Source organism: Bos javanicus, chromosome 2, assembly GCF_032452875.1.
Source record: "Bos javanicus breed banteng chromosome 2, ARS-OSU_banteng_1.0, whole genome shotgun sequence".
Taxonomy (NCBI): Eukaryota; Metazoa; Chordata; class Mammalia; order Artiodactyla; family Bovidae; genus Bos; species Bos javanicus.
The window spans coordinates 122,042,692-122,100,624 of record NC_083869.1 but is presented as its reverse complement, the minus strand read 5'-3'; the positions used below and the strand labels follow the sequence as shown (position 1 = coordinate 122,100,624).

The window sequence follows — 57,933 nt, the reverse complement described above, 5'->3', positions numbered from 1 at the left end:
GATATTTCTCCCAGCAATCTTGATTCCAGCTTGTGTTTCTTCCAGTCCAGCATTTCTCATGATGTACTCTGCATATAAGTTAAATAAGCAGGGTGACATTATACAGCCTTGACGTACTCCTTTTCCTATTTGGAACCAGTCTGTTGTTCCATGTCCAGTTCTAACTGTTGCTTCCTGACCTGCATACAGATTTCTCAAGAGGCAGGTCAGGTGGTCTGGTATTCCCATCTCTTTCAGAATTTTCCACAGTTTATTGTGATCCACACAGTCAAAGGCTTTGGCATAGTCAATAAGGCAGAAATACAAGTTTTTCTGGAACTCTCTTGCTTTTTTGATGATCCAGCGGATGTTGGCAATTTGATCTCTGGTTCCTCTGCCTTTTCTAAAACCAGCTTGAACATTTGGAAGTTCACGGTTCACGTATTGCTGAAGCCTGGCTTGGAGAATTTTGAGCATTACTTTACTAGCGTGTGAGATGAGTGCAATTGTGCGGTAGTTTGAGCATTCTTTGGCATTGCCTTTCTTTGAGAAGCGGGTTAGGAGGGATTAAAATGGAGAGTTCCCTTTTGGAAAAGTAACTTATGAGAAGCCGATTCAACTTCCAGATATAAGCATCAGGTTTCAGGGCAGAGGTCGGGAGGGCAGATATGACTGTCCATGGGGTGTGGTCCACACTGGTTGGACTTTCCACCCCTAGGGCTTGCCAGCTCAGCCAGGAAGTAAATATGCAGAGAGATGACACAAGTCCTGGGAACTGAGAGGAGAAACGTTCCCGGATGGCAGCCCTCAGCTCTGTGCCCAGGACTCCCCAGAGTGGGTGAGGTGAGGGCTGAGAACAACATCGGAGAGACGGAGGTCATCGCTGATCTTCACCAGCGGATTTTAACGCCTAGGAAGGTTGGTGGAAGTGGGGTCCAGAGAGGATGGGGTGTGGGCACCTCTTCCAGGAAGTTAGTTGTGCTGTAAGAGGAGCAGGAAATGGGAGGGTTGCTGGAAGAGGTGCCTGTAGGTCAAGGAAGGTTTAAGATGAGAGATATTACAGCTTCTTTGTAGGCTCACAGGGATGACTGACAGAAGGCAAGATAATTAAGACACAGAAAGGCGACAGTGGCAAAGCAACATCCTTGGGTGGATGGGAGGGATTAGTGTCCTGTGCTCTGGGGCAGGGTGGGGGAACTGAGGCGGGGTGCGCCTAGATGGGAACTGCTTCAGTGCCTCCACAGGGACAGGCAGGTCACTGAGAGAACATGGAACTCTACTGGTGGTTTCTTTCTTAGCGGAATAAGAAGCAAGAACATGGTGGGAGCAAGGAGGCAGGAGAGGGTCCTGGTGTTCTCAGGAGAGGGGCGGAGTGGAAAAGGAACAAAAGTGTGGAAGGATGAATGGATCTGTGAAATGGGTGGCAGTGCCAGTGCAGGTGTCCACTCGAGGTTTGTGGGGGTCCATGTAGAGGCCCGCCGTGCAGTGTGTTTTGTCTTCAGCACATGGGCACCTGCTCTGTGGGTGCAGAATGAGTGGGGGTCATTGGGAAGGAAGAGAGCTAGGCAGGTGGAGACAGCTTAGAGAATGAGGTGTTCCTGGTGGGGGCAGGGGGGTCTCTGCAGGTCCAGGCTCCACCTGCAGTCTTCAAAGCCTTTTCCTGAGCCCACATGCTGCCTTCCACAGCCTTTACCTGCTGGAGACTCATAATGACCCAGTGAGCAAATAATACCCCCTCTTTAGAGAAGTGAACCCTGGGGCCACCTAGCTGGTAAATGACAGAACTGGGATTTGACCTCAAAAGCGGTTCAGTGTTTTTCCTTTAGGGCCACAGGGATAAGCACACTATGTTTAAGAAAGTCTTGCTTCTCAAATATATATATACATATATATATATGCTTCTCAAAGATACACACATACGTATATATACGTATTATATATATGTATTATATATATAACAAGCTTGGCTGTTGGGAGATTAAATTTCAGGTGTTCTGAGCGCCGAGTGGCCCAGGCTTTGTTGTGGTTCAGCCATAGTGATTTGCTTTCACCCACTGGCCACAGTCAGTGTTGCATCTGACCAGAAACCTACAAGGCGTTTGCTCAGCTAAGGATTCGGTTTATGGGAATAACAATGCCTTTTAGAGGAGTTCCCTTCCCTCTTTGACAAACGAGGAGAGAGAAGTCCAAAGAGGTGGCTTTAAAAAGCTGTCTGAACCTGCCTACTCCATGGAGTCAATAAGTATTCACTGAACACCTCCTCTGTGCCAGGCACTGTTTTAGATTCTGGGAATTGAGCAGACATCATTGCTCTTGTAGATCTGACATCCATGGAGGGTGGAGGTGAGGAAGGGGGAGGACAGGAACCAACCAAATAAATAAACCAATGCTAGACTCTGGAGGATGGTGAGAAGGAATTAAAGGACAGTGACTGGAGAGGGTGGTGGGAGGTGACGTTTGAAGAGAGACCTGATGACTGGGGTGGTTCGGGAAAGATGCTCCAGGAAGAAGGACCAGCTCTACAAGGGCTCGGAGGCTGTGAAAGGTGTGGGCGGTCCAGAACAGGAGGAGCCCACCAACGCCCCAGCCCACAGCTATCTGTGTAGAAAGTCTAGAGGTCATAGCAGGACTTTCTAGCAGGGAGGTGCATGCCATTGACCTTCTCTCAGCCAGTTCACAGCCTTGATCAACACCCATCCAACTCACACAGCTGTCCCCTCCCTCCTGGAAACTCTCTCCTCTCTTGGGTTGTATGATACTAATCGCTGGTGGTAGGAAAAGCTATGAATATTCTCCTGTGGAAATCAAAGCTTAGAAAACATACAGAAGTTTCTGGTTTGAAGGAACCCACTGACATGTCAGACTTCCCTGACTTCCCTGACTTCCCTGGTGGCTCAAAGGGTAAAGCATCTGCCTCCAATGCGGGAAACCTGGGTTCAATCTCTGAGTTGAGAAGATCTCCTGGAGAAGGAAATGGCCACCCACTCCAATATTCTTGCCTGGAAAATCCCATGGATGGAGGAGCCTGGTAGGCTACAGTCCATGGGGTTGCAAAGAGTCGGACATGACTGAACGACTTCACGTTCACTGACATGTTAAAAGTTAGAGCAGGGAATATTGACACTCAGAGTCAAAGGTCAAGATCAACATTTCTGGGATCTGGAACAGGAGCACGTGGGAGAGAATTGGAGATGTCATCAGTTTCGCGAGTAGCTTTTGCCATGTTATAAATATGTGTTTGTGGACCTGTCTGCTGCTAATCTGTGAGCCATTCTCGCAAATAAAATGAATATTTATGTTTTTATATATATTATATGAGTAAGCTTTATTCAAATCCTATGATTAGTGTTCCAAGAAATAATAAGTTTTGGAAGCAAAGTGAAGTGAAAGTCATTCAGTCGTGTCCAACTCTTTGCGACCCCATGGACTATAAAGTCCATGGAATTCTCCAGGCCAGAGTACTGGAGTGGGTAGCCTATCTCTTCTCCAGCAGATCTTCCCAACCCAGGAATCAAACTGGGGTCTCCTGAATTGCAAGCTGATTCTTTACCTACTGAGCTATCTGGGAACAAGTCCCTAATTTGGTAATTTCGCCATGTTACTCTGCTGCTAAGTCGCTTCAGTCGTGTCCGACTCTGTGTGACCCCATAGATGGAAGCCCACCAGGCTCCCCCTTCCCCGGGATTCTCAAGGCAAGAACACTGGAATGGGTTGCCATTTCCTTCTCCAATGCATGAGAGTGAAAAGTGAAAGTGAAGTTGCTCAGTCGTGTCCGACTCTTAGCGACCCCATGGACTGTAGCCCACCAGGCTCCTCCATCCATGGGATTTTCCAGGCAAGAGTACTGGAGTGGGGTGCCATTACATGTTACTCTAATACTACCCAGTTATGGGGTTACAAAGAGTCGGACATGAGTGACTGACTGAACTGAACTGAACCCAATTATGTCAGCTGGTATTTTCCAGTGTTTGAATATTTGCTCTAGGCTATAGTTCTTTGTAAAGCAAAATAGTGCATCCTTAAAAAGAGGAAAGTTATAGGAAGCAACATGTACCTAATACCCAACATGAGGCAAGACACTCAGTTCAACCAACATCAGTGCAAATGAAATCAGTTCTTCCATACCAGAAATATTTATCATAAAAACAAAGATCAAGGGCAATTAATATTGCATTTTAAATTTTCAAGACTCTTCTATTTTTTTGTCTTTTATTTATTTTTACTTATTTATTTAAGTATAGAGTATTTACAATGTTCTGGTGTACAGCAAAGTGATTCAGTTGTACATATATATATTATTTTTCATTATATTATATTGAATACAGTTCCCTGTGCTATGCAGTAGGACCTTATTGTTTATCTATTTATAATTTTTTTAAATTAATTTACTTACTTTATTGGGGGCTAATTATAATACTGTGATGGTTTTTGCCATAAATCAACATAAACATTTGTGATATCACTCAATTTTTAAAATGACCTTTATTTGGCATTTATGTTGGGTTAATGTTTCCCCCTTTTTAATGTTTTTTTAAATGATCAAGTGTCTATATGTGGTAGAGGTCATTGTTACATGTTTTTGAATATAGTAGTCTCCCTTATCCAAGGCGGTGATAGGTTAGAAGACCCCCAGTGGATGCCTGAAACTACAGAGCATACTGTGGTTTTCCATATACATACATAACTACGCTAAAGTTTATTTTATAAAATAAGCGCAATAGATTAACACCAACTAAATAAAACAATTATAATTACATACTGTAATGAAAGTTATGTGAATGTGGTCTCTCTCTTTCTCAAAACATCTTATTGCTCAAATTTAATGCCTTTTCCATCTTAACTTTCCTTGCACCATGGCCGTAACTTTTGCACTCGGAGGCAAGACAGCAATACTAGCATGAATTTCTTTTTCCTTCCTCACCATTTCATGAAGAGAAAATTTGTTCTTACTATAGATCTTAGCAGCCTCCACATTTTTTCTATAAGTTTAGAACTTAAAGGAAGCACTTGATGGCTTCTGTTTGGTATATCTGAATTGCCAGCATCACTACTCTTGGGCTTTGTGGCCCTTATTAAATAAAATAAAGGTTATCTGAACACAAACACCCAGATACCAAGACCGTCAGTCTGGTAACTGATGGCTACTGAATGACTCACAGGCAGATTATGCTGACAGAGGGATGATTCATGTCTCTGTTGGGATGGAGTTGGATGGCTAGAGATTTCATCACACTTCTCAGACTGGCACTCAATTTAAAACATAAAACATTGGACTTCCCTGGTGGCTCAGTGCTTAAGAGTCTATGCTGCCAATACAGGGGACATGGGTTTGATCCTGGCCAGGGAACTAAGGTCTTACATGCCATGTGGTGAAGCCAAAAATTAATGAAATACATAAATGCATGTAATAGTTTAGAAACTTATGAACTGTTTCTGATATTTCCCATTTAATATTTTTGGACCATGGTTGACTACGGGTAACTGAGACTGTGGAAAGCAAAACCGTAGATAAGGGAGGAGGGGGATTACTATATACCATCCTGTCATACACTGGCTCATAATAATAATAAACCATGCATCTGCAATCATGATTTTTTAAACAGAAAACCTCTGAATTTTTACTTTTGGCTGCTATGCCGGGCTTGTGGGAATCTTAGTTCTTTGGCCAGGGGTTGAACCCAAACCCTCAGCCCTCAGCAGTGAAGGCACAATGTCCTAACCACTGCACTGCCAGGGATTTTCCTGAAATGTTTAGTATAACAATCTCTCAAGAAAATTTTCACTATTTTTTATTACGGTCAATCATTATTCTTCCAAAACACATGAAGTGTTGAGGAAAATACAGAACAATGTATGACTCCTGGAATTCCTGAGAATTACCTGGGATTCTAGAAAAAGTCAGTTTCATTCCAATCCCAAAGAAGGACAGTGCCAAAGAATAGTCAAACTACCACACAACTGCAATCATTCCATGCTAGCAAAGTAATACTCAAAATTCTCCAAGCCAGGTTTCAGCAGTACATGAACCGAGAACTTCCAGATGTTCAAGCTGGATTCAGAAAAGGCAAAGGAACCAGGAACCAAATTGTCAACATCTGTTAAATCATAGATATAGCAAGAGAATTCCAGAAAAAATGTCTACTTCTGCTTCACTGACTACTCTAAAGCCTTTGACTGTGGATCACAACAAGCTGTGGAAAATTCTTAAAGAGATGGGAATACCAGATCACCTTAGATACCACACCTTCTGAGAGATCTGTATGCAGGTCAAGAAGAAACAGAACCAGACATGGAACAACAAAATAGTTCAAAATTGGGAACCATATACATCAAGGCTGTATATTGTCACCCTGCTTATTTAACTTATATGCAGAGTACATCATGTGAAATGCCAGGCTGGATGAATTACAAGCTGGAATCAAGACTGCCAGGAGAACTATCAACAGCCTCAGATATGCAGATGATACCATCCTCATAGCAGAAAGCAAAGAGGAACCTCTTGATGAGCCTCTTGATGAAAGTGATAGAGGAGAATGAAAAAGCTGGCTTAAAACTCAACATTCAAAAAACTAAGATAATAGCATCTGATCCTATCACTTCATGGCAAATAGATGGGGAAAAAATGGAAACAGTGGTAGATTTAATTTTCTTGGGCTCCCAAATCACTGCAGATGGTGACTGCAGCCATGAAGTTAGAAGACGTTTGCTCCTTGGAAGAAAAGCTATGACAAAGATTAAAAAGCAGAGACATCACTTTGCCAACAAAGGTCCGTATAGTCAAAGCTATGGTTTTTCCAGTAGTCATGTATGTGAGAGTTGGACCATAAAGAAAGCTGAGTGCCAAAGAATTGATGCTTTTGAACTGTGGTGCTGGAGAAGACTCTTGAGAGACTCTTGGGCAGCAAGGAGATCCAACCAGTCAATCCTAAAGAAGATCAGTCCTGAATATCCATTGGAAGATGTTGAAGCTGAAACTCCAATGCTTTGGCCACCTGATGTGAAGAGCTGGTTCATTGGAAAAGATCCTGATGCTGGGAAAGATTGAAGATGGAGGAGAAGGGGAGAACAGAGGATGAGATGGTTGGATGGCATCACCAACTCGGTGGACATGAATTTGAGCAAGCTCTGGGAGTTGGTGATGGACAGGGAGGCCTGGTGTGCTGCAGTTCATGGGGTCTCAAAGAGTGGGACACGACTGAGTGACTGAACTGAAGAATTTGGAAATGCTTTTTGAAGTTCTGCCTCTGTAACATTTCTCAACTCTACATCCAGTCCCATCTCCAAAGGCCATTGCTCTGATTGCCAGAACTTTGCCATCACTTCTGACCTTGTGAGTCAGACTCCAGACTCCTCCAGCCCATATTCCATGTGGCGGAGGGATCTTTCTAAAGCAAAAACTCAGCCTGTTCTGCTGTGAAATCTGTCCCTGGCTCCCCAGTTCCTTCACCAATGTTCCTTAAAATGCATCTTGGAATGATGGTTATGTAAAAACATCTGAAGCTTTCTAATAGGTGATGGTTTAGGAAGCTTCATTCAGAGATTCAGAATCTCTGGGAGCTGAAGCCTAAAAACCTGCACCCACATCTCTGAATGATTTTCTTAAACCTTTTTTTTAATGGCAAAATACAACACGAATACAAAAAAACCACATAAAACAAATGTACAGATTAATGAACCATAATTAGGCAAACTCCTGTATGACCACCACACCTGTCTGAAGGCAAAATTTTGCCCCCCTACCCCAGAACTCTCCACACATCTCCTCCTTATCACTTCCCATCTCCACCCCCAGCAGCCTTTCACTTTGCCTGGTTTTTATTTTAATGTGTCATTAATTTTTTTAATCCTTGGTTCTCTTTCCATCTTTTTTCTTCTTGCGATTCATTTACTAATGAAACCAGATTATTTGTCTTATAGAGTTTCCCGCTATCATTGCTAATTACATCTCCATGGTGGAGGTAGCACATTCCTCTTTTCTTGGAATTTCCTGTTAATTGGTCATTGGATCCAGAAACTAATCAGATTTGCATTTCTATTTCTGACAAGCCTGCTTTTACAGGTGATGTGTGTTCATCATCAGGGGCTCATGACTATGTTTCTCTCATCTTGTACATTTCCCACCCTAGATCTGAAATCAGCCCCGATATCTTGGGTAACTATTAATAGTTGGGATTTTCTAAGAAGCTATTAAGCAGTCTTCTGAAGTGGTGAACTTACTTATACTCTCCTCAGCAATGTATGAAAGTCCTAGTTGCTCTGAATCCTCAGCAGGATTTAGTATGTTGATCTTATTTTAGCTCTTCAAGTGGTATAAAATGTTGTTTCATTGTGGTTTCAATTTGGAGTTTCCTAACAATCAGTGATGTTGAACACATTTTCGTGTGCTCTTTGGCCATTGGTATATCTTCTTTCATGAAATGTGTTCTGCATATATATCCTATGTCTCAACTGAATCAAACTGGTGAACTACATTGAATCATCTGTACCATTGCTGATTTTTTTTTTTTTTTGATTGAGCTTCTGAAAAAAGTATTTTGAAATCTCCAGCTGTGGTTGTATGTTTGTCTAGTTCTCTTTTAGTCTCAACAATTTTTATGTGTTTTTCTAACTAATTAATTTGGCTGTACCAGGTCTTAGATACAGCATTTGGGATCTCTGATCTTCGTTGAGGCATGCAGAATCTTCTAGTTGCAGCCTGGGGGATCTAGTTCCCTGACCAGGGATAGAATCCAGGCCCCCTGCATTCGGAGCTCAGAGTCTTAGCCACTGGACTACCAGGGAAGTCTCTGCTTTATATATTTTTAACCTGTGTTATTTGGTACATACAAATTTAGAATTGTTATATCTTCCTATTGAATTGGACTTTTAAAAATAATTTTCTTTATTTATCTATTTACTTATGGCTGTGCTGGGTCTTTGCTGCTGCTCATGCAGGCTTTCTTCTAGCTGCAGCTAGTGGGGGCTACTCCTTAGCTGCAGTGCACAGGCTTCTCATTGCAGTGGCTTTTGTTGCGGAGCACAGGCTCTAGGAAGTGTGGGCTTCAGCAGCTGCAGCACATGGACTCAGTAGCTGCAGCTCCAGAGCACAGGCTGAATAGCTGTGGTGTATTGGCAGGCGAATTCTTTACCACTGAACCACCAGGGAAGCCTCTAATTGGACTTTTGTTGTTATAAAACATCTGTCTTTATCTCTAGTAATACCTTTTGTCTTAAGCTTATTTTACCTGGTATTAATATAGTGACACTACTTTTTAAAAAAGTAGTGTTTGAGTGGTATATCTTTTTTGACCCTCTTGTTTCTGTGTTTTTATATTTTAAAAGTGTCTCTTATAAATGAAACACAATTGGGCTTTTAAAAAAACCCACTCTAGTGTTACGTGTCTTTTAGTCAGTTTGTTTTAACCCTGTATATTTAATGTAATTACTGATATAGTTGGATTTATAATTTAAGCAACCATTTGGATATAGTTGGATTATATTTGGATATAGTTGGATTTATAATTTAAGCAACCATTTGCTGTTCATTTTCTATCTCATCTGTTCCTTGTTCATGTACTCACCCACTATTTTCTTCTTTTGGATAATCATCTAGCTTTTATTATTTCATGCTTTTCCTTTATTAGGTTCTAGCTACACAGTTTTACAAAATCCTTGCAGCGGTTACTTTAGAGATTTAAATATGCATCTTTGACATATTATTATATGTCTTAGTTCAAGCTACTGTAACAAAATACCATAAGCAGATGGACATAAACAATAGAAATGTATTACTCACAGTTCGGGTGGCTGGAAAGTCCAGGGTCAGGACCCCAGATGATTAGGGTCTGGTGAGAGTCCTTTTCCTGGTTTGCACATGGCAGTCTTCCTGCTTTGTCTTAACATGGCAGAGAGAGGAAGCAAGCTCTCTTACCCTCTTCTCAAAAGGGCACTAATCCCACGAGGACTCTATCCTCATAACCCAACTACTTCCTAAAGGCCACATCTCCAAATACCATCACTTTGGAGATTAAAGTTTCATTGTATGAATGGGAGGAGGTGGGGAGGGAGAGACACAAACATTCAGCCCATATCACAATATTGCAGGCTCAATGGAGTATTAAATTAATATATTTACTGCTGTTTTAACAATACAAGAAACTTACAACAGCTCAGCTCCTTTAACTCCCTTCCAGCTTTTGTGCTATGTTGTTTATTTTGCTTCTGGAAACACTACAAGCCCTCCAAGACATTTCTATCACTGTTTCGTCAATTTCTGAATGTTTACCCACACATTTCTCCTTGCCAGTGCTCTGCATTACTTTCTGAAGGTCTGCTCTTTCATCTGGAGTCATTTTACTTCAGCCTGAAATTTTTCTTTTAATATTTCTTGTGGTACAATTTGGTCAGCAGCACATTTTGTCAACTTTTTTTTTGTACAAATGTCTTTGGTTCCTGTTAATTCTTAAAAAAAATTATCCCTCCTTGGTATAGAATTCTAGATTAGCAGTGTTGGTTTTATTATTATTATTCCATTTCTGACCTTTTAAAATGTCATTCCTTTTTCTTTTAGATTTATAGTTTCTGTTGAAATGTAGGCACCAGTCTTATTGTTGGGCTTTAAAGATAGTGTCTTCTATTTAGCTGCTTTTGCGATGTTTCTTTGTCTCAGTTTTCAGCTGTTGAACACGTCTAAGTGTGGCTTTCTTTAGTGAAAGAAAGGGTTTTACTAAGCTTCTTGGATTTGTGGGTTGATGTCTTTCAACAGTTTTGGAAAAATAATAAGTCATTTGAAGTATCTTCAAATATTGCTTCTGTCCCAAATCTCTTTTCTTCTGTTCTGGGATTCTAATTATATAAATGTTAGAATTTGTTATGCTGTGTTCCTGTTTTTGTTTTTTTTTTTTTCTTCTGTTTCAGCTTGGATGTTTTCTATTGAATTGTTTTCAAGTTTTCTAATCTTGTCTTTTATCCTTATGCTGTACTCTTTTTTGTTGTTGTTAAATATATCAAATAAATTCTTAACTTCATGTGTTGTATATCTGTTTTAGAATATTTAGTTTTTAAAAATACATTCTACTTCTCTATTGACAATCTTTATTGTATATCCACTTTTTCAATCTTTTTTTCTTCATGTTATCTAGCATATTATCAAAGTTATTTTAAAGTTTTTGTTTATTAACTCTGGTATATGGATCATTGTGGTTCTGATACTATTTTCTATTTTTTCTCTTGACTACCAATCATATTTTCCTGCCTCTGTATATCTAGTAATCTCCAATAGATGATATTGTTCAAATTGTAACTTATCCCAATATGATATTATCCCATTATGATAAGTGTGTAGTAGCATCTTATTGTGGTCTTAATTTGCATTTTAAAATTATGTGTAAGGATGAGCACTTTTTCATATTATCAATGATTTGGTTTTCCTCTTTTGTGGAATGCCTATTCAATTTATTATTTATTATTTGTACAGTGGTCCCCTCTATTCCTAATAGCATGTCTTTTTTTTTTTTTTTAATTGAAGTACAGTTGATTTACAATGTGTTCGTTTCAGGTGTATAGCACAATGATTCAGATGTGTTCTTTTATATTCAGATATATTCTTTTTTTCAGATTCTTATGCCTTATAGGTTATTTAAAACATTGAGTATAGTTCCCTGTGCTGTACAGTAGATCCTTCTTGGTTATCTATTTTATATACAATAGTGCACGCATGCTCGGTTGCTCAGCTGTGTCTGACTCTTTGCAACCCCACGGACTGTAGCTCCTCTGCCCATGGAATTGTCCAGGCAAGAATACTGGAGTAGGTTGCCGTTTCCTACTCCAGGAGATCTTCCCAGCCCGAGGATCAAGCTCATGTCTATTGCATCTGTATGTCAGTAGGTCTATTTCTATTTTATAAATGAGTTCACTTGCATTTTTAGATTTCATGATATCGTATGCATTTGTCTTTCTCTGCCCCACTTAATATGGTAATCTCCAGGTCCATCTGTGTTGCTGCACATGGCATTATTTCACTCTTTTTTGTGGCTGAGTAGTATTCCATTGTATATATGTACCACATCTTCTTCATCCATTCATCTGTCGATGGGCATTTTGGTTGCCTCCATGTCTTGGCTATTTTAAGTAGTGCTGCAATGAACAACAGGATGCATGTATCTTTTCAAATTATAGTTTTCTCTGGGTATATGCCCAGGAGTGGAAATGGAGGATCATATGGCAACTCTTAGGCTTCCCTTGTGGCTCAGCTGGTAAAGGATCCTCCTGCAATGCAGGAGACCCCAGTTCGATTCCTGGGTCAGGAAGATCCACTGGAGAAGGGATAGTTACTCACACCAGTATTCTTGAACTTCCCTTGTGGCTCAGCTGGTAAAGACTCTGCCTGCAATGTGGGAGACCTGGGTTTGATCCCTAGGTTGGGAAGATCCCCTGGAGAATGGAAAAGCTACCCATTCCAGTATTCTGGCCTGGAGAATTCCATGGACTGTATAGACCATGGGGTCACAAAGAGTTGAACATGACTGAGCAACTTTCACGGCAACTCTATTTTTAGTTTTTTAAGGAACTTCCATACTGTTTTCCATAATGACTGTACCAATTTACATTCCTACCAATAGCGTAGGCGAGTTCCTTTCTCTCCACACCTTCTCCAGCATTTATTATTTATAGATTTTAAAAATAATTTTATTTACTTTTTAAAAAATTTTTGGCTGTGCTGCATCTTCGTTGCTGCACGGGCTTTTCTCTAGTTGTGGTGAGCGAGGGCTACTCTAGTTGCGGTCCATGGGCAGCTCATTGTGATGGCTTCTCTTGTTGCGGAGCCTGGGATCTAGGTCTTGTGGGCTTCCATAGCTGTGGCTCCCGGGCTCTAGAGCACAGGCTCAGTAGTTGTGGAACACAGGCTTAGTTGCTCTGTGACATGTGGGATCCTTCTGGACCAGGAATTGAACCTGTGTCTCCTGCATTGGAAAGCATACTCTTCACAATTTAGCTACCAGGGAAGCCCATTATTTGTAGACTTTCTAATGAAAGCCATTCTGACTGATGTGAAGTGATACCTCATTGTAGTTTTGATTTGCGTTTCTCTAATAATTAGCGATGTTGGGCATCTTTCATGTTCCTGTTAGCCACCTGTATGTCTTCTTTGGAGAAATGTCTGTTTATATATTCTGCCCATTTTTTTTTTTTGGATTGGGTTGTTTGTTTGTTTGTTTGTTTTGATATTGAGTAGTATCCTAATAGTACTTCTTGCCTTAAAGTCCACACACTGTCTGGTGTTAATCTGCATAGGTATTTGGTTAGTAGACCTGCACCCAGAGGGGACTTCCACTTCCCTAAACTGACCTGGAAATTGTACTGTCTTTATTGTTTTACTGTTTATCCTTGGAGAAGGCAATAGCAACCCACTCCAATGGTACTCTTGCCTGGAAAATCCCATGGACGGAGGAGCCTGGTAGGCTGCAGTCCATGGGGTCGCTAAGAGTCAGACATGACTGAGTGACTTCGCTTTCACTTTTCACTTTCTTGCATTGGAGAAGGAAATGGCAACCCACTCCAGTGTTCTTGCCTTGAAAATCCCAGGGATGGGGGAGCCTGGTGGGCTGCCATCTATGGGGTTGCACAGAGTCGGACAGCAGCAGCTGACTTAGCAGCAGCTAGAGGTTATAATCTACACACTTAACTCCTTCAAGTCTAGATTTAATCAACCCTCCCTCCAAAGAAGATCTTCACTTGCTTTTTCGGGGGGCTGGAATCACAGTCTGGGGATACCTCAATCTATGTTCAAGACTTGATCATCCAACACATATAAGCTGGGGCTGCAAGTCCACACTAGGGCTGACTTCCTTCTAGGAGCGTGGCTTTGGGGATTCCCAGCTTGTTGTGGGGAAGGTTTTCTATATGATCTTTCACTATGTACTCTAACTTTATTTGTGCCCCTGGTCCAAGACAGTCAGCAAAACAACAGCCCAGAGTGGCCAGAATCGGGAAAAAAGACTTTCCTGTTTGGTTTCTCTGTCAAAATTTTTGTTTTCCCTTCAGTGTTTTTTCTGGTAACTCTGTAACCCTCTGGTTACACTAATTTACCAGCATTTTTCATTGTTTCCAAGGGGTGAGTTGATCTGAGTGACTTAGCCTGATATGACCATAAAAGGGAATTCTGCCAGGCCCCAGACTCCATTTGACAGAGATGGAAACTGCGGGTCAGTGGGGTAGGGCCACTTTCCTGGGACCTTACAACCAGTTAGAAGTGGAGCCAGCCTGCAGACTTATACCAAGTCTGGTAATCTCTCCACCCACGACCTAGCAGTACTCTCTTGGATACTTGGTTTCTCTGTATGTAATGAAGAAGTCAGACCAGATGGTCTCTGAGAGCCTACTGGACTCAGGACAGAATCCCATAGTTTTTCAATCCTCTGAGACCCACTCAGCCGGCCCTGCACCCTCAGTTAGTGAATTGGCTCAGCGTAGATCTGACACCTGAGGCTAGGCACGGAGAGTTCCCAGATCAGCCACAAGGGGGCAGTTGTGTGCAGAGAGCGCTCAGGTTCTGAGATGACATCATGGCCAAGGGTTTCTTTTTGGAGGTCTTTGCTTCTCACTATCAAAAGGGAAAATGATTTTGCCTGGGATCCAAAGCCCTGTGTCCCTTCTGCTTCTTTTCATTTGACAAACTGTGGCTGGTGCACAGAGATAAGTCATCCCCTGCCTCTACCCTGGAGGACTTCATGGTTCACTAAATCATCCTCTCCAGGCTAGATTTCAGGCTGATTTTTCCACCTCCCTGTTTGGCTCCTGCTGTTCTCCTTCCCCCAATACTACCATTTCTCCTCATTTTTAATGCTCAACTCAGATGCCAGCTCTTCCCTGGATTCTCCTAAACACTCCCACCAGAATCCCCCTCTCCCTCCCCTAAGCCCATAGCCTTGGTTCTGTATCTTGAATCCTGGTCTGGCCGTGTGCTCATCTCACTTCTCAGACAGGGCAGGGGCCGCCTCAACTCTGGGCCCCCTGTGCCAGCCCAGGACACAGGCGCGCTGGAGGGAGGAAGGTGGAGGGTCTGCTGGCTGAGACTTCTGGCAGAGCTGAAGGGGATCGGAGCCCAGCACCTAGAGGGCTCCACTGGCAGCTCAAGTCTCTACCCAGACCCCAAGCCTTTCAGGATCCAGCTAGGTGCTCACCGCTGAGAAAATGACAAGAAAAGCTTCCAGTTCCATGAACCAGTGGATACATTATGAAACCATAAAAACGGCAGAAGAAAACATAGAAGGGTTTCTGATTAACTTTGGAGTTCGAAAGACCTTTATATGACGCAAAACCAGAAGCCATTAGCAAATAAGAAACGTAAATGACTTTTAAGCTTTTGAAGAAATCCTCAACCTTATTCATGCGAAGTCTACCAGAGATTAAAAATACACCGAGATTCCATTTTCACCCATCAGATTGGCAGAAATCCCCAAGTTTGATATCATTGTTTAGGTGACACCGTGGAAAAGCAGGCACACTCATCATTGCTGGGGGAGGGGACATCCCTTGGGGGACAAGATGGCATTATCTATCCAATTTTGCCAATACCCTGGTGTTAGACTGGATTCTAAGGTGATCCTTCTTGGCTTTCAAGTTTGTGTGATCCTTTGCATGTGAGCAGAATCTGTAAATATGATGAAAATATGGACTCAATGATTACGTTCCTTTATATGGCAAAAGAGATTTTTCAGGGACTTTCCTGGCATCCAGTGGTTAAGACTTTGCCTTCCAGTGCAGAGGGGTGGGTTCAGGGAGCCAAGCTCCCACATGCCTGATTACCCAAAAACCAAAACATAAAACAGAAGCAATATTGTAGCAAATTCAATAAAGACTTTTAAAAATATGGTCCACATTTTAAAAATTCTTTAAAAAAATAAATATAGATTTTTTAAAAACAGAGATTTTGCAGATGTAAGGTCCCAAGTCAGTGGAGGGGGCTCAGGATGGAATCAAGGTATTGGTAAGGCTTAGCTCTCATTTGGAGCCTCAGGGGGCAAATCAACTTTCTGGCTCACTCCTGTCATTGGCAGAACTTTCTTCCTAGGGGGCTGGACCTGATCAGCTGAACCTGTTAAGTGCAGAAAGTTTTCTCCAGCTGGTCTCAGAAGCAGAAGTCTGAGATTTGAAGCAGGAGAAGGATGCACTGTACCATTCAGAGAAAGTCACGTGGCAGAGTATGTAGGTGTCCTCTAGGAGCTGAGGAGCGCCCTCAGCTGTTTGCCGGTGAGAAACCAGAGACCACAAGGAAGCAAGTTCTGCCAGTGACTGGGGTGAGCGTGGAAGCGGGTCTGCCCCCTGAGGCTCCAAATAAGAACTAAGCCTTGCCAACACCTTGACTCCATCCTGAGCAGGAGACCCAGCTACATCATGCAGGACTGCCCTACAGATACTCAGGGTGTTATTTTAAGCTGCTGAGTTTGTGATACTTTGGTATGCAGCCACAGAAAATGAATACAGTACCTTCAACCTAGCCATCCACTGCTGGGAATTAATTCTGCAAATATACTTGTACATATATTGAACAAAGTGTGTACATGATTATTTATTGCAGCATTACTGTAATACCAAAAAAGAGAGAAATTAGAAAGGACTCAAATTGATTAAATGGATTATTTCAATCTACAGTTGAGTATCAGACAGTGATAAAAAGAAAAGTGGAGCTCTACTGGCTGATTAAAATTAAAATTAAAATCTCCCAGCATATGTAGTTTGTTATGTTTTATGCAGAAAGGGTGTTATGAACATATATTCATTTTTGTAGGTGCATAAAGTAACTGTGCTGGAGTAGGAAATGGCAACCCCACTCCAGTATTCTTGCCTGGAGAATCCCATGGACAGAGGAGCCTGGCCAGCTACGTTCCATGGGGTCGCAGAGTTGGACACGACTGAAGTGACTTAACACAGCACAACAAAGTAACTCTGCAAGAAAACCTCAGATACTAATAAAAAGTAGTGACTTGTAGGGGTGGGGACGAGGAATCAGAACAGGGCAAATGAGGCACATGTGTCCAAGGGAGCCTTTTGTTAGTGATAGAACATTTGTTTATTTTAAATTTATTTATTTATTTCTATTTGGCCGCACTGAGCAGCACGTGGGATCTGAGGTCCCCAACCAGGGATCAAATTGCTGCCCACCTCACATCGGAAGTGTGAAGTACTAACCACTGGACCACCAGGGAAGTCCCCAGGCGAGACTTTTTACTGTATGCTTTTTATACACATTTTTGGAACCATGAGGATGTATTAATGAAAAATCAAATAAAACTAATTGCTTTAAAATGAGCCAGAGAGGGAATTACCTGGCTGTCCAGTGGTTAGAACTCTACACTCTCACTGCCGAAGGCCCAGCCTCAGTCCCTGATCAGGGAATTAAGATCCCACAAGCTGGACAGTGTGGCCAAATAAATAAATAAAATGAGTCAGTAGGGTGCTACCCTCCCCCCAGCTTCTTTGTGGGCCTGAGCCTGCTCCCTTGCTTTGCCCCCAAAAGTTGATTCTGGGGCATGTCCTCCACAACACCCTTGACCTCTGACATAGGGTCCTCCTTCTCCCTTCTGCCCTAGGGGAACTAGAGACAGGGATTCAAATAGCTGTGTCTGAGCAAGTCATGTTTCTGGGATTCAGTTTTCCCATCTGTAAAATGGGGATGATCATACCTCAGAGGGCTGTTGGAGGATTACATAAAATAAACCACGTCAAGTGACCCCCACCCCCCACCCTGCACTCCTGCCCCTTAGAAGGTGCTTTTGGCAGTCGTGCTGGCTGGAAAGGGCATTCCTTGCAGAAGGAGTTTATCGAGCACATAGTGAGTAGACCTGATCACTCACCGTGTAGCTGTGGCTCAATTCCTCCGTCTAGTCTCCATATCTTCAGTTACAAGTGGGAAGTTTGGACTGAATGCATCCTCTCTCTCTTTTGCATGAGTTTAGGGACCTCAGTCACTATGGAGGGTTCTCTCTCACTTCAGATACGGGTTAGTAAGTCCCAGACAGAGTGGCGACTTGTTCAAGGTCACAGAGCATATGTCAGAGGCAGAACCAGGACTGGGACCGAAGGCCCCTGACTCCCACCCGCACCCTTGAGCTCTCTCTGCCCCAGCCCATCTGTGTCCGAGCAGCCATGTCATCCCATGGAGCCTTCTTGGGGTCTCTCCTTATCTCCTCTGCTTGTTACTACAGAAGGGCTGCTGCTCACCCAGCCTTGAGTTTCGAGGCTCCAGCTCCCCAGATCCCCTATCCAGGAGTCTCCCCAACATCTGCCCCCTCCAGCAGGAGACAGTGACAAGCAAGACAGAGCACCCCTGGGGTGGCGCGGAGCCAGCGAAGGCCCCTGTGACCACAGAGTGAGGAACCACAAAGGCCTTGAATCTTTGATCTCTCACCTGGAACTCTCTTCTTCCCCAGGGTCTCCCGCCCTCATCCTGCGGCTCACTAGGCCTTGAGGGAGTTACCTCCCCTTCCTGAGCCAGGGAGAGAGCGGCCTTGGGTTCTGACAGCCTTCTAGATCCCCGTGGACTCTGACTATACTTCTTGTCCTGGAGTTTCCCTAGGGATCCGGGGGCAAGCTATCCGGTCTTTTGTCTAAATAGCATGAGGTTGGTTCCTAACATCTGAGGCTTGGCCTCTGAGAAGTCACGTGAGTGTTTCTTTCAGCACACGTTGGTCACGCTTCCGACAGGGAACTGTGTCTTGGTGTCTCTCAGACAGTCTCTGCCTGAGCATCAATCACTCTCATGCGTGGGGCTGTTTGTCACCGTCTAAGCTGACGCAGAGAACAGAGACCCCCTCACGTAGGCAAACACGTGTGCAGATTTCAGACCCCTCTAATCCGGTTTGACTCCTTTCATCTAGTTTTCCTATGGCTTGACCCATGAGGCTGGAGCAGGTTTACAGTAGTTTCAGCTAGTTTTAGCTGGTTTGACTCACTTTACATCGGCATAAGCGTGTTTGCATCTGTTTGTCTGTTCTGAGCTCATCTGTGGCTGTTTTGATTTGGGTTATCATAATAATAGCAGACACTCTTCTCACACTTGTGATACGTCAGCACGGTCGATTAAAAGGGCTTTACATGAAGTCGTAATTCTCACAACTACTGCGCAGGTGGGGACTGTCATTAGTGTTCTTCTTTCTTTTTCTGGAACACATTTGCTTCTTTATTTTTATTTTTGCTGCACTGGGTCTTCGTTGCTGCCTGCAGGCTTTTTCTCTAGTTGTAGCACCCAGGCTCTCTAGTTGCCGGTGTGTGGGCTTAGTTGCCCCGAGGCATGTTCCCAAACCAGGGATCAAACTCACGCCCCCTGCATTGAAGGGGAATTCTTAACCTCTGGTTCACCAGGAAAGTCCCCAGCGTCCTCATGTCACGCGTGGAGAAACTGAGGCACAGAGAACTTCAGAAACCTGCCCCAGGTTTCCAGCTCACTGAGAGGCAGATCCAGGATTTGAACCTACTCCATCTGGCCGCCGAGTCTGTGCTCTGAACCTTGACGTTACGCTCTATCACTGCCGATGAGCGTTTGAGCCATTTCTTGATAAACGTCGATGCCATCTGAGCCAGTTTGTTCTGCTTTTGCCAACACAAGCTGCTTGGTGCTGGCTCCATCTGCAAACAGCCCTGAATTTGGCACGTTCAGGTTGACACACCATCTCAGGCCTCACAGAGCCTAGACCACTGTATTAGTTTCCTAAGGCTGCTGGCACAAACTGCCGCAGATTTGACTGCTTAAAACAGAAATGCAATTTCTCACAGTCTGGAGGCCAGAAGTTCAAAATCAAGGTTTTGGCTGAGCTAGTCTCTCTCTGAAGGCTCAAGGGGAGAATATGCTTCTTGCCTCTTCCAGCTTCTGGATACTTTTGAACTGTGGTGTTGGAGAAGACTCTTGAGAGTCCCTTGGACTGCGAGAAGATCAAACCAGGACATCCTAAAGGAGTATTCATTGGAAGGACTGATGCTGAAGCTGAAACTCCAATACTTTGGCCACCTGATGTGAAGAACTGACTCATTGGATAAGACCCTGATGCTGGGAAAGATTGAAGGCAGGAGGAGAAAGAGACGACAGAGGATGAGATGGTTGGATGGCGTCATCGACTCAATGGGCATGAGTGTGAGCAAGCTCTGGGAGTTAGTGATGGACAGGGAAGCTTGGCGTGCTGCAGTCCACGGGGTCACAAAGAGTCGGACACGACTGAGAGACTGAACTGAACTGAGCTTCTGGGGGCTCCAGGTGTCTCTTGACTTGTGGCCCCATCACTCCAACCTCTGCATCCATGGTCACATTACTTCCTCCTCTTCTTCTGTGTGTTTCTTATAAGGAAATTGTCAGTGGATTTAGCACACCCCAACCCCTCTAGACATTCAGGATTATCTATCTCAAGACCTTTAATTTATCTGAAAAGACTTTTTTCAAGTAAGTTTCCAGCCACAGATTTCAGGGTTTAGGATTTGGGCATATCTTTGTGGGTGGGGGGCTCCATTCAACCCATTACAACCACTAAGGTCACATCACAGTATTTCCCCCTGAGAACCTAGCTCTTAAGAGGGACTCTAACAGATTGGTTTTTAACTCAGCCTTTAGGATTTTATTACTTTCTGCTGAGGAATTAAAAGGTAAAAGTATTCAATGTGCTTGCAGCCACAGAAGAACCTCTTGTACTTTTCAAGACTTTCTTGTTGCTCTTCCTGGCTGGGAAGATCAGGAATTCCTGGAAACACCAAGCAAGGTGTGGGAATGTTTCCGTAAATAGGCACCGGAAGACACAACCTGCTTTCTAAGATGTTTGCTGGTGATAACACCAAGTTTACTGTTCCCCAGGGAGCTCTCTTTAGTGAAAGTAATGCTGAATTGAAGGAGGGCAGATGATTAGCGGACGAGGGGGAGCAGTTAGCCCCAAATATCTCTGCACTCCTGGCCCAGAGTTGAAAGAAGCTTGTCATTTAGATAGAGAGAGAGGTGACGAAATGGTGTCCTTACTCAGCAGGAAGCAGCACTCAGGGCCCTTTGTACTCAACTGACCCCAAGAGCCAATTCACAGAAATATTACAGAAAAGGGAAAGCTGTTTCTCTTTTCTGCATTTCCCCACTTGCACCCACAAGTGATGACTATGAACACCACCGGATGTGAGAGTCAGCTTAGTCCTTAGACCATTTTGGCCTCTGCAGAAGCTTCAGGGATTGGGCTCAAGGTTCTGCTCTGCCCCTACCAGCTGAGTGACCTTGGGCAAGCCAGAAAGGCTTTCTGAGTCTTGATTTTCCCATCTGCCTGTTGATTTAATAGGATTACCTGGGAAAAGGCCCACGTTTGGCACATGCCGTGTGTGGCAGAACACACACTAGCAAACAGGCTGGCTGGCCGGAGTCATTACAAATTCATGGTCAGCAACTTCGAATGGTCACTCCGCACTGCCGGAAATCCTACTCTATGTGTCTTGTGGGCTTGATTGTGAGAACTATTTCACATCTAATCCTTAACCGTCCCAGCCTCTTTTCCAGTCTCGCTTTGGCTGCAACTTGCTTGCACCCCTTTGGCAAACCATCAGAGGAGGGTCCCTCGGCTTCTCATGGCTGACTGTACAAATCCACCTCCTCTTCTTCTGCCTCTCAGATGACTGTCCCTGCTCCTACGTTCTGTCCTCTTGGGCTCCGGGTGTCCTCTCTCTTACTTTAGCAAGGACTCTGATCCTGGGTAATCCCCTCTCTCTGGAACACCAGTTCCTCCCCAGTTCCTTGCCATCAGCACAGAGACACGGTATTATAGTCTCCATATTTGGACAGAACTCTCCCTTCACCCTCCCTATCTTCTTCCAGCCAAAGCCCCATTTCTCAACTTCCCTTTGCAGTAAAACATTCTAAAAAGTTGCCAGTGGTGGTTCTCTTCGGTTCATTTACTCCTATTTGCTGTTCCACTCCTGCCAGTCGGCTTTCACTGAGATTGCTCCATCAAGGTCGCCCTGGAGTCCTTGCTGTGGACACGTCTCTGTCCTCAGCTTACTCAACCTTCCCGGAGAGCTCCCCCTTGGCTTCCTCACCTTGGCCCTCCTCTTCCTCCCCGACAGCTTCTGCTCAGTCCACTGCACTCTCTCCTCTCCTCTGCCCAGCTTCTGCCTAGGAGTATCCTTGGACTCTGTCTTCCTCCCACTTTTCCAGTCTGAGCTGGAAACCAGCCTAGGTCACGCAGTCTCTGTGGGTCCAAGCCGTCCCCCAGCCTGCCCAGACTCCCAGGACGGGAACAGTAGAGAAACTGCCCACCAGGCTAGGAACCCAGAAGTTCTTCTCCGTTCCTCCTCTCTCACCCATTTCATCTGACCCTCCAGCAAGTTCTGCCACTCCCACCTCCAGAAGAGGTCCCCAACACGCCCTCTTCTCAGATCTCCACAGCCACCAGCCTCATTCAAGCCTTAGCATCTCTAGCCTGGGCCACACCGTCGCCTCCTCCTTGGCCCCCCTGATTCCACTCTTACCTTGTACTCATCTCTTCTCTAAAGAGCAGGCGGAGTGGGGTTTTGCATGCGTGAATCAGATTATTTCACTGCCCCGTTGAGATCTCTTTAGTGCTCAGAAGACAATTCAAGCTCCCTACTGCAGCCTGAGGGTCCTAGGTGATCGGCCGTGCACACCACCTTCCAGCCTCATCTTGTTCCTCTGCCCCGGTCTTCACGATAGCATGGCCACTCTGGGCTTCCTTCTGTGTCCCAAACAGACTCACTTGTGCCAGCTTCAGGACTGCTGCTCATGCTGATATGGCTTCCTGGAACACCCTCCCCTGGGTTCCAGGACTAGCTGCCTCCTTCTCATCCTTCAGTCTCAGATCAAATGCCATCTCCTTTCTGACACTCTCAACAATCACAACACTCAAGGTCCCATGTCATGGGCACAGTTTCATAGACCTTTACATGGTAGAATGAATATGTGTGTGTGTGTGTGTGTGTGTGTGTGTGTGTCTGCGTGTTTGCTTGTTTGTCTCTTTTCCCATTAGCTTGAAGATATTGCAACAGTAGAACATTTAGTTCAATCCTGAACACTCAGCGTCTAGCACAGAGCCTGGCACATAGTAGATACTCAACAAACATTTGTGGAATGAATGAGAATATCAAACAGGAACGCCTTCCTCTGCTTGGCGCCACACACTTCCTTGTGGCCCCGAATCTTATCTCCCACAAGCTTCAGCATGCTGTGACAGCACAACCTTCTGCCACACAGGCTCGTGAACAGTGCTCCAATACCACAGTCCAGCAGGCCTCAAGAAGCCCAGCACATTCAGGACAAGACCCAGCGGGGACCATATTAGGCCTGCCCTGCATCTCAGACACTGCTCCAGGCTCTGGGCCTGCCCAGCTGACCATAGGGGTTCCCAAGGGACCTCCCAGCCCTAGATGCAGTGCCATTTGGGATCCATACAGCTGAGCTCCCAGGCCTCAAGTAGTGGGTCCTCAGCCACAGACCTGGGTTGAGCAGAGCACGATGGGTCGTTGTCTTCCCAGGAGGCCCCACTCAACCTCCAGAGGAGAATGGCCCCTGCTGAGCACCCTGAGCAGCTGGGGAACTGGAAAGGGGAGGGGGTAGTGCTGGATTCTGGGGAGAGGAAAGGAGGCCCGGGCCTCTGCTCTGCTGTGCGACTTTAGGTGGGTCACTGCCTCTTTTTAGCCTCACCTCCCTTTGCAGAAGGGCTTCCCAGGTGGCATAGTGGTAAAGAATCTGCCTGCCAATGCAGGAGGCACAAGAGATGTAGGTTAGATCCCTAGGTTGGAGTAGGAAATGGCAACCCACCCCAGTATTCTTGCCTGCAAAATCCCATGGACAGAGGAGCCTAGTGGGCTTTAAGTTTCATGGGGTCACAAAAGAGTGGAACATGAGTGAGCATGCATACACACACACACCCTTTGTAGAAAGAAAAGAGCATCTAAGAGCCTCTAGGGAGTATCAAGGTACAGATGGGAAACCAAGGCCCCGAGAGGGGCAGGATCTGCCAGGGAAGTGAGGAAGGACAGAATCACCGCGGAGCCCCAGGCCACCTGCCTCCCGGGAGGCCACAGGGCTCAGAGGGCAAAGCTGCTGCCATCTCCTCACCTGTTGCTCTGCCCTAGGCCCTTGGACAAGAATAAAGGCAGAGAGCGAGTCACCAGGAAGGAAAGGAGCTTCGGAAAATGAAAGTGGGGTTCCAGCCCCTCCCCCAGAGCCCCGCCCTTTTCCTCTCCTCCCTGGCCAAGGAACCAAATGAGTCACAAGATTCCACTGGGCGGCTCGGTGCCAAGCTCGGTGATGACGAGGGACCTTGGAGCCATGCTTTTGGCTCCGGTCTCTTTCCTTGCTCTGCGTTCCTGTCTCCTGTGCATGGGCAGACAGGCAGGCAAGAACAGGCAGACAGCTAAAACCCCTGAACAGACACAAACAGACACCTACCCAGATACACAGACACCTCGTAGACAGGCAGACACTATACACACTGACACACAAGCCAACAAGCACACAAATACAAGCAAACAGTGCACTGACATACGGACAGACCCATGACCACACAGAGGCAACAGCCAGACATGCGGGCACATGACAGATGCGTAACAGAGATACAGGCAGACTCAGACACACTCAAACAGAAACACCTCACAACCCAGATACGCGCATGACACAGACTCACATGGAGGGCCTGCAGGGGGGGATCTGGGGCGAAGGACAGGCCAGATGCCCCTGGGCCAGCCCTCAGCCCCAGAACCACACCGAAATGGATTCATAAAAGTGGATTCTCTGGGCCTGAGCTCTTCGGGGGCTGCTGAAGGCAGCCTCTACCTCCTTCCCAGTACAAGGGGCCCGCTTTGCAGTAAGACAAATGGAGGTTGGACATAGAAAGGGACTTCCCTACAGGGAGGGTGTTGAAACCTGCTAAGTGGGTGACTAAGGATGGCTGGAGGAAAGGAGTGGAGTGTTGGCAGGTAGCAAGCCTGCCTTTTGGCTGTGTGACCTTGGGCAAGTCTGTTCTGAGCCTCAAGGGGCTCATCTGGTTCTGTCCTCCCAGATCCCTGCAAGGAGCAGATGGCCAGCTCCTGTAAGTGTTCACGCCAATGCTGGAGCTCCAGGACCTTACTCCTCTAACCCCCACACCCCTACTCAGGGCAGGATTCCCTTCTTGACTCCCTGCCCAGTACCCCCTGGCAGGGGGTAACTCAGTCAACTCAATCACAGATGCCTGTTGTCTGGGCCCCTCCCCTCCCCCAGGGGCCAGCCAGCTGAGATGCCCCAAGTCTGGAGGAGGGTGGCAGGGAGGTCAGAGCAAGGGCAAAGGGATTTCCCAGTGCTTGCATTTTCCATCCAGGGGCATCTGTGAGGCTCAGGCCCAGGATGGGGGGTGGTCTGTCCAGGTGGTGTCTCTTTCATTCTCCCGCTGTTAAGAGTCCTCTGGCCCCGGGCCCAACCTTTGGAAGACAGGGGATTGCGCAATGGGGAGGTAAAAGGTGATGGCGGGCCTGGCGGGACAGAAGCCCCATTGTTTGGGGCCCAGGCCAGCCTGGGCAAAGGAAGGGTTTAAGCCTGGGGCAGGAAGGAGGGGGGCTCTGCAGGGGGTGCCAGCTGGCAGGGCTCTTGCTTTGGGACCCTGGAGGGGCGCAGGTGCTGAGCAGGATCACCCCCACCCCACCAGGGGGTGGATTTGATAGAAGGGGCTGTGTTGAGTGAGATGTCTGGGCTGATGGGGAGGGCAGACCCAAAGAGAGGTCTTAGGGCAGGGAGGCAGCTCCCCACCTCTCCCCCCGCCCACCACACCCACTCCATCCTCCCCGCAATCCCCCCGGGGAGGATGAGTCTCCCAAGGCATCTGCAGGGTCCTAAACTATCCTCCTCCAGATTCCAGTCATTCCTGGAAACCAAGACGGCTTGGGGAAGCTCCAAGGCTTGGGAGGAGGGGGGCGGTGCCCAGTGAAGAGGGGCGCGCAAGACTTTATTTATTACTGAGGGGTCGCAGGGGGACTTAGTCATTTTTGCCGCCCACACTCTCCGCATCATTTCTCTAACTTAGGTCCCAAACTCGGAACTCCGCCGCCTCCTAATCTCCCTTTGTCGGCGCAAGCCCCTCGGCCCCACCGCGAAGCCCACCGGGCAGTCCTTCCCAGGGTCAGCAGACCACTAAACGTTTCTACCTCGGTTGGAGCTGGTCCCCTAAGGGAACGGCTTCCACCCGAGACCCGGCAAGGTGAGTCGCGTGCTCACGATCCCTTTCCCCAAGTCCCGGCTTCGGGGGTTACGGCGGGGCGATTCCAGGTGCGAACCCGCTGGGGCCCCTCCCTTCCTCCGCCGGCCGGGGCGGCGCGCCCCGCGGGGCGGTACAAAAAGCGATCCCGCCCAGCCCAGCTTTCCTCACTTGACTTTGAGTGTCCCGCGGCGGTCGCGGGGAGCGGGGAGGCGGAGGCGAGAGAGGCAGCGGGGCTCAGCCCACACCCCTCACCAGGTAGGGCCTCTCCCCTGCTCGGAGGGAGAGAGAGAGTTGTAGACATAAGGAGCAGAGAGGAGGAGGGGCAGGCGGAGGGGCCGAGACAGGTGGCAGAGAGGGAAAGTAGAGGGGGGCAGAGGGGCACAGCGCGAGGGACACGTGAGGGCACAAAGTCAGGGGCCCCCATCAAGGACCGAAGCTGGGCAGGGATCCAGGATTGAAGGAGACCTGGGGTTCGAGGCCTGGGTGTGGCCTTGGGGAGGGGCACCAAGAATGCCACCGTCCCCACCTCCCATTCTCTGAGGTCCCCTGGCAGGTCAGAGAGGGACTCCACTTCTTGCCCAAGCTCCCTCCCCGTCCTGTAAACCAGGGCACATAGACTGTGGCTCCTCGCCCCTGTCCTGCCAGGGGACGCAGAAGTCAGGGTCCCTGTTGGATCCCCGCAGACTTGTAGCCCCAGGAAGCAGGGGCGAGCGGTTCCCGGGGGTGTCAGGGAATCTCTGCTGCCCGCCACTTCTGACCCCTGACCTCTGCCCTCCCTGGGCCCAGGAGGCACCATGTGGCGCCGTCCACTGGGGCTGCTGCTGCTGCTGTTGCTGCTGCTGGCCGGCGAGTTGGGCGTGGGCGCCAGGCGGGGTCGTAGGCGCCGGGAGCTAGCACCCGCTCTGCACCAGCGTGGCATCCGGGACGCGGGGGGCCGGTACTGCCAGGAGCAGGACCTCTGCTGCCGCGGCCGCGCGGATGACTGCGCCCTGCCCTACCTGGGTGTGACCTGTTACTGTGACCTCTTCTGCAACCGCACCGTCTCCGACTGCTGCCCTGACTTCTGGGACTTCTGCCTTGGCGTGCCACCCCCCTTCCCCCCAATCCAAGGTGGGCACCAGACGGCCAGGGGTGGGTCACGTTGTCAAGCCCAAAACTCAGCAAGGCTCAGGAGCAAGGCTGATGCATTGGCGTTTCCAGGGGCGGCTTTGGGGTAGCATCTGGAAAGAGACCCGGCCCCTCTCTCTTTACTTCTGCGAAGCACTCACTCTGGTCTAACTTGAATCTCTCCTGTAAGATTGAAAATGCGCCTCGGTCAGTGGGATTTTCATTTGCCCCAGGAGAAGGGCAGCCACATGCCATTTCTCCCAGTCCTTCCTGTCTCGGTATTCCAGACTGAGAAGGTGCTGGCCCCACCTGCTGACTCACTCTCAGACTGATAAAGCACACAAGCATTGGTCAGCGTCATTTTAGCAGTTCCTCTGCTTTTGCTCAGGATTCCTTATCCCTGAGATGGCTGGTCACACCTGGGAGGTGGGTCAAGTCTGTTCCTACCTTCAGCCCTTACCACCATCCACCCATCCCAATCCAAGAGGAGAATCACTTGACTTCCTTCCTACAATTCCACAGGGCCGCAGGTGTGCCTGGGTTGTCATCCCAAAGTGCTGTGTTATCTCAAGGCAGTCATGTGTCTTCTTTGGGCTTTGGCTTTCTCATATTCATCCCACTCCCCATCTCCAAACCCCAGCTCATTTAACTGGCATAGGATCTAAGGAATGTTGTGGCTGGCATCCAAGTGAAGCAAGAGGGATTTGGGTTAGAGTCAGTAAAGAACTTCCAAGTAGTGGGAAGTTGATATGTGACTCTCAGGAGATGTCTTATGTTATAGCTTGGCTTTGCTTTCAGTGAGGGCTGGTGTGTGTGTGTCTGGGAGGATTCAGGACACTAGACCTCTGAGGATCTGGCCATCTCAGCCCATCGTCCCTCGTCTTGGTTCCACTTCTCTTCCTGTCTTCCCTCCCACTAGGATGTATGCACAAGGGGCGCATCTATCCAGTCTTGGGAACCTACTGGGACAACTGTAACCGTTGGTGAGTATTTGGGACTTGGAGGCGGCTTGCCTGGTGGGCTTTGTGGCAACAGACTTGTTTCGCATCCTATCCCTGTCACTCATTTGCTGGTGGCAAGGCCTCAGTTTCCTCATCTGTAACATGGGAAATTTTACCTGGACCACATCAGCTTCTACACCGGCATTCCAACAGCAGTCCCCAGGAGTAGTCAACTCTGGATGCCCGGCTTCAGGTGCAGCTCCTCCTGCCTGGGGCCGGGCTACTTCCCCTCCCAGCCTTTCTCGCTGTCACTGGAGAGTCCAAGAAGGGGGCGCCAGGAAGGAAACCTCTGACTGCAGCATCCGCTGACCTGGACCGGATGAGGGTCAGGGATGGCTAAACTGGCAGCCAGCCAGAGTGTAGCGGGGCCTTCCCTGCAATGTGGCCCCTCCTCCCTCCCCCACCCCTCCCCTCACTTCCCAGCAAGAGGATGAAGGGGTTGGGGTATGCCACTACCCTAATCGAAGGTCTGAGATGCGAGGGGGGAAGCCTTGAGTGCTTTAATGAAAATAAGGGGGACCCTAAGACTTAGAGCAGGAGGCCCTGCACCCACTCCACCCCCTGCTCTGGGACTGAGAGGGCCTCTGGGAGGAGGAAACTTTTAGGAATGCGTGATGCATAAGTGATTTCCATTGCCTCACTGGTGTGAGGGGTGCCTGGGTCACAGTGAGAGTGAGGATTTGTGTATTTCAGCATGTGTCAGGGTGAGAGTGTACGTGCATTCACGTGTGCACGTTTTGAGTGTATGTGACCTGTGTGTGTGTTCAAAAGATGGAGCACGCCTGCATGATTCTGCTGGTACTGATAGGATGGACATGAAGGGGTTAACACACTCTGTCCCTCCTCGGCCTGGCCACCCAGGCCCCCTCTGGAATGCCGGTACCTGCTGCCACCAGCCCTGCCTAGACTTGCTTGGATAGCCCTGGGGGCAAAGAGGGAGGCAGCAGGAGAGGACTGACCAAGCCACTTTCCTCCCAGTCCAGCTCTGGCTGTGTTCCCTGCACTTGACACCTGAGGGAGGGTGTGCGGCAGTGTCTGGGGGCCTCCCAGACTCTGGGAGCCCTCCAGGGATGTTTTGAGAGCCAGAGGGGGAGGGGGAGGACAAGAGCCTCCCTGAACATGCCCACAGCTCCTGGGGCTGGAGAGCCCAGCCATACTGGGTCTTGTCCCCTTGAGGCTCCTTAAAAGGCAACATTGGAGGCGGGAGCCTCGGGCAGGCTCAGAAGGACAAAGTTCAGCATCTTGTCATAGCAGAGTTATGAGCTTGGAAAAGCATTGTAGAATTCACAGGATTCAGCTGTTCAGTTGACACCTATTAGAGACCTACTATGTGCCCAGCGTGGTGCTGGGTCAAGGAGATGCAGCCAGTATGCAGCAGACAGTCCTTGTCCCTGCACGGGAGCCTCGGTGACACAAATCATAAACCTGTCATTACAACCTGTTCCAGGTGTGATGGGGGGACAGAGGCCAACAGGGGATCCTAGTTCTGAGTGGGGTGGGGGTGAGGGAAGGCCACTCAGGAAGGGACGTTTATGCAGATACCAGGGAGATGAGAGCATGAGTGGCCCAGGCCCAGGAGGAGGGAACAAGGGGGGTGATGGCTGGTGGAAAGGCCAGGAGGTGGGACCAAGCTCATTGCAGCTGGAGCTGTGAAATGGGGAGAGACGCCTGGGGAGGTGCAGGCCATGTCCCCTGGGTCTCATAAACTGTGCCTAGGATGTTGCATTTTGTTCTAAGTGTCGTGGGAAGCCACTTAGGGAGCACACACTGATGTGTGTTGCTCAAAGATCTCATTGGCTTTAAGAGCGAGATGTGTGTACTGGGGGAAGGGAATTATAAAGTGTTAGAGAGCCTGGTAAGGAAGCCACTGCCGTGGTCCAGGGACCAGAGTAGGGTGATGGTGGTGGAGGGGTAAGAGGCAAGTGGATTCCGAGTCTTTCATGATGCTGGGTCTGCTAATAGGGGAGGCATGTGGCAGAAAGTAATCTTCAACATGATGTGGGTGCTGGGGACAGGGATGAGTAACGGTGGAGACGTCATGGACCACACGGAGTTCTGGCTTGAACAGCCCAGTAGATAAAGTGTTGTCTGAGTTGAGTATGTTGTTAGGGGGAGGAACAGGTTTGGGGGAGATAGTTTAGCCATTTTGAGACGCCATTCACATACCCAGAGGAGATGTCAGGAGGCCAGTTGGATCTGAGTCTGAAACTCAAGGGGGTGGGGAGTCGGGGTTCCTGCACTGAGAACAATAATAGGAGATGACAATTTCTGAGCACATAACTTGGGCCAGGCCTTGGGCTTTGCAAGCTTGCCTTTTAATCCCTGGAAGTTGGCACTATTATTATCCTCATTTTACAGATGACATTGAGGAGAGTTTTAAATAACTTACCTAAGGTCACACGGGCTTCCCTGGTGACTCAGTGGTAAAGAATCTGCCTGCCAATGCAGGAGATGCAGGTTCGATCCCTGGGTCGGGAAGATCCCCTACAGAAGGAAATGGCAACCCACTCCAGCATTCTTACCTGGAAATTCCATGGACAGAGGAGCCTGATGGATTACAGTCTGCTGCTGCGTAGCTGCTTCAGTCATCTCTGACTCTGTGCGACCCTATAGACTGTAGCCCACCAGGCTCCTCTATCCATGGGGTTCTCCAGGCAAGGGTCTTGGAGCAGGTTGCCATGTCCTCCCCCAGGGGATCTTCCCAACCCAGGGATTGAACCCAGGTCTCCCACATTGCAGGGGGATATTTTTTTTTACCACTGAGCCACCAGGGAAGCTCCGAGCTAGTGTATGGGATCACAAAAGAGTCAGATACGATGCAGCAACTAAACAGCTAACAGAAGGTTCACTAGTTAGCTAAAATCAGAACCCTCGATTCGATTTGGAATCCGTGGTCTTTATCATTTCACTATATTGCCCCCATTCATTCATTCAACAAATATTTATTAGGTCCCTACTACGTGTTAGATTTTGTTTGGGGGCACTGATGATATCAAACAATACCTGCCCTTGAAGATATTCGATCCTATGAGGAAATAGGTATAAACAATATAAATAATTAAAGCTATAATACGTCAGACAGTGATGACAGGCTGAGGAGAAAATAAAGCAGGAAAGCAGGGTGGGAAGGGTGGTGGATGCTGAGACAGGGTGTTCAGGGCAAGCCGCCCTGACAAGGTGACATTTGAATAAGGACTTGGGAGAAGTCAGAGGGGGCCATGAGGACGCTTCCTCCCAGGAAGAAGAGCTCAAAGGCCCAGCGGCAGGAGCATGACTTGTGTCAACCATCAGGGGACCAGCCTGGCTGGGGCCTTAGGAACCAGGTCTTGGAGGAGGGGGCCAGAGAGAAGACAGATCGTGCGGGGCCTTGTTGGCATGGAAGGACTTTGGCTCTTATCCTGTCATGTGAAGCCAATGGCGAGTTTTGGGCAGGGGAATAGCATGATATGATTTGGGTTTAACAGAATCACTGTGTTAAAAATATACTGAAGGGGTGGGGCCCAGGGCGGAGAACAGTGAGGAGGCTGCAGCCTAATCCAGGTGAAAGGTGATTGGACCATTGTGGCTGCAGGAAAGAATGAGACACGGTTTGGATTCTGGATGTGTTTTTAAGGTAAAGTCAACAGATCTGCCAGTGAATCAGGTCAGCACGTGAGAGAAAGAGTCAAGGGTGCCTCCCAGGCTTTTGGCCTGCGCTCCAGGAAGGATGGAGTGGCTGTTTTCGAGGACTGTGGCAGGCGCAGTCCTGGGAGTAGGGGAGAGCAGGAGTTCAGTTTGAGATGTGAGGAGTGTAACCTGTTAGACACCCCGGAGGTGAGGCTGTGTAGCAGTCAAGATCCTGGAATCTGGAGTTCAGGGAGAGATCTGAGAAGCAGATATAAACTGAGAATCATGAACTTGAAACTAACGTTTAAAGCCACCAGGCTGCATGGGATCACCTGGGGGGGGTCCTCTCGGAGGTGCTGATGTGGAATTTCAGGCCCACATGTTGACCTCCAAGGCCTCCTCCCTTCCAAGGACGCCCAGCCTTACCTCACTTCTTCCTTCCCTCCCATTTTTCCAGTACCTGCCATGAGAAAGAGCGGTGGGAGTGTGACCAGGAGCCATGCCTGGTGGACGAAGACATGATCGAGGCCATCAACCACGGCGACTACGGGTGAGAGGCCCGCGGCGTGACCCCAGTGGGCACACGTGCACGCACACACAGATGCACTTTCTGCCCGAGAGGCGCGTCCTGCCAGGGGCACCCACACTCAGATCTTATTCATGGGTACACTCAGCCAGTAGGCGTCTCTCCCACTCACGTGTGCATTCCTCCAGGGCCCCCAGCCTTGGCAGGCCTGTGACCTCCACCCCCTTTCTTTCAGCTGGCGGGCTGGGAACCACAGTGCCTTCTGGGGCATGACCCTGGATGAGGGCATTCGCTACCGCCTAGGCACTGTCCGCCCATCTTCCTTCGTCGCCAATATGAATGAGATTCACGTAAGTCCACCCCTGACTACAATCCTGCCATCTCCCTTTGGCCTATGACCCCAGGGACCCTGGCACCTTGTGCCCTGTTTCTCCAAGGACCCAGGCCCACTGATAGGCTGTGTGTTGTGGCCAAGTGACTCCCCTTCTCTGGGCCTTAAGTTTCTGCCTATAACTTGATAAACTGCACTTTAAGAACTGGTGCTCAGATTCAGAGTTTTGTGGTCCCGGCATCTCACCCTCCCTGGCTTCTTGAGTCTCCCCAGCTTGGGAAAAAATGTCATTGGTCCCAGTATGGCGGGGTCAGGGCCCCAAAGGGCCAGGAGGTCACCTTGGTATTTTGGGAAGGAAGGGACAGGCACTCCCCCAGTTTTGGCCAGAGAGCAGCAATTCTCGGAAACAAATGCCATCTCAGCAGAACCTCAAGGGAGTTGGGGGTTTCTCCCTTCCCACCAGTGGGACCCTCTAGAGGGAGAAATAGGAACCAGACCCAGGACAGTTCCAAGGGTGAGGAAAGGGCGCTTCAGCAGGACAGGGCTGGGCCACATGCCGAAGGCTCTGTCTGTCATTGGCGGGCAAGGAGGGGCTGGTGTCTGGCTGGAGTGGCCAGCCCTGCAGAGGGAGTTCAGCTCAAGGCTGGGGTGACCAGACCCTGCCCCTGCCCTTACTCCCTGGGGCCTCTGGCTATTTTCTGCCTCCTGCTGTTTGCTTTGGCAGCCTGCCCAGTCACGGGACCTTACTGCTTCTTCCCTCCCCTGCCCTTTGGGGCCCGAATCCCAAGGTTCTGGTGGAAAGAAGGATGTAAGTGGATCAGAAGGTGCAGAGCAGGAAAGAAACTGGAATGGAAAGTGGCCCAGTCACTTACCTGTTCCTGGCTTCAACTGCCTCACCTGTAAACAGGACTAGTCACTCCCCAGCTGACGCTAGGGAGGCACTAAATGGTGCCTGCCTCTCCCTCTGGGTCAAGGTGGAGGTTGCTGGAATCTCTCAGATCAAATCTCTCAAATCTTGGAGGGCTCAAGATCAAATTGCCGAAGGTTCTGGACTCTTGGGAGACCTCCCATGCCTAGGCCCCCGGAGGGTCAGGCTGGGGCAGAGGCAGGAGACAGACAAGAGTGGCCTTTGCCTTGCAGACAGTGCTGGGTCCAGGGGAGGTGCTGCCCAGAACGTTTGAGGCCTCTGAGAAGTGGCCCAACCTGATCCACGACCCTCTAGACCAGGGCAACTGTGCAGGCTCCTGGGCCTTCTCCACGGCAGGTAGGTTCAAGGGCAGGGGCTGGCCAGGTGGGAAAGGGGGACCCAGGCCTGACCCCCTGACAGCCCCTCTACCTCCCTTCCCAGCTGTGGCATCCGATCGAGTCTCAATCCATTCTCTGGGGCACATGTCACCTGTCCTGTCGCCCCAGAACCTGCTGTCCTGTGATACGCACAACCAGCAGGGTTGCCGTGGCGGGCGACTGGATGGTGCCTGGTGGTTCCTGCGCCGTCGAGGGTGAGCAGCAGGGGGCACGGACAGGGAAGAGGGCATAAGCAGGGGTCTCAGGAAGCGAAAGCCTGCAGGAAGGGCCTGGGCCAGGCTGCCCCATGCTCACTCTGTCCCCGCTCCCTCCTGCTGCCCCTGCAGGGTTGTGTCTGACCACTGCTACCCGTTCTCCGGCCATGGGCGGGACGAGGCTGTCCCCGCACCCCCCTGCATGATGCACAGTCGGGCCATGGGTCGGGGCAAACGCCAGGCCACCGCGCGCTGCCCCAATAGCTATGTCCATGCCAATGACATCTACCAGGTCACTCCTGCCTACCGCCTCGGCTCCAACGTAAGTCTGCACTTGAGTGAGGGGCAAAGGCAGGAGAGAGCTGGAAGCCTAACCAAAGGCTGGGGCCTCATGCCTGATGCATCGTCTCCTCCCCACCCTCTCACCCTCCAGGAGAAGGAGATCATGAAGGAGCTGATGGAGAATGGCCCTGTCCAAGGTAAATGCCCCTCATCCTGCCCTGTGATGCCAGAAGCTTGTGCCTGCTTGAGACTGGGCACTGCGGCATAGGTGGTCCCTACAGCCCTGAGCAGCGAGTCCACTGGGGCCAGGAGTAGGGGACTATGTCCCCTCCTCAGGGGTGGCACCTGGAGGGGGCACTTAGAGCCTTGGTACCAGAGGCTCTGGGACCTAGGCATGTATCTCCAGGCTTGGGCGTCAGTGCCTGTGCTGATGGGCTGAGCTACCTCCTCTGACCTCTGCCCACAGCCCTCATGGAGGTGCATGAGGACTTCTTCCTATATCAGAGCGGTATCTACAGCCACACACCAGTGAGCCTCGGGAGGCCGGAGCGATACCGCCGGCATGGAACCCATTCGGTTAAGATCACAGGGTAAGGGGCTTGATGGGGAGGGGGGCTGGGGGCAGCTGGGGGCTCTAAACCTCCCTTGAATCCTTGCCACCTCTCTGCAAAGCTCCATTTCAAAGAGGAGGAAGCTGAGACTCAGAAAGAGGAGGTACTTGCCTCAGGGCACACCAAGAGTTAGGGGCCTTTCAAAGTGTTCTAGAACAGTTCCTTACACAACAGGAGAAATCACTCCAAATCAAATACAGACAAGGATTCAAGGGTTGCTCCAGCTCTCCACAGCTCAGGGCCTGTCCCAGCTTTGCCTGACTCACTGACTCATACCTCCAGCCCTCAGTTCCCCCACTGATGTAACAGGAGATGCTAGCATCATTGATTTCAATAGTTCAACCGATAAGATGTACTTTGTACCCACTTCCACCCCCCCCCAACCAGCCAGGTAAGGATGGAGAGCAGCAGATGTGTGCCCTTCTCCCCGCTGTGGGTCTCTGGAAGGTGTAGGCGTTTCTGCTCCCCCTTGCAGACGTCCCTTTGTGTCCCATGGGGAACTTGGAGATGTGGGGACTGGGGGAGGTGCAGAGAGGGACAGCAGTGTGCCATCCTAAGTCGCTTCAGTCTTTTCCGACTCTTCGTGACGCTATGGACGGTCGCCCACCAGGTTCCTCTGTCCCTGAGATTCCCCAGGCAAGACTACTGGAGTGGGTAGCCATCCCCTTCTCCTGGGGGTCTTCCCCACCCAGGGATTCTTTACCACTCGCGCCACCTGGGAAGCCTGGTGGGGCTTGGGCAAAGAGGGACAGAGAACTGCCCAAGTCCTGAGGGGGCACCAAGTCACCAAAGGCAACAGGGGCCTGGCTAGGGAAGGACGCAGCGGGGCGGGAGCCCCTGAAAGTAGGTGAATCAGCACCCTTGTGGCTCTGGCTCTGCCCGGCAGGTGGGGCGAGGAGACGCTGCCTGACGGGAGGACCATCAAGTACTGGGTGAGTCCTGGCACTGCGCGCCCTGCGGCTGCTGTCACCTTCCCCTGGCCCTCCTGCCCTTCTCCCCCACCGCGATTCCCCTCCTCACAGCCCCCTCTGCGTTCCCAGACGGCAGCCAACTCGTGGGGCCCGGCCTGGGGCGAGAGGGGCCACTTTCGCATCGTGCGCGGAGCCAATGAGTGCGACATCGAGAGCTTCGTGCTGGGCGTCTGGGGCCGCGTGGGAATGGAGGATATGGGACACCACTGAGGCCGCGGGCACCACACCGGGAAGAGCCCCCCTCGTGGGGCGGCAGCCCCCAGCCCCGCCCGCCCGTCCGCCCGACGGGACTCCAGGCGCCAGAGGTCTAATCCCTGCGCAGTTCCGCTGACGCAGCGCCGGGCCTGGGAGCCGCGGGCTGGCCGGAGCCCCCAGACCTCCCAGCGGGGCCGGGCAGGGGCTGGCCGGGGAGGAGGGAGACCCCCACGCAAGATCAATGAAGCCAGGAGAGCCACACACCGCCCCCCCGCCCCAGTCTCCGGCCCATGACCTCACCCCACCCTTGTACTTTTATTCTTCAATGATATTTATTTTTCTTTTCACTGTTTTAAAATAAAAGATACAAAGTATTGATAACTATGGTATCTTGAAACTTCTGGGCATGGAAATCCAGGCCAGAGTTGGAGTGGCATATGGGGGGACAGCAGAAAGGACTGCCTGAGGCTTTGCTGGTTGGCAGGGGTGGGGGTCAGGGGACCAGAAATCTTAGCCTCCATTCAGCCCGAATTGTCAGTGACCTTGGACACTGATCCACTGGGGGTGGGACATGGATGGCGTGGCCTTTGGCCCCCAGAGAGATGTGGGCCCGTGGGAACCACCTCTCAGACGCTGAGTCAGCGCTGCCTGGGGTGGGGGGCAGTCCAACCCACCAATCAGCAGAGCTGGCGCCAGTGCCCAGCAGGCAAGGGGGGCATAGCCCCATAGAAGCTGGAGCCTCTGTCTCTGCAGATCAGCTTCTCCAAGCCACCCAGGCGAAGGGACAGCCCCCCGCACCCTACCCCTAGGCCAGGTTGGGCCTGCCTCTGTGAGCCCTCTCTCTAGCCCATGTCCCCAGGCTCTCAGTGCCAGCGGAATTAAGTCCAGGCCTCACTCGCATTCAAGGCCATCAGGACCCACCCCACCAGCTTCCTCACCAGCTTCTTCACCCAGTGCCCAGGCAGCTCCAGAGTCCGCCCTGCTCCCTAATGTCCAGCACGCATGCAGACCACTGGGCATTTGCACATGCTGTTTTCTCTCAGTGCGGATGCCCTTCCATCCCACCTTCCCCTGTCGCACTGCTGTTCCCAGCCCAGCTCCAAGGTTTCTTCACTCAGACAGTACCAGGGGAGAGTAATGGATGTCCCAGGTGCTGTGCAAGGGAGCTATGGTTCCCCTAACCACCCCAACCCCCTTAGCATGGCTTAGACACCCCCTCCCTGGACTCAACTTCATCCTGCCCTTTCACTGGTATTTTACTATCTTCCTTATGCTGGAAGTTCCTTGAGAAACAGAGACTGGGTCTGGTTCACTAATGAGTCCTGGTACCCATACCTGTACCCTGGATAAGGTGGCGTTGCAGTTTGTGGGATGGTTGAATAACACGACCCATTCTTTCCTTTCCATTCCCTTCCCAAGCCTCTAGGCACAGAAGTCAGTATGGAACCCTGCCTTTCCAGAAGCTCAGGGAGGCTGTGCCTGGGGATGGTCCTCCCCTGGCAGCAGTCCTCCTTGCCCCTCAGCTAGAGTCACTGGAGGAGGCAGTAGGGAGGTGTATCCCCTGGAGGGCAGCCCCTCAGTGCCAGCCACGTCCCCCAGGCCGCCTGGGCATCACCTGAAAGGAATGTGGGGCGACCGATAAGCAGCTGCCTTTGTTTCATTTCCTGTTTGCTAGGACGTCCCGAGCCCGGCTCCCCTGGCCAGCCTGCTTGTCCCCAAGGAGCCAAGGACAGCCAGAGCCCTGGGGACAACGAGGGGAAGGGAGTCCTGAGCAGGGCTGCCCGATTACTACCCCCTCTGCGGCCACCAGAGAGGCCTCACAACTCCCACCCCACTGGAAAAACCCCGGGGCGCGGCTGGAATTTTTCTACAAGGACCTTTGGCGGAAGCGGTGGGGGCTGGGAAAGGGAGGGGAGCAGGGGCGCGGCTGAGTCTCCAGGCTCTAGCTCTGTCTGCCGGGCTGGGAGGCCTGACCCTGTGCGCCCAAGTAGGGTCAGCCAGCCCTTCCCTAGCTTCATGGACCAAGGAGCCCAGGCCTGAGACCCTCCCCCCCAACCCCCCTCAAGAGTGCAAATGGGGCTGGGCAGGGCTTAGCGAGTCTCTTAGTAACCTCCACCAGCCACCTCTGGTTCTCTGATATTGGCAATGGACTTGTAGGTGTTGTGTTTTAAGTCTTCTCCACTGGCAGCTCTCAGGACTCAGACACTGGGTTTGTATTTATTTTATATTTTTATTTATTTTTTTAATTTGGGTGCACCACAATGCAGGTGGGATCTTCATTCCCTGACCAGGGATAGCACCTGCAGCGCCTACATTGAAGGTGTGGAGTCTTAACCACTGGACCACCCGGGAAGTCCATGGACACGTGGTTGTAAAGAAAGAGACAAACCAAAGACTTCCAACCAGATTACTGCCCTTGAGTCTGTCCATAAAGAAATCCTGGCAGCCCAGCAGCCTGCTCTGTGTTCTGAAGCTAGTCCCTTACCCTCTCTGGGCCACGGGCATGAGTCCTTAGACAAACCTGGGTTTGAACCCCTGCTCTGCTTGTTCTGCACTGGCTGTGTAATCTTGACCTTTCAGAGGCTCTGTTTTTCTATCTTTTGTTGTTGTTCAGTCACTTAGTCGTGTCCGACTCTTTGTGACCCCATGGACTGCAGGACGCCAGGCTTCCCTGTCCTTCACTATCTCCTGGTGTTTGCTCAAACTCATGTCCACTGAGTCGATGATGCCATCCAACCAACTCATCCTCTGTTGCCCCTTTCTCCTCCTGCCTTCAGTCTTTCCTGATATCAGGGTCTTTCCAATGAGTTGACTTTTCACATCAGGTGGCCAAAGGGTTGGAGCTTTAGCATCAGTCCTCCCAAGGAATATTCAGGGTTGATTTCCTTTAGGATTGATTGGTTTGATCTCCTTGCTGTCCAAGGGACTCTCAAGAGTCTTCTCCAGCACCACAGTTCGAAAGCATCAGTTCTTCAGTGCTCAGCCTTCTTTATGGTCCAACTCTCATAACCATACATGACTATTGGAAAAGCCATAGCTTTGACTATATGGAACTTTGTTGGCAGAGATGTCTCTGCTTTTTAATGTGCTGTTTTGGTTTCTATCTTTAATGGGGATAATAGTACTCACCTCCTGGAGTTGTTGGGAGGATTAAAAGAGACAAAACATGCTAAACATTTAGCAGTATACTTGAAAAGTATTAAATGGTAACAGCTCTAATCTTTTAAAGGGGGTTGGACTTGATAATGTAAAGGCTTTTTGTAATGAGCTAAACATTTTTTAGTGCTTAACCATAGCCTCTGACAGCATGTTGTTCTGAGTGTTTTGCATACATTATCTCATTTAAAGGACAGGAAAGCCTGGCAGGCTACAGTCCATGGGGTTGCAAAGAGTCGGATACAACTTAGTGACTGAATAATAATGACAACAACATCTCATTTAATACTAAAAATAAACTTCTACTTCCTTTTTTTGCAGATAGTTGAGGCAGGATTAAACTCAAGCTGTCTAAATTCTCATACTAATCAGCTCTGTACTAATAGTGGTTGTTTGGTACTGTTAATCCAATTTCCCTAAGTCCTTTCCCTGCATGACAAACTCTTAGTCATCCTTCAACACCCAGCTCAAACATCCCTCCTCTGAAAGCTTTTCATAGTACCCATCTTCTAGACCTCCAGAGATTCTAGCATACACGCCTGGTGCGTGTGTGTGTCTCAGTTGCTCAGTCGTGTTTGACTCTTCACGACCCCATGGACTGTAGCCCGTCACGCTCCTTTGTCCGTGGGGTTTTCTGGGCAAGAATACTAGAGTGTGTTGCCATTTCCTCCTCCAGGGAATCTTCCTGACCCAGGGATTGAGCCCATGTCCCCTGTGTCTCCTGCATTGGCAGGTGGATTCTTTACCACTGAGCCACCTGGAAAGCCCAAATTCCTAGTACAGAGGGGCAATTTTTCCTCCCACAAATCATTGCAGCAGGAGTTTTTTTTTCCTTAGTCCTATCTTTCCTAAGCACCAAATGTTCCTCTTGGGAATTCATTCTGGTCTCCTGTGGAGCTCCGTGGGGTCCCCAGGCACCTGACTTTCATTTTCTGTGAGCTGCTGAGTTACATCCCTTCACTAGTGCTGATGCCTCACATCTTCCTGGTATCTTGCCAAACCCCATCCTTGCCTGGTGCCCATTAAGGGAAAGGAATCCATGCCCCCTGAGCCTGCAGTGCACCAGACCTCGGGCTGAGCGCTGCGTACACTTCAGCTCATTTGATCCTACACACAACCCTGTGAGAAAGATATCTTTAGAAACCAAAGCCAACCAGTGATGCAACTCTGGGAATCTAAGAGAGGAGTGAACTTCCAGATTGTGAGCAGGGCTAGTGGGCCCAAGCACAGCCAGAACTAGGAATCTAAACCTCGCCAGGACTCACATTCTCTCTCTCCCTCTCTACACTAACTCTGCTATTAGGAAGGACATTTGACCAATGACAACTCCTGAGACTTTCACATTTTCACAGCTGTCTTCTCAGTTCTGACTCAAAACAGAACGGAACAGGGAAGGCTTCTGATTGGCCCAGCTCTAATCTCTAGCCAAAGGACAGGATCATAGATGCCATGACCACCCTGGATGAACCAGTGTTTGGAGGAGGAAACCCCAAAGAAGGGGAAGACTGCTGTTCCAGGGGAAAGAAGAGATGCTGACCAGATGACCAAAACAGTCCACAACAGCCAGGGGTTACTGTTACCATCATTGGACAGATAAGGAGATAGAGGCTCAGGGGAACGTGGGATTGGTCAGGTCACTTAGCTGTTAAGTGGTGCCACTGGATACAACCCACATTGCCTACCACTTGATTTATAGATCAACCCAAAGAGATGACTTTGTAGGTCAAAGAGTGAGAGATTCCTTCCCAGCTTCTCCCTGAGGACTCATTCCTGAGCCCTGGAGATAACTTGTCTAGAATTCCATCCATTTTATGAAAATTCTGTGGCTCTGACACTAACACCCAGGGTAGTTTTCCCAAAGTAAAGCAAGACTGAGTCTGAGCAGGGCTTCCAGGAGAGCATCCTGCTTTCTGATCCCAGGGGAAGAGCGTGGTCCCCATCATGGGATATGATGAGATGGTTGAATGGGAGCTGTTTGCTGGGAGACCAGAGGTATGAGTGAATGAATGGATGTGCACAGGCAGGGCCCAGGGGCTTGGTCAAGTTACAGCAGGGCCCTGCTGGCTGAATCCGCGCCCACCACAACCTGGAGAAGTGAAGAGCGTGGATCTGGGTGACTCTCAGAACTGAGCAGGTGCCCACCTACACGTTTCACAGACATTCCCTGGGTGAGTCCTCATAACTTTGTGAAGCCTGGAGACCAGCCTGAGGAGACAAACAGATGGGGGCAGAAGAGGGAATGCGTCTCAGTCTGCTGGAATCCAGGGCCCCCTCAGTCGGTGCCTCTCACCCAGATGTCATGAGCCAGTCTGGTCAGGATAAGGCTTTGAGGTTCATCTGGGGCTCTGTCCTCCACTCAGCTTCCCTTTCCTCACCTCAACACAAACAACTTCCCTTGGAAAACCTCTAATCCAGAGCCCAACAGAACCAGGCTCAAAGCCCAGCTCCATTGTACTCCTCAAAGCTCACTTTCCACTCTGAGCCTTGGTTTCCTAGTCTGTAAAATGGGAACAGTGATCTCTACTGTCTTGGTGTGGGAGCTGGCCAAGACTGAATGTTTCCCTGAAAATGAGGAAATGAGGGAAACAAATTGGGCCCACTGAGAGTCAGACTGGAGAAATTGGTACTTAGGTGCAGAGTACATCATGAGAAATGCTGGGCTGGAAGAAGCACAAGCTGGAATCAAGATTGCTGGGAGAAATATCAATAACCTCAGATATGCAGATGCTGCTGCTGCTGCTGCTAAGTCGCTTCAGTAGTGTCCGACTCTGTGCAACCCCATAGACGGAGGGGTTGCACCAGGCTCCGCTGTCCCTGGGATTCTCCAGGCAAGAACACAAGAGTGGGTTGCCATTTCCTTCTCCAATGCATGAAAGTGAAAAGTCAAAGTGAAGTCGTTCAGTCATGTCCGACTCTTAGCGACCCCATGGACCGCAGCCCACCAGGCTCCTCCGCCCATGGGATTTTCCAGGCAGATGACACCACCCTTATGGCAGAAAATGAAGAGGAACTAAAAAGCCTCTTGATGCAAGTGAAAGAGGAGAGTGAAAAACTTGGCTTAAAGCTCAACATTCAGAAAACGAAGATCATGGCATCTGGTCCCATCACTTCATAGGAAATAGATGGGGAAACAGTGTCAGACTTTATTTTTGGGGTTCCAAAATCACTGCAGATGGTGATTGCAGCCACGAAATTAAAAGACACTTACTCCTTGGAAGGAAAGTTATGACCAACCTAGATAGCATATTCAAAAGCAGAGACACTACTTTGACAACAAAGGTTCGTCCAGTCAAGGCTATGGTTTTTCCTGTGGTCATATATGGATGTGAGAGTTGGACTGTGAAGAAAGCTGAGCACTGAGGAATTGATGCTTTGGTGTTGGAGAAGACTCTTGAGAGTCCCTTGGACTGCAAGGAGATCCAACCAGTCCATTCTGAAGGAGATCAGTCCTGGGTGTTCTTTGGAAGGACTGGTGCTAAAGCTGAAACTCCAATATTTTGGCCACCTCATGCAAATAGTTGACTCATTGGAAAAGACTCTGATGCTGGGAGGGATTGGAGGCAGGAGGAGAAGGGGATGACAAGGGATGAGATGGCTAGATAGCATCACCAACTCAATGGTCATGAGTTTGGGTGAATTCCAGGAGTCGGTGATAGACAGGGAGGCCTGGCGTGCTGCAGTTCATGGGGTCGCAAAGAGTCGGACACAACTGAGCGACTGAACTTAACTGAACTGAATGAATCAGAGCAGAGATGTACAAAGTCACCATAAAGGGGCAGGCTGGCTCTGGGTCCTGCAAAATCTGACAGTCACTTGGCGAAGTATTGACCCCTCTAAAGTAGAAAAGCATCCTCAGACGAAGGGAGTCCCTGTGATTCTGAGATGCTGAGACTGTCCAGGAAGAGGCCACTCTGGCCATCAAACCAGTGGCCACACTGAGCCTGTGTTAAGACGGATAAGGAGGGTGTTATTGATGGGTTTTGAGTAGTTCCTTCCCCAGAGACATGGTGGTACTTTGGAGATGTGGATGTAGGGGTGGTCTTAGACAGGGGCCACTAACCCAGGGTCTCCGCCTCAAATGCCTTTGGGTCTAAGCAGTTACACGAGTGAGCTAGGAGTGTGAGAACAGGGAGTCATGGGGCCTGTGGCCAGCATGTATTAGAGAGTTCACGCTTGCCTAAAGGCATTCAGAATCAATGACTTCTAAACACATGATGCCAGCCTGCATTGCTCAGGGTCCCAACAGGAAACAGATGGCGTGCTCTAATTAAGAGAACTTGGGCAGAGTTTATTTTCAAAAGGACTCATGACAAAGTAGGGTGTAGGGGAGTCATAAGAGAAATTGCAGGGCTCTGAGGCTAGCAATAGCATAGTTTTCATTCCCCTAGATCAGCAGGGTCAAAGGGAAGAAGTGACCAGTTCTGATAGAGAGTTTTGTAGAGCAGAGGTGACCTCACAGTGAGGAGGCAGGGGAACAAACGTCAGCCTCACGCTTTCTGCTCCCTCCTCTCCTGCTGGCTTCTCGTTCACCAAACCCCACAGGAACTGTGGCTGTGGACTTTCACGTGGACAAGCAATACACTTCTGTCTTATTTAAACCACTGCTTTTAGGGTCATTTGTAGCAGCAGTCTAGCCCTAACCAACACACACATAAAAGGAAACATCTGCCAAGAAGATCTAATAATCATGAACTTACATGGATCATAAACTTATATTTATTTTGGTGAAACATATAAAGCACATCTGGCAGAACCACAAGGAGAAAGCCAGGAACCTATAAACAAAGTGGGAAATTTTCTGTTTCAAAGTGGGAAATTCTAAACTTTCTTAAAACCAGAAGATCAAATAGCAAAACGTTAGGAAGGATACAGAAATTAGGACAATGTAATTAAGAACTTCATCTGCTGGATAAACATAAACTTTACTCCTCCTTACACAAAGAATGCCCATTGTTTTCAAGCGCACACGGAACATTTTTAAAAATACCACATTTGTGGCCATAAAGGAAGTCGAAAATTTCTTTTCAAGAATCGATATCAGTCACGTTCTGTAGCCCCAGTATAAAATTAGATAAAATAGATAGATAAAATAGATAGATAAAATTAGAAACCAACAATAAAAAGTTGGCCAAGGAAATACAATATATTTGTTACCTTAAAAGCGTATTTTAAATAATAATCTCTATATGCAATGAGAACATTATAATGAAAATTACAAGATATTTAAAACTGAGCAACAGTGAGTAAAGTGAAACTTGGGAGGAAAATTATAGCTTTAAATTCATTTATTAAAAACAGAAAAGATTGGCAACAAATGAATTAAACATCCAACTCAAGATTTTAGGAGAGACCATCAGAAAACTCAAAAAGAAAGGAAAAAAGGGTGTAATAAAGCAGGAATTAATAATATGGAAAACAACAAAAAGTTGAACTATTTCTTTAAAAGCCTTAATAAAATAAATTATTAGCACAAAACTCACAGTATTGGAAATGAAAAGAAGGCTTTGACCAGAGATGCAATGAAGGTTTAAAAAAAAAATCACTAAAAACACCATGAGGACATAGTGTTCTGGCATGATAACAGATCAAGATAATATGAAAAATCCAGGAAGTAAACTCAAAAGGATGAAGTGGATTACAAAAGATGGGGAGCAAAAGCCCAAAAAAGATTAAATGTGGGAAACGCAAACAAGCAGGGACTTAATAAAAATGATTTTATTTTTGATTAATCAAAAATAATTTTAGCTGATTTGGGGGATAAAATAAACAAGATAGGCTAAAAACTGGAAAACAATCAAATTATAGACAGGGAGCTAAGATCAGAGTTCTAAAGCATTCTAAGGTCCTTTGGCTTAGTTGCCCAGTGGTATCTGACTCTTTGCAACTTGATGGACTATAGCCCACCAGGCTCCTCTGTCCATGGGGATTCTCCAGGCGAGAATACTGGAGTGGGTTGCCATGCCCTCCTTCAGAGGATCTTCCCAACCCAGGGATCAAACCCAGGTCTCCCACATTGCAGGCAGATTTTTTACCATCTGAGCCACCCATGAATACTGGAGTGGGTAGCCTATCCCTTCTCCAGGGGATCTTCCCAATCCAGGAATCAAACCAGGGTCTCCTGCACTGCAAGTGGATTCTTTACCAGCTGAGCGACCAAGGAAGGCCTGATTGTTCTAAAAGAATTGATTAACTGTAGACTTTGTTAACTGAGGTATGCATGTTTAAAATTTGAGGATGACTAATGAAAGACCAGAAATAGCACATATTCTAACCAGTAGAGAGGAAACAAAGGGAATACGGACAGTCCAGTCAGTCCACCTCCAGGCAGGAAATGACAAATAGGAGAAGCAAAGTTTGTCAGTTTCCAAGATGACCCTTGTGATTTCTGCCTCTTGGGACCCTTGTGTAATTCTCTCCCATAACGTGTGGGTTGGACTTAATGACTAGTTTCTGTTCAGTAGAATGTGGTGAAAGTGATGGTATGTCACTTCCAAGCAGGGCTGGCTTTCTGTGAATACAGCCTGTACTCTCACATAGGGTAACCTTCTCAGGAGAGCTCCATGCTTGGTTTAATGATCTGCTCTTGCTGACTTGAAATTCCTAACAATTTTTAAAATAAGGGGCTCCACAAATTATGTAGCCGGTTTTGCTTCCAAGGTCAGATTATAAATAGGGTTGCCACATACAATTCAGGAATCCGGGCAAATCTGAATTTTGAATAAGCATGAATGATTATTTTTAGTATAAGTACATCCCATGCCAATATTGAAATTATTATCTGCAATTTACATTTAACTGGGTACCTTGTATTTTTATAGGTGGTTCCCCTGGCGGCTCAGGTGGTAAAGAGTCTGCCTGCAACGCGGGAGACACCGGTTTGATCCCTGGCTTGGGAAGACCCCCTGGAGAAGGAAATGGCAACCTGCTCCAGTATTGTTGCCTGGAAAATCCTATGGATGGAGGAGCCTGGTGGGCTACAGTCTGTGGGGTCACAAAGAGTTGGATGTAACTGAGCGGCTGAATGGCTAACACTGTATTTTTATTGGATAAATTGTTTCAGCCACCGTAGTTGGGATTTGTTATTTGCAGCTAAATGCATTCCTAACAGGCACATTGGGTGACTACTAAGCCAAAAGAAGCTGGTGTAGCTTTAGAAGTATCAGATGAAATGCACTTTAAGTCAAAAGGCATGATTCTTGAGGATGAGAGAATCATTATATAATGGTTAACAAAGAAATTGTTATCAGGGAGATATAATTCCAAACTTGTTTGAATCTAATAGCATAGTCCTCATATTATATTTTTCCTATAAAAGGAGAAGGAGAAGAGGGCAACAGAGGATGAGATGGTTGGATGGCATCACTAATTCAATGGACATGAACTTGCACAAACTCTGAGAGATGATGAGGGACAGGGAGGCCTGGCATGCTGCAGTACATGTGATCACAAAGTGTCAGACACAACTTGGCAACGGAGCAACAGCAGCAACATAAAAGGACGGATAGTGAAAACTTTTAGACTTTGCAGGTAATATAGTCTCTATCTCAACCGCTCATCTTTGCCGTTGTAATGATAACGCAATTATAGATAACACGTAAGAAAAAGAACATGGCCACGTTCCAATTAAACTTCATTTACTAAAATAAGGAGTGGGCCAAATGTGGTCCATTTACCATAGTTTGATGACTCCTGACATAAAGCAAAAGTTGAGACTGTTTTGAAGATGAATGGATTCACAATTCATCCCAAGGACTAAATCAAGCAGCCCTAAGATTAATAGATATGCAGAAAATTTGAATAACATAATTAAGAAGCTTGTTCAAACAATCAGAAAACTGACATTCTTCTCATACAATAAGGGAAATTTTATAACCATTGATTACACACTAGGTCATGAAGCAAGTCTGCCCACAGAGTGAAGAACTGATATTGTTTAGCTCATCTTCTACGATTACAATAAAATGAAATGAGAAAACCATTACAAAAAGATAACACTAAGTTTGAAAAGAAAGATCTTACCTCCAAATACTTAACAGGACAAAGAAAAAATACAAAATTAGGAACTAGCTGACAATGAAAGCATTACATTGTTTTAATTTAATAATTTAAATTAATTAATTTGCCTTTATTTTGAACTGTTCTGGGTCTTCACTGCTGTGCGGGCTTTCCTCTAGCTGTGGTGAGTAGGGGCTCTAGTTGCAGTGTGAAGGCTTCTCATTGGGGTGGCTCCTCGTGTTGCAGAGCACAGGATCTTGGGCACGTGGACCCGGTACTTGTGGTTCCTGGGCTCTAGAGCACAGGCTCAACAGTTGTGGGGCATGAACTTAGCTGCTTGGCAGCATGTGGGGTCCTCCCTGACCAGGAATTGAACCCGTGTCTCCAGGATTGGCAGGCAGATTCTTTACCGATGAGCCACCAGGGAAGCCCCAAAGCATTACATTTTGAAATTTGAATACAACTAAAGCAATCCTAAGGGGCATGCTTATTCTTAAATAAATTAATTAAGGAGTTCACATTAATAAAGATTTCATATTAATGAGTTGAGCATCCAACTTAAGAAATCAGAAAGAAAACAACAACATGATAACACCCTTCTCAAATAGCAGAAAACACTAAAGATGAGAGAAAAATCAGTATCAAGAACGGAAAGAAACAATACGGATCAGTTTTAAAAGTGTCTTATAAAATAAATACATTTCTCACAAGGCTGATTAAAGAAGGCCCAAATAAATAATGAACAGAGGGAATTAACTATAGAAAGATTTTTTTAAACCATAATACACAACTTTCTGCAAAAAAATTTAAAATGTAGATGTAATAGATGTGTCTTTAAAATATAACTTCAAAACTGATTTAAGAAATGGAAATGAGGAATAAACGATAACATTAAAGAAATGGTTGTTCAGATTGCTTTTTTTTTTATTTTTTAAATCACTCCTGCTTGTGTGTTTATCATATCCTTTCCATTCTTAATATTTATTTATTTTTGCCTTTCCTTTTAAAACATAAATCAGCCTAAGAGGTTTGACTATTTTATTGATATTTTCAGAAAAACCAACATTGGGTTTCGTTAATCCTCTCAATTGTGTCTTTTTTTTTTTCTATTTTAGAAAGTTTTGGTCTTATATTCATTATTTCCTTTGTCCTACTTTCACTGGGTTTATTTTATTTTATTTTTTTCCTTAAGCTAAAACAAGATAGAATTTTCAACATCTCAGTCAATAATCACCCTCAACATCCTAGAGGTAAAACTATTCTAACTTCTACCAGAATTGATTTTGCTTTTGGACTTTATGCAAATGGAACTACAGAGTATTTACTCTTTCTGACCTCTTTTATTCAACATTCTGTGAGGTTTGTTCATGTCATTGCCTGTTAAATAGTGATTTGTGTGTGATTTATTTGGGGGTGTAACATCCCACTCGAAGGCAATGGCACCCCACTCCAGTACTCTTGCCTGGAAAATCCCATGGACAGAGGAGCCTGGTAGGCTGCAGTCCATGGGGTTGCAAAGAGTTGGGCACGACAGAGCGACTTCACTTTCCCTTTTCACTTTTATGCATTGGAGAAGGAAATGGCAACCCACTCCAGTGTTCTTGCCTGGAGAATCCCAGGGACGGGGGAGCCTGGTGGGCTGCCGTCTGTGGGGTCGCACAGAGTTGGACATGACTGAAGCGACTTAGCAGCAGCAGCAGCAGCAGCAGCAGCAGCAGCAGCATCCCACTGTGGGCTTCCCTGGTAGCTCAGCTGGTAAAGAATCTGCCTGCAGTGCAGGAGACCCCAGTTGGATTCCTGGGTTGGGAAGATCCCCTGGAGAAGGGGTAGGCTATCCACTCCGGTATTCATGGGCTTCCATGGTGGCTCAGATCGTAAAGAATACACCTGAAATGTGGGAGACCTGGGTTCAATCCTTGGGTTGGAAAGATCCCATGGAGGAGGGCATGGCAACCCACTCCAGGATTCTTGCCTGGTGAATTCCCATGGACAGAGGGGCCTGGCAGGCTACAGTCCATGGGGTTGTAAACAGTCAGACATGACTGAGTGACTAAGCACAGTACAGCATCCCATTGTATGAATATAATACAACTTATTTGTCTATTCAACTGTTGATGAACATCTGGATTGTTTCCAGAAATGTGTTTTAAAATTTCCAAACATGTGGGAATTGTTTATCATTATCAATCATTAACTTAATTGCATTTTGGTCAGAGAATATGGTGCGTATGACTGATTTTTGACAATAAGACTTGCTTTATGGCCTGGTATGTGGTCAGTGTTTGCAAATGTTTTATGCATGCTTGGTAAAATAAGTTTTGGGTGTTGGAGTCACTTTGAGTCAATAAATCAAGCTAGTTAGTTGTGTTGCTTACATCTTCCATTACTTTACCAATTTTTTTCTGATTGGAAATGTCAGTCAATAATGGAGAAAAGTGTTTTCAACTATCCCACTTCAAACTGTGTGCTGTTAATTTACTATTATTACTAACGTATTTGACTTGTCTCTACAATTTTACCATTTGATTTTTATTTATCCCACTTTTGCTCTGTTTTTGTTTGTTTGCTTGCTTGTTCTCTGTTCTTATCTTTTTAAGAGTAGACTGAATTTCTGTTTTCTGCATCTTTACTTATCCCCTTAATGTTTTGGATATCATATTTTACATCTTTTTGTCTTGTGTATCCCTTAACTGCTTGTTGTGAATATAGACAGTTTTACTATTTTTGTCTTTTAACTTTCCTACTAGCTTTAAAAATAGTTGAGCTACTACCTTTACTGTATGATTGCCTTTACCAATGAAATTTTTCCTTTTGTAACTTTCATATTTCTAGTTGTGGTCTTTTCTTTTTTACTTAGAGAAGTCCCTATAACATTGCTTATAAAGCCACTTCTACACATGGTGTTGAACTCTTAGCTTTTTCTTTGTCTATAAAACTCTTTAACTCTCTTTCATATCTGAATGAAAGATTTTCTGGGTATAATATTCTTGCTTTCACCATTTTAAATATTTCACCATTCCATTCCCTCTGCCCTGCAAAGTTTCTGCTGAAAAGTCAACTGATAGCCTATGGGAGTTCCCTCGCTGCTTTTAAGATTCTCCCTTTGTCTTTAATTTCTTCCATTTTAATGACAATGTGTCTTGGTGTGAATTTCTTTGGGTTCAACTTGTTTGTGACTCTGTGCTCCCTGGACCTGGACGTCTGTTCTCTTTTCCAGGTTAGAAAACTTTCAGCTATTATTTCTTCAGATAAGTTCTTGTCTCTTTCTCTTTTCCATCTGGGACCCTTGTGATGCAAATATTCACATACTTGGTGTTGTCTCAGAGTTCCTTTAAATTATCCTCATCAAAGATTTCTTTTTTTTTCCATTCGGCTTCAGTGATTCTCACTACTGTCTTTTAGTTCATTGATCTATTCTTCTGCATCATCTAGTCTACAGTTGATTCCTTCCATTGTAGCTTTCATTTCAGTTATTGTATTCTTCAGCTCTGTTTAGTTCTTTTCTATATCTTTAAACTCTTTGTTAAAATTCTCACTGTGTTCATCCATTCTTCCCCTGAATTTATTGAGCATCTTTATGATCATTATCTTGAACTCTTTATTGGGTAGATTGCTTATCATCCTTAGCTCTTCTTCTGGGGCTTTATCTTATTATTTCCTTTGGAATATATTCCTCTGTTGCCTCATTTTTTGCCTGATTCTCTATTTTTATTTCTGTGTATTTAGTAGTTCAGTTACATTTCCTGATTTTGGAGAAATGGCCTTATGTAGGAAGCATCCTATGGGGCCCAGTAACACACTTCCCCTTGGTCATTCAAGCTATGTGCTCTACATGGGCACTTCTGTTGTAGTGGGATGGATTACTGTGGGCACACTGGTAGTTGACCCTGGCCCAGCTGGCTTCCAGGCCCTAGTGTGAAGGTTGCTGGTCCACCAGCGGGCGGAGTTGCCTCCTGGTGATAATAAACTAGAGGGAGGATTCTAAAATGGTGCTTGCCAGCACCAGTGTCCTGGTGGTACAACAAGCTCCCCAAAATGACTGCTGCCAGTGTCCATGTACTCAAGGGGGGCCCTAGCTGCCTCCTGTCTCTCCAGGAGGCTCTCCAAGATCAGCAAGTGGGTCCAGTCCAGGTTCCTTTCAAATTCTTGCCTCTGTCCTGGGTCTCAGGCATGTGAGATTTTGTGTGAACCCTTTAGGAGTGCTTCCCTGGTGGCTGAGGCAAATGGGAGACCCAGGTTCAATCCCTGGATTGGGAAGATCCCCTGGAGAAGGAAATGGCAATCCACTCCAGTATTCTTGCCTGGGAAATCCCGTGGACAGAGGAGACTGGCGGGCCTCTGTCCATAGGGTTGCAAAGAGTCAGACTGAGCGACTAACACTTTTAGAGTGTAGTTTCTATTTCCAATAAACTCTCCTGTACATAAGACCCACTAGCCTTCAAAGTCAGATGTTCTAGGGGCTCATCTTCCTGGCGAGAACACTGGGCTAGGGAGCCCAACCTGGGGCTTGAACCATTTGCTTCTTGGGAAAACCTCTGCAGTTGTGATTGGCCTCCTGTTTGTGGGTTGCCTAACCAGAAGTGGGGCGGACGGTCTTGACGGTACGTTGTGCCCACCCTTCCTGTTGCTCCTTCTTAACATCCTTAGGTGTGGAAAATCTTTTCTGCTAGTTTTCAGGTTGTTCTCATAGATAGTTGCTCTGTACAGAGTTACAATTTGGGTGTGCCCATGGAAGGAAGTGAGCTCAGGGTCTTCCTCCTCCACCATCTTGGCCACACCCTGAATTTCTGTTTCCTTACTCCACATTTTCCGTCTACTGGCCTGAAAATTAACTCATTTCTTTGAAGTCATTGACTCTATTTCTATTCTTAGAGTAGTTATTTTTAAAATTTTACCTTGCACATTTAACAAAGCCTGAATTTAATATTCCAGCTCTCTTTCCAAACAATGCAAGAACCTTGGAACACTCTAATTCCAATGACTTCACCCTTCTTCCTAGCAATCAAGTTTCATTTCTATCCTCTTTTTCTTTTAGCCCATGAATTTGCCATCATACTCTTTATATTATACAACATTTGTTTACATGTATCTACATTTATCATTTTTTCCCTCAACAATCCTCCTTGCATCTCAGGTTTGTCTTCTTCCATCATTTTTCTTTTTTCTAAAGTACATATGTAGGGAATTCCCTGATTGCCAAGTGGTTAGGGCTCAGTGCTTTCACTGCTGTGGACCCAGGTTTGATGCCTGGTTGGGGAACTAAGATCCTGCAAGCTATGTAGTATAGCCAAAAAAAAAAAAAGTGCATACTTGGACATTCATATGTTTAATGCAGGTCTGTTGGTGATGATTTTTTTTAAGCTGTTTATTGTGAGATAATTGTATCTGGGAACTAGGGAGAGCTGCTGATCTGTAATCACTTTAATATACTTCTGGGTCCCTGTTCAAGCTGGAATCTCAGATTCAGATCCCTCAGGTGCTACTGGCCTCATCTGTGCTCCTGACTGTGGTGCTAAATAGGCATTTACTCTTATGCATCACTCCTCCCTAAATATGTACCCCTCATAGATCACAACTGTGTTTTGTTTCATCTCCTTGGAGATTTCACTTCCTGGGAAACCAGTAATAAGATATAAAGTTATTGTTGTTTTTTTTTTCCAACATCTGCTTCTTCTCGAGTGGGAAGACCTTTCAGAGTACCTAATTCACCAAACTTCCTCAGTGATCAATGCAAAGAAATAGAGGAAAACAATAGAGTGGGAAAGACTAGAGATCTCTTCAAGAAAATTAGAGATATCAAGGGAACATTTCATGCAAAGATGGGTACAATAAAGGACAGAAATGGTACTGACCTAACAGAAACAAGATATTAAGAAGAGGTGGCAAGAATACACAGAAGAACTATACAAAAAAGATCTTCATGACCCAGATAATCACGATGGTATGATCACTCACCTAGAGCCAGACATCCTGGAATGTGAAGTCAAGTGGGCCTTAGGAAGCATCACTACAAACAAAGCTAGTGGAGGTGATGGAATTCCAGTTGAGCTATTTCAAATCCTAAAAGATGATGTTGTGAAAGTGCTGCACTCAATATGCCAGCAAGTTTGGAAAACTCAGCAGTGATCACAGGACTGGAAAAGGTCAGTTTTCATTCCAATCCCAAAGAAAGGCAATGCCAAAGAATGCTCAAACTACCACACAATTGCACTCATCTCACACACTAGTAAAGTAATGCTCAAAATTATCCAAGCCAGGCCTCAACAATACGTGAACCATGAACTTCCAGATGTTCAAGCTTGGTTTAAAAAAGGCAGAGGAATCAGAGATCAAATTGCCAACATCCGCTAGATCATCAAAAAAGCAAGAGAGTTCCAGAAAAACATCTATTTCTGCTTTATTGACTATGCCAAAGCCTTTGACTGTGTGGATCACAATAAACTGTGGAAAATTCTGAAAGAGATGGGAATACCAGACCACCTGACCTGCCTCTTGAGAAATCTGTATGCAGGTCAGGAAGCAACAGTTAGAACTGGACATGGAACAACAGACTAGTTCCAAATAGGGAAAGGAGTACGTCAAGGCTATATATTGTCACCTTGCTTATTTAACTTCTATGCAGAGTACATCATGAGAAACGCTGGGCTGGGTGAAGCACAAGCTGGAATCAAGATTGCCGAGAGAAATATCAATAACCTCAGATATGCAGATGATACCAACCTTAAGGTCGGAAGTAAAGAAGAACTAAAGAGCCTCTTGATGAAAGTGAAAGACGAGAGTGAAAAAGCTGTCTTAAAACTCAGCATTCAGAAAACTAAGATCATGGCATCTGATCCCATCACTTCATGGGAAATAGATGGGGAAACAATGGAAACAGAGACAGACTTTCTGTTTTTGGGCTCCAAAATCACTGCAGATGGTGATTGCAGCCATGAAATTAAAAGATGCTGACTCCTTGGAAGGAAAGTTGTGACCAATCTAGATAGCATATTAAAAAGCAGAGACGTTATTTTGCCAACAAAGATTCATCTAGTCAAAGCTATGGTTTTTCCAGTAGTCATGTATGGATGTGAGAGTTGGACTACAAAGAAAGCTGGGGGCTAAAGAATTGATGCTTTTGAACTGTGATGTTGGAGAAGACTCTTGAGAGTCCCTTGGACTGCAAGGAGATTGAACCAGTCCATCCTAAAGGACTGATGCTGAAGCTGAAACTCCAATACTTTGGCCACTTGATATGAAGAACTGACTCATTGGAAAAGACCCTGATGCTTGGAAAGATTGAAGGTGGGAGGAGAAGGGGACAACAGAGGATAAGATGGTTGGATGGCATCATCGACTCAATGGACGTGAGTTTGAGTAAACTCCAGGAGCTGGTGATGGACAGGGAGGCCTGGCGTGCTGCGGTCCATGGGGTCACAAAGGGTGGGACACAGCAGAGCGACTGAACTGAACGGAATTCACCAAACTGCCGGAAGTAGATGTCCTTCCCATTCAAATTTTTATTATTTTGCTCCTCTTCTTGTATCCTTGAGCAGTTGATAGTATTGTTTTGCTTATTCTAAAAAAATATTTATTTGTCTGTCTGTGTCGGATCTTAGTTGCAGCACGCAGTATCTTTGTTGCATCATTGCAGGAGGCAGGCTCTCTAGTTGTGGCTCACGGCGGGCTTAGTTGCTCTGTGGCATGTGGGATCTTCTCAGACAAGGGATCAAACCTGCATCCTCCTGGATTGCAAGGCAGATTCTTAACCACTGGACCACCAGGGAGGTCCCTGTTTTACTTATTTTTAAGCTTCATATAAAGTTTTCATTTGGTACATATAGTTCTACCTTGTATATTCAGTATTATAGGTAAGATTTGTCGATGTTAACACATAACACCTCCCTTAGCTTCATGCCCTTCTCTATGGGTTAGAGTGCCAAGGATCACCCAGGACCATTTGCTTGCTCTTCTAAACCATGTCTGGGTACACAGGATCCTGGAACTCCCTTGACTCAAGGGCCCGAAACCTGTTTTCAAGGCCAGAGCAGTCATTTTGCTACTTTTTCTCCTGAGTTTGACCATGAGGCCATGCACACCCTAAGCCCAAGGGGTGTCCAGGGTGGCTGTTTTGGGGGGATGGCTCTGGTGGACAGAATTAAGACAAACTGGCTGATGTGTGAAGTCCTTCACTATGTGGGATGGAGCCAGAGTAGGAAGAGATGAAGCATGGGCTCTGAGCCTCCAGATTACTCTTGCCCTGGGTCTCACAAATGTTAGGTGCAGGCCTGTCAATAAATACATGTATAGACCTTCAGTGTATTCATCTTCATCTTTTTTTAAGCTCTGCTGCTGCTGCTAAGTCGCTTCAGTCGTGTCCGACTCTGTGCAACCCCATAGACGGCAGTCCACCAGGCTCCCCTGTCCCTGGGATTCTCAAGGCAAGAACACTGCAGTGGGTTGCCGTTTCCTTCTCCAGTGCATAAGAGTGAAAAGTGAAAGTGAAGTCGCTCAGTCGTGTCCGACTCTCAGCGACCCCATGGACTGTAGCCCACCAGTCTCCTCCATCCATGGGATTTTCCAGGCAAGAGCACTGGAGTGGGGTGCCATTGCCTTCTCTGTTTTTAAGCTCTAACATGATTTATTTATGCATTATTCTATTGTCTTCAATCTTTCACTACACACAGTGTTGTAATGAGCATTTTTTTTTACTTATCAAGAGTTAGAGTTTATTTCAACTTTATTTCAACTCTAGTTGAGTTAATTGCTAGATTAGAGGGTATGCATGTGTTGAAATTTACTAGATTTTGCCATATTGTTTTTCAAAGTGGTTATAGTTTAAACCCTCTTTAGCATTAACAGGAATGCCCATGGTTCCACACGTACTCACCCACACTTGTTAATAATATACTCAGCCTGAAAATGTTTCCAGTCTTTTCCAATTTGAGGCATAAAATTATACTGCATTTTGCTTTGATTTGTATTCCAATAATTTCAAGTAAAGTTAAACATCATTTTATGTATTTGTATGGTTTGCTTCTTTATATCTTTTACTTGCTTTTCTCTTTCTCTCTCTTTTTTCTTACTTTTTGGCTCTGTGCTATAGCATATGGGATCTTAGTTCCCTAACCAGGGATTAAACTTGCCCTTCCTGCATTGTGAGTGCAGAGTCTTAACCACTGGACCACCAGGGAAGTCCCCTTTTCTCTCAAGTTGTTTATAATTTTTGTATTGATCTGTAGTTCTTTTTAAAAATATGTATTTATTTATTATTTTGGCTGTGTTGGGTCTTAATTGCAGCACGCAGGATCTTTTTATTGCAGGACAGGGATTCTCTAGTTGTGGTACACAGGCTCAGTGGTTGTAGCACACAGGCTTAGTTGCTCTGAGGTATGTGGCATCTTCCTGGACCAGGAAACAAACCCACGTCCCTTGCATTAGAAGGCAGATTCTTAACCACTGGACACCCAGGGAAGTCCTTGATCTGTAGCTCTCTATGTAGCCTGGATACTGATGCTTTGTCTGTCGTGTGCATTTTATATCAATACATCTCCCAGCCATGTGGCTTGGCTTTAAATTTTGTTTATATTATTACTACACAATACTTTGGAATTTGAATGTAGTTAAATCTATCTGTATTTTCTATATTATTTATGCTTCTTGTTGCTTGAAATCTTTACATCATGATGTCTAGAAAAGATTTTCATTTAAGAGTTTAAAGTTTTCTTTTTTCATCTTTAGCATCCCTCTGCATTGACTTTGGTGATCAGAGTGATAGAGAGGTGCAGTTCTCTTTTTTCCCACACGGAAAACAAATTTCCCACCAGTTATTTGAAGGAATGGGTTTAAATACCACCTCTGACATATGCTGAACCTCCAATCTGCATGTCTCTGTCTCTGAGCTCTCAGTTCTGCCCCGTTTATTTATTTGTATATCCTTCTGCCAAACTCTCCTTGTCTTTCCTACTTCACTTGTATAATAAGTCTTACCTGGAGGATCATTTGCACCCTGTTCAATATCTTCAAAGTTGTCTTGACGACTCTTGATTGTTCTTTCATATGACTTTAGGAAAAGCTTGACATGTTTCTGAAAACTTTTTTTCCCCCTGAAAACAATAATTTTTTTAAAAAAACCTTTACTTAGCCCTTTGAAACTGAAATAGATTTATAGATTAATTGGATAACTGACATGTTTATAGTTGAGTCTTTCCTTCTACAAGAAATGTATACTCTCTATGTACCTATGTCTCTTGAATGACCATCAATCAAGTTTTCTAATTTTCTTCATAAAATCTTACACATCCCTTAGATTTATCCCTCGGCACTTAAGAGTTTTATGTGCTTTTATGAAAGTTATCCTTTATAAATAGCATTTTTTATTTATTGCAAATATTTAGAAATGAGATGGCAGAATTGCCAAGAATGTGAAGAGCCTGGGATTTTGCCCTACTCAGACCCTTAGCTGATCAGAGTGTCCTGGATGATGAGACTCCTGGGTCAGAGACAAAGAACTTC

General features: G+C 47.0%; 1 protein-coding gene and 1 long non-coding RNA gene across 5 annotated transcripts; one reads left to right on the top strand and one right to left on the bottom strand.

Annotated features, from left to right (window-relative positions):
- Positions 1–25,978: 25,978 nt before the first annotated feature.
- TINAGL1 (tubulointerstitial nephritis antigen like 1) lies at positions 25,979–36,669 on the top strand. 4 transcript variants are annotated; one of them, XM_061389806.1, is made up of 12 exons: positions 25,979–26,159; positions 26,946–27,269; positions 28,186–28,249; positions 32,331–32,423; positions 32,635–32,749; positions 33,871–33,994; positions 34,058–34,229; positions 34,362–34,551; positions 34,663–34,708; positions 34,978–35,101; positions 36,009–36,054; positions 36,163–36,669. In XM_061389806.1, exons 2-12 carry the CDS (start codon positions 26,954–26,956, stop codon positions 36,301–36,303), a joined length of 1,431 nt encoding a protein of 476 aa, XP_061245790.1. In that variant the 5' UTR covers positions 25,979–26,159; positions 26,946–26,953; the 3' UTR covers positions 36,304–36,669. The 4 variants fall into 4 exon arrangements, with proteins under 4 accessions (XP_061245790.1, XP_061245764.1, XP_061245782.1 ...); XM_061389780.1 differs by having other exon boundaries at positions 26,019–26,159; positions 34,079–34,229; XM_061389798.1 differs by lacking the exon at positions 25,979–26,159 and adding an exon at positions 26,311–26,414 and having other exon boundaries at positions 34,079–34,229.
- Positions 36,670–47,236: 10,567 nt separating this feature from the next.
- LOC133231450 (uncharacterized) lies at positions 47,237–57,521 on the bottom strand. Its single transcript, XR_009731144.1, has 2 exons — positions 57,409–57,521; positions 47,237–49,326 (listed from the first exon to the last, which is right to left on the bottom strand). It is a non-coding gene; the product is annotated as an uncharacterized LOC133231450 (long non-coding RNA).
- Positions 57,522–57,933: the final 412 nt, after the last annotated feature.

Bases quoted from the DNA above. Each gene is read 5' to 3' on its own strand.
- TINAGL1 (XM_061389806.1), top strand. From the start codon at position 26,954: ATGTGGCGCCGTCCACTGGGGCTGCTGCTGCTGCTGTTGCTGCTGCTG. The intron at 32,750-33,870 runs GTAAGTCCACCC...TTTGCCTTGCAG, and splicing joins CCAATATGAATGAGATTCAC to ACAGTGCTGGGTCCAGGGGA. The intron at 34,709-34,977 runs GTAAATGCCCCT...CTCTGCCCACAG, and splicing joins GGAGAATGGCCCTGTCCAAG to CCCTCATGGAGGTGCATGAG.